We start from the raw sequence: 61981 nt of genomic DNA, 5'->3' as shown, positions 1-61981 counted from the left end.
CTTCATCCTTACTAATCTCTTGCACTTCCTGATTTACTCTCTCTACATCAGAGGTCTCGAACTGGTTCCAGAAATGGCCGAGAGGGTGCAGGCTTTCTGTGCAACCACCCACTCCAGCAGGTGATTTCACTGATTAACTGATTCCACCTGCTCAAAGTGATGTTAATCAGTGAAATCACCTGCTGGAGTGGGTGGTTGCACAGAAAGCCTGCACCCTCTCGGCCCTTTCTGGAACCGGTTTGAGACCTCTGCTCTACATCTTCCAGTCTCTTCACGCTCTCATTTTCTTCATTCATTAGTTCCTCAAAATATTCTCTCCACCTTCTCAACACATGCCAACTTTTTAACTTTCATGTAGTCTAGTTTCCAAATGAACTTTCATTTAATTTATCTTCTGAACAATGCATAATCTACACGCTTATTTATTTTGTTTCTGAACCACATGTAATCTATCATTTAATGTAGTTTCTGAATGAATGTTTCATCCATTCAAATTTCCAAATTAACTATCATTGAATCTATCTTCTGTACTTTCATCTACTACTTTCTTAACCAGTTATCATCTTGTTTCTGAATTATCTGTCATTTTGTCTATTTTCCAAATGAACTGTCATCTAGTTTCCAAATTAACTACCGTGTAATCTATCTTCTGAACCGTTCATTCTTGACTTGAACCAGTTATCTTGTTTCTGAACCATTTGTCAGGTGATCGATTTTCTGAATTAACTACCACTTCATCTAATTTCCAAATTAACTATCATGTAATCTAGCTTCTGAACAATACATCAACTATTTGCTTAACCTGTTATCTTGTTTCAGAACTATCTACCATCTATGTTCCAAATTCATTATCTAATCTAGTTTCCAATTGACTATCATGTAATCTATCTGTCTTCTGAACCAGCTAGTGTTTTCTATCATGTAATCTATCTTGTGAACCATTCAACATCTACTTTCTTAGCCAGTTATCATCTTGTTTCTGAATCATCTGTCATTTTGATCTATTTTCCGAATTAACTGTTATCTAATCGATCTTCTGAACCATCCAACATACTGTAATCTAGTTTCCAAACATCTGTCCTCTAATCTTGTTTCTGGACCATTTTTCACCTACTGTAGTCTATGTTATGAATCATATGTGAACAGTTTGTTTAATAGTTAAGAAAGTACATTTAAAAATACTGTGCAGAACATGTGAGAACCTACCATCCCTGGTTCTCAAGACCAGGCACCTAAGTGTCTCTACTCTACTCTTTTCTACTCTCCTATTTTACTCTTCCTTTTTAGATATTTAGATATACCTTTGTATACTGGCATAGTTCCACCTTAGAATTGGAATATAATATATAAGGTATACCTTACTGAATTTTCATGTGATTATTGTCATTGGATATCTTTTTACATTGTTGCTTTGATAAAATGTAAACAAAAAAATTAAATATTCCCATCAAATGTTATTATTTTATCAAAACAACAGTCCCAAACTCAGAGATTCCATTGAAATCATAACATTTTAAGGTTTGACTATTATTTTTCTCTGGTAAGTGTCTTAAACACTTAAACAGCAATTCTTTTTTTATAGTGATAGAAAGCCCACTACTATACAAGCCGCTCATCCCAGCCAGATTTTTGGACTGGTTATATTGTTTTAATTTTGGTATAATTTTTTTTTTCCATCAACACATCATCCTGGAAGATGGGCATTCATTTTTTTTCTTCCTTCCCGTCTGAAATCTCCAAGCTGCTAAGAGAACAGATGCAATTGATACATTGGATATCTAGAGCACATCTCTTTTACACCGGAATCAAAAGAAAACACGCTTTTTTTCTCACTAAAGACAAAAGCTTTACCTCTGCTAATAAGCCTATGTTCTTAATCTTGGTTGTGAGGTAGCAGACATACTCAAATAGTTTTTGACTGGTTGTCATTAAACTTGGTGGATGATAGGACATGGCCTAGGGAAGAATACATGGTCCAGGTGAGATGGTTAAAGCCAGATTTAAGATTTTTTTTGATAATTATCTGGTGTGAGATCCATTGGACTGGAGCTTAGCTCTTGATTCTGCAGAGTGAAGAGGAAGAGAATCGTTTATGATTCCAACCGGTGGGATGCCCCTAAACCAATGATGGACTGGGACAAAGCAGATAAAAGACACACGTCACCTCAACTAGCAGAACCCCGGTCTTTTGCTACATTCTGCTTTGTATGCCCCCTCCAATTAAATTGGCCATCAGTACCAGGTATGTTCTCTTTTATTTGTTTGTCATCAGGGTTTTTCAGCACTTTCTTAAAGTCCACATTTTGAAAATTTACCTTATTTTCTTCTAGTGGGCAATGCCCAATTTTCAGGTGGATTGTTTCTTTTCCAAACGATGAGCTTTCCCAGGAGGCCTCGGCTCACCAACCACATATCCAGCTTCAACCCACCAGGTGGTACTTGTCCAGGAACATGATTCCTCATTGGCTTTTTAACCGTCAAACACGGCCAGCACCGCTCATTGGGTCCTGCCACCAGGAATCAATACCCTTGTCTTCTTGTTGGTGAAAAATATGGATGCCAAACCTTTAGTTTTCTGAAAGTTCTTGCTTGAAACAAAGCTACTAAATGGATTGACATGGGTAGGAACAAGGTAGGACATCTATAAACAGCAGGATTTAATTACCATCACGACATCAGCCTTCCTATGGTCCCGTTTGACTCTTTCGATGCGCATGACGTCTAACCCGCCATGATTCCTTGATCTCCCCGTCTTGCAAGCACGCCTGAACCCTCCTGCTCGGTGATTGACACATTCTGCAAGAATAAATTAATACCTCAAGCTGTGACGGAGCCCAAAATAGCAGGAAGCTGTCGCTGACCTGCACTCTCCAGTGCCACATGTCAGCAAGCTCAACAGACTTGGCAGAACATTCTGCACAAAGACGCACCTACAGGTGGGTTTCGGTCCAAATGGTTTGGTCAGTCATCACTGTTGTGTCTGCACTCACAATCTAAAAGTTTATTCCTGTGCATGGTCTTAAACGTTTGTTAGTGTTCACAAAATCAATGGTTTAATTGACCTGACACCACTTTGGTATTTGAAGGCATTGGTGGATGTGTCTATTTTTTTGGCCAGCTGTTCTTCACGTTGGACGGGGCCCAAGACCAAAGATGTTTAACAGCACAGGACTAGTAGTCGTTGCCAAGTCACAGAGCCTCTGGTTCATGCCAAGTAGGGGGTGGGTGAGAGAACATGCCATATAGCTGGAACTGTATTTATAGATATGTGAGGAACTTGTGCTTAGGCCGGACCGAGGTGCTGACGACGTAAAACGAGAGGACTCTTCCAGAAGTCGAGTGTCAGATAAAAATACCCGGTAAAAGATGGGCCTGATCATTAGTGGCGCAGTGTGGCATGTGACATGGCAGCGTTTCAGAGGTGATTTATGATTATTACTACAGCTAACCTCCACTCCTTTCCTGTCCCCGCCCTCCATCCCAACTTGGGTTGTCAAGTCTAAGGGTGCAGGGGGTTTATTTTCAGGACGACAAGCTTCTACCATTTTTACCTTTGCAGCAAAAGAAAAAAGGACGCATGCAATCTGCAGCCATTCTGCAAGAAAATACGTAAACTTTGTTACTGCCAATATTCATTTGTTGCTGCTTAATTCAAAATAGATTTACAAGTTTAAAAAAATGAATTAGGTCACACTGTGCAAAATTGTTGATAAATGTGTTCAAGTTAAATATGGATGGAATTTCATGATAAACATACTAAAAGTTCCAGAATTTTAAGTTGCACCAGACATCCAGTTTTAGAGGCACAGCCTTCTAGTCTTTCACCATTATGGTGTGTCAAGAATTTTGTAGTGTTTAATATTTCCCTTTTTGTGATTTTGTTGTGATGTTACTTCATTTGGTGTTTTGCGCATTTTTGCAACAGTGATATTTTTTTTGGGGGGGGGGGGGGGTGTTGATAATTGCTGTTGTAAGCATTTAAAAATGAATAAATGAAATAAAATTGAAGCAATTTTCTTTTCTTTCAACATTTTGAACCAGTAAATCATCGCCTGAAACAATTTTACTTTCCGGAGTTGAATTTTGTTTTGTGAAGCATTTTGAGACATTTGACAAAATATTTGCTTTGGGGGCGGGGCCAGCAGCAGCAGCAGCACCTTTCCATTTAAAGTGGCAGGCACAGAAACTGTTTTTCCTACCCAGTGGAAAAAGCCTAGGCATGTACCTTGTAAAATATAGATAAAATAATTCAATAAATTGCTATATCCTCTCCAAGTTAATGCAATAAATAAATGCTACTATCTTGTAAGTCACCAAAATAAAAATTCACATAATGAGGACAAAGTGATTGAATATTGGTTAACATTGTTTAACCAGCTCAATAAAAAATATGTTTATTTTGCTTATATAATGTATTGTACCTGTGTGTGAAATGGTGGACATGTCTGGGCATGCGTGATGGAAATTAGTAGCAGGTGTGATTGATTTCTTTCACTCCCCATACCTTGGTCTGTTGAAGACCTGTGAATAAAAATCTTTAGGGTGTGTCACCTATGGGATATTTACACACATTAATATCTGCTTTTAAGACAATCGGTAACCTTTCTGAAAAGGTAGAATCTCGCTCATGTGATGGTGTATTTATTGGAAGGAACCAGTCAGAACAAAGCTCTGTATATTGATGTATGCTGATGATGTTCCACTTTGGGTTTGGGACAAAAAAAAAAGCTCTGTCATTGTGAAAATTATGGTATTACACAAAGCGAAACACACATAAGTTCAGCAATTTTGTCATCGTTGTTGTGATCCAAGTTGCATCTATGGAAGAAATACAGTGAACAAGATCCAAGATGAGCCAAGAAGAAAGAAACCAGCCAGATGACACCATGTCACACTTGGCCAGTCGATATTCAAAAAGTCTTGGAATCGGAAATTCAAGAAATCCGCCTTCTTGTTTTCCTCATCAAGATGAAGGGTGTGGATACTTCGACAATCTAAACCAGGGGTGTCCAAGTTTGGTCCTCGAGAGCCACATTCTTGACACTCTTAGTTGTCTCCCTGCTCCAACACACCTGAATCCAATGAAAGACTCGTTAGCAGACTTTTAATGAGCCTTTCATTGGGATTCAGGTGTGTTGGAGCAGGGAGACAACTAAGAGTGTCAAGAATGTGGCTCTCGAGGACCGAACTTGGCCACCCCTGATCTAAACGGTGGCAGGTGGTTTCCTGTACAAGGAAAGGAAGTAAGTGAGTGGGTAGGTGGGTAAGTCGGTCATTAAAGTCACTTTAAATTCTGCCCTATGAATCAATTCTTTGCAAAAGCATTGACGCAATAGAGAAAGAAGAAAAGCGCACAGCCTATTTCAGGCTGCTGCCTTTCCTAATTGGCGAAGCGAGCTGCTGCAGGGAGGAACAAAGGAAACATTTAACACGTCGTAAATTCCAGTAATGTTATGCTGAGAAGCTGCTGCTCCAATTACACATACAAGTCCCCCTCCCACCTGGCGCTTTATTAGTGTCCAATGACAAATAGAGACATACTGCATGTGATATAGTGAGTAAGATAGAGGTACCTGGATCTTCTTTTTGTGCAGCCTTCAGTCATCAAATTTTCTCTTTTCCCAAAAAATGAAAAACAACTTCCAGCTCCTGATGTGTCTTTACAGAATGTGCAAACACCCACTTAAATGGCTAAAATGTGTTATATGATGTAAAACAAAGAAAAGGAGTAAGAAGATAAAATTGACATTTTTTTGTAATTTTCTTTGATAATCACCTGAAGTCATTTTGGATTTGAATGTCAAAAATTGTGAAACATTTAGAATGATACATTTAATTGGCGAACAATAGATTCTTGGACCAGTTAGTGACCAAATATTAGAGCATATATTGTGCTAAAAAATGGTTTTATCAAAAGTATTCATAAAAATATGGTTGGGAATTCATGTTAAGCATCTACAGAATCTCACAATTGTATGTGTGTAATTTTAGAAAATATCCTGCGATGATCAAAATTCAGGCTGAAATGGCTCCTCTCACTCTTCTGTGACATATGTCACGGTAGTCCATATTAGGACTTCTGCCTTCACTGTGAACCCCACCCACCGAGTCTATTTTTCTTTTAAAAAAAAAAAAAAAAAAAAGATGCACTAGTATGGAGCCCAGGAAGTGTCATCGCAAAATGTTTTGCATTTGGAGAGAATGTGCGCTCATTTTATGATGTTGTGCGCACGTTTTATGATATTGTGCACACATTTTATGATATTGTGCGCATGTTTTATGATATTGTGGGCAAAACAAGGCCACGATCTACTTAATTGTGGCCACAATTTGTAAAACGTGCACTCAATATTGTCTTGACACATAAATGTTGGCTATTAGTCAACAAACCAGGAGACAGTGTAATACATTTCTCATTAGAAATGGATGTGGTCAGGGTGTCATGGTTTGGGCGCACAAGGACATATAGAGAACAATAGCTGCCCAGCATGGCATCATCTGGAGTTTAAGCACATTAAAAAGGATGCTGAGGGCGAAGTGTCTCCCCATCGTGAGGATGATAATTTAGGTCATATCATTTTAAACGAAAGGAAAATGTGCGCACGTTTTATTATAATTCGAGGGCTCAATGAAAGGAAAACGTGCGCACGTTTTATTATTTCGAGGGCTCAATGAAAGGAAAACGTGCGCACGAATTATCACAGCCAGCAAAATAAAATATCACTTTAAGTGACCTCTCCTGGGTTCCGTACATTAGATTGGTGGTTACAGCATTTTTTTTTCCTTTTTGGGAAACATGAAAATGTGTATAATATGTCCCCTTTAAATACTTTTGGAGCAGTGTTTCTATTCACACAGCTGTTCTCGTTTTGGAATTTGAATATCAAATTTTTTGATTTTTACGATGCATCACAATGCTCACGGTTTCACCCACATTACTGATAATATCAGTTCTAGATTTCCTCAAATGGTTTTGTCTGTTTCACGGAGAGAAAAGCCGTATTTTAATGCACATTTGCTTCCTAGGACCTGGAGAGAGGTGCTGTGGGGTTCGGTTAAAGTTTTCTTAATCTCTTAAGGCAAATGATGGAGCATATGTCTAAGATGGTGAGACTGTGATCAAGTGTGTGTGAGAGGGTGATTTTGTTGATAAGGTGTGTGTTCCACACGGACAGATGATGTGATGAGGACAATAGCTCTCTCACACTCCAGCCAATGGAAATTAGTTTACCATCAGCTGCGCTCACTCTCTCCTAGCCCCTGTGCAGTATTTCTTCCACCTAATGGCGGTTTTTACTGCGCCACCCAGGGGATGCTACTGTGATCAGACCCAGAACTCCAGGCTTTATGTGGGTTGAATGTTTTACAGTTATGGACATAATAGTTAAGCGTCTGAACAGTCTCGCTGTCCCCCAGCGCTGATTCGTACACCGACCGAAAGGGCAAAAGCTAGCTTAAACGCGAGACATTCTTGTGAAGTTATGTGACCGTGAGCTTACTTTTCAGTGTTTCCGCTGTGAGAAATGCCTGTGAGAAAGAATTAAGATTGTGTGGTTTTATAACTGATGGAATCATCACTGAAAGAACAGACCTTTAAGTGAAATGTTACACCACCGGTGTGAACATACAGTAAAAATCTGAGCTACAGTCATGGTTTCAGCACACTCAGCTTCATGCTAAATTACCCGTGTTTATGAGATTGTCTTCCTGGTTTTGGATTTTAAACTACAAAGTATTATGTTTAGACTTAAAGTAGATGTATAAAGTTGATATCCTCTTGAGCTTTCACCATAACGTCGCTCATAGGTTCACTTAAGAGCTGGTTGGAAGCTCAAATGGAGTGGTTGGCATTAGCCGTGTTAGCACAGTTGCTGACTAACTCCTGGCCAATCCATAAATGGGTAAAGAGGTGCAAGAGTGACATGATAAATGAAGCCCAAACACATCTCCATCTCATACACTGCAAAAACATGGCTTTAAAATACAAGAAAAAGTCATAATTTAAGAGAGATCTCATTTTAAATTAGCAAAATTTTCTGTCAACAGAACAAGAAAATATGACCGGTCAAGTTTTTTAAAAGCAAGTAAATATATCTAACTTTTTTTTTTTTTTTAAGAGACTCCTAAAACTGGTGTGTTTTGACTTAAAATAAGGAGAACATCTAGGAATTACTTTCTTAATATAAGAAAATGTTCTTAAATTCATTATTATGTTAGTGCTACCATCTTTAAATCAGCATATATGGTAGGTAATTTACTCTAGTACAGCTCAACTTAAAATAGGACAACAAATAAAGAACAAAATGTATGAAACAGCATACTCCAGTATCAAAACTGTCTGGTAAGAAATAAATTCCTAGCAGGCTAAAAATAAATAGAGTTTACCTTGATATAAGATATTTCATCTTAGCAAGATCTTATTTTTTGTAGTGACCACATAAGCTACAGCTAACAGGCTAATCAAAAGTTATGACAGGAATATTGCCTCAATAATCATGGAGTAACAGCTGTGAATATGTTTATTTCTGCTGGAAAGTTGGGCTATTTAACATGGGCTTCTATGAGGGAATGACTCATTTTTGGATCCAGCTACAAGTGGCCATTAAAGGAAGAGCAAGGCTTGGCACTTCCGTGTTGGCTTAATTTTTCACCACTTAAAGGTGGACCTTGGCTTTTATCAACCCGATGTCATGCCAGTTCATGATGGCATCATGAAAAGTGATTTAATCTATTAGTTTGTGGTATCGAAAATGGAACACATTTCATGAGAGTATCACAAAGAGAGAGAGAGAGAGAGAGAGAGAGAGAGAGGAAAAAAGCATAAGACTGCTTTTATAGGTTTCTTCAACGTCACTGAGGGGGGATTCAGGCTCCTGTATATTAAAAATTCTGAAATTGTCCTCTTTTACCATAAACTGAAAACAAATCTCTACAACATGATCTATATAAATAAAAATATGAAAGCCAAAATAATGGCTTGCATAAGTAATAGTACTATTTTGCATAACAACTATATCATTACTTTTATTGCAAGTTTCCTTTTGACAGCTCAGTGGATGAATCTGGTCTCATGATGGAAGCCACCAAGAACTGGAAACACACACACTTATCCGCTTGGCTTTTGATTTAATTAAGTGATATAATCAAATATCAGACCTTACAAATAACGTTAATAAGTAAATAAATATATTTTTAGTAAAAACTAGAAAAGTAATTTTTCTTCTGACAGCCAGGGAAAAAAAGAAACAGGAAAAATCTGAGATTTTGTTTTTGATTTGAGACAAAAGCCAAGTTGCAAACCTTCTATATTGCATTTAAATAAATAAAAATGATATATATATTTTTATTATAACATAGAAAGGTCCGGTCTATATTTCAAATGGGGCAGGATAAAACTGCAATTCTACTCCTACTACTACTAATAATCATAATGATAGTAATAATAATTATAAACAAACACCCAATTTGAGATTTTGAATATAGTCAAGTTTCAAACCTCACAAAGTTCATCTAAAATAACCAAACAAAACTGGTAAATAAATCTGGGCCCATATTCACAAATTCTTTGAGTCATGTCCGAGAGCTCCTAACTACTCTAAAGATTCCTAGCAAGGAATCTTACCCCTAAGAGGTATGACTCAGTCTTCTACGATGTAGATCTACAGATACTTATTGTCATTGTGACAAAGTGCAACGAAAGAGTAAAGTCCAAGCCTTTCGGTGCAAATATAAACCTGAGTAAACCACACACAGACTTTAAAGGTCTGGAGAAGAAAAGAAAAATAAACTTAAAATTTAACCGAAGAATGTAGTTGCAAAAAAAGAAATTGCATATAAAAAAAGAAAAGTATGTACAAAACTGTGGATATTTCAGTGGCAGGGTGATTCTTTAACTACGGGCACTATTGGTCTTGTAAATGTAATTTCCACCACACCATTGCCTTACAATATAAAGCGCCTTGGGGCAACTGTTTGTTGTGATTTGGCGCTATATACATGTGCTCTGATGTTACTGTTTATCTCCATAGAAACTACCCAAACAATCTTTCATACAAACTGTTTAAAGGGACATTACAGTGTTGTGGTGGAAATTACGACAATAGTGTGGGACAACTACATTTTGTTAAAAAAAAATCACAACAGTTGTATGACATTGAATACCCCAATTATGTTTTGATTATTTTACTGATATTTTATTCAGAGATATTTTAAAACATTAGAAAAACATTTCTTTACCATTCATTTTTATCATTGAAGATCAAAAGTCTGGGTGTGGGACAAGTACAAAACGGCAATATTTGCATATAATGATGCTGAAAAAAGGTGAAAAAGTCATCATAGACTACTAGAACAAATCTCTTAACACACTTTCATTGTAAAGATAACTATAAAAGTGTGAAATTTCCCCTTTTTTCTGTTTTTCATACAATATGATCAAAGGGCATAATAAGTGCCCGTAGTCTAAGAATCACCCAGCAGTGGATATTGCACATAAACAAACAAACATTGTTCTTTGTTTTATATGTTAATGACATATGTTTGGTTTCTAAGTCCCTGAGTTGTATTTTGTTTGCTGATAATACGATTGTGTTTTGTAGTGTCTTGTAGAATTCGAGGAATTCTAAGATTTTTCTTAGAATGGCGTCCCAAAAAGCTACTTTTAGCCTTCTTTGTGAATACGCGCCCTGATGTTAACTGGTTTTATGATAAACTAGAAAAGTGAGAACAAATTTTTCCGACAAAGCAGAAAAAAAACGGCTGCGACAGGGTTAAAAAAAAAAAAAGTCCTGAGCTCCTCCCTCCTTTTTTGTACTGGAACCAGGAAGACATGACTTAAGACAGGAACCAGTTTGTGTCCTAAAATAGAACATCAAGAAGACAATACAGCAGACATAACAGGTTGTAAAGGTGTTCTATTGTGTTTATTTGGAGACAGAACCTGTGGACAGGCTGGTAAGAACGACTGAGTCTGTATGTGAAAGTGAAAGTTAGTTCTGAGTGGATCTTAAGACCAGAAGAGGAAACTGAAGAATGGCTGCGAACGTGTCTCTGCCCGAGGAGGACTGCACCTGCAGTGTGTGCTGTGACATATATACGGACCCGGTTGTGTTATTATGTGGTCACAGCTTCTGTAAAGTTTGTCTCCAAGAGTGGTGGAGACAGAGTCAGCTTCAGTCGTGTCCCATCTGCAAGAAACTGTTTCCCATGTCCCAACCTACTGTCAATCTGGCACTGAGAAACCTGTCTGAGACGTTGAAGAAGGAGAGGAGCCACAGACCTGCCTTCGAGTCAAAGGAGATCTGCAGTCTGCACGATGAGAAACTGAGACTCTACTGCAAAGACGATCAGCAGCTCATCTGTCTCGTTTGTCGGGACGCCAGACAACACAAGAACCACGACTGCGTCCCTCTCAATGAAGCAGCAGAAGACCATAGGGTGAGCAGAAAACATCTGGACATGTAGACTACACCAAGCTCACACACGTGATCCTCTTGGTGTCCAATCTGTGCACGTATCTGTTTCCAGACCGACCTCAGTGTTCAGCTGATGCATCTAAACAGAAACTGATGGATGTTTCAAAAAGAAAAAGACACTTGTGATAAATGGCCGGCCACTCAAGGTAGGTGTACACAAACCAGGGGTCCATTGGAGAAGTAAAAAAAAAAAAAAAAAACTTCAAAAATTTTCCTGACTTACGGCTTGGTTTTGCTGAATACTTTATGTAAATACTGTCATTGTACCCACTAACTAGAGGGGCACCTGGATGAGCACTTAGAACATTCAACTTTGGTTCAGAAGGTCACTGGTTTGAATCTCACTCAGCCAATGACTGGAAAACTGTCTCTGGTGACCCTCCAGTGAATGGGGACCCGACTCCCCTTAGAGTTGGGGAAGGTAAGGTGGCGAAGGGAGAGGAGATGTGCACCACCCTTCATATCCAGTTCCATAGAAATGGTGGGATTCAAATATATACCAACACTATGGCCAACTGGCTGTGGGAAGACCTCACGTGCCCACCCACTAGTGTGGGAAATTGTTAGCTTGTATCACCTTTAATATCAGAGATATGGAGGTTTTTAAAAAGGGGGCCATATGGCCCTAATAAGCAAGTGTTGCAACGTTCCATACATCATTACTTTAGAACTACTCAAGCCACATACTTGCCACCATTTGATGTTTGTCTGGGAGACAATCCATGATCCATTCTCATATACAAAGAAGGGGTCATCTGGAAGTAATGACAGATAGAGCTAGGCAACATCTTGGTGGGGTGGTGTATATGGCAAAGACAAGGGGCCCCAGCACCAAGGCTTTGGGTACTCCTGTGGAGAGCCACAGAGATCCAGATGATTGTCCTCGTCATGATACATTCAATGAAAACCCAGAAGTGTTTTGCACGAGTTGCCCATTTTTGAGAGTTTACATCAAAAGCAGATAAATCAAGCAGGAAGCCTCAACTGCCAGTTTATAAGACCCCAGTCAGACTGGGGTTGGGCTCAAGATAGGGTTTTTTTTTTTAATCTGAACGACTCAAATTGTATTTGTTGTAAGCTGGATTGTTTTCTATCTGGCTCAACCCATCTCTCAGTGTATTTGTAATTTTATTACGTAATGGCAGTACATTTGTTAATTTGGCCCACAATCGCGTTATATAAGCCTCCATATCTCAGAAACTAAAGTTGATAAAAGCAGCAAATTTTGCACAGCAGTAGTTGAGTACAATGACATTATTCACATGAAGAATGAAGCAGATCCAAGATGGTTAGTTGGTTAAGTTTTTGCATCCATTTTGTCAGGTTCAGTCACATCAGACAGAGAGAGCGATAAAGATGGAATTTCAGAAGCTTTACCAGGTTCTGCGAACAGAGGAAATTGCTCGGATTGAAGCGGTGAAGAAAGAGGAGACATTTAAGACTCTCGTAATGACCATCAGGATCGTGAACTTGAATGCAGAGATCTCCTGCCTCAATGGCAAAGTCAAATCCATCAAGGAGGCGATGAAGGACAAAGACCTCTCATTCATGCTGGTAATCTCGAACTACAGATTTCATAAATGTTCAAGTATTAAAAAAAAATGTAACAAACTAGCATTTAATTGATTTCCTGCTTTTCTTTTTGAATGACAGAATGTCAAAAGAACTATGGAGCAGTAAGTAGTTTCTTATACGCTGTCAGTCAAGGATATTGTATTGAATCCACTTTTTCAGTATTGGTAGTAATAGTTTCAGGTCACTAAGTTGTAAGTTAGCAACTACATATTTTGTTATTTGATAGACTTAAGAATAAGTACAGTATCTGAATTATGTTTTGGCCATTAGAAGAGCTCAGGGGTGGAGTTCAGGTTACCAATTAACCACTAAAATGGATTCCGTAATCTAATTACAGTATGGTAAAATGAAATGTTAGATACATGAGAATGCACAATCACATGTTTTGTTTTGAACAATATCATTGATAAAATATTTTTTGAACATCTTAGTGCAATAAATTCTCCCTGGGTTTCAAGCAGATATTATCAGTGGCAATATAATAATGGTTTGCTGCTTTTCCCTCAATGGTACTGATCCTCAAGAGTGTTTAAAACAATATGATTTCAATCTGTGGTTGCTGAATATTCTTCCAGGGCAAAATGCGACCTGCCGGAGCCAAAGACCCCGTCCTCATCCCTCATCAATGAGGCCGAACACGTTGGGAACCTGCTGTATAAAGTCTGGATGAAGCTAAAGAGCACAATCCAGTACAGTAAGCAACACATTGTCATTTCCCCACCATCAAATTTTGACCTAACTGCATTTTAGAATTTTGTAACAGCTTCAGAAACTTTCCCTCTTTGTGAAATTTTGTTCCACTCAGCTCCTGTAACGTTGGACCCCAACACTGCAAGCATTTTTGCAGTTCTGTCAGAGCAGTTGACCCGTTCAACAGAGAGCGAGAAAGCCCAGCAGCTTCCTGAGAATCCAGAGAGACAATGTTCTTCCACAGTATGTGGCTCTGAAGCCTTTAGCTCTGGGAAACACAGCTGGGATGTGGAGGTGAGCGGTTATTGGACTGTTGGTGTGACTACTAAAACTGAGACCTGGGGCATCTACAAGTGTGTTTGTACTGACGTCATACGTCAGTGTATTCCTGGAAATTATGTTATACCTGTGTCTGAAGATACAATTCCCAAGGTCAGAGTTCAGCTCGATTATGACCAGGGAATACTGTCATTTTTTGACCTTGATCATAAGAGACCGCTACATACTATCAAAGTCAATTTCCCAGGACCGGTCTTTCCGTATTTTTCCACTTTCACCAAAATTCTTCCAGTTCAGCTGTCAGTGAGTGCTAAACCCCTCACATAATCATACTACATTACTGCAGTTGTCAAACAGCATGTTTTTGTCATCGTTGTTGTTGTTGTTATTTTAATTTGACATACCGTATCTGCTGTTGTCATTACTTTAAAGTGCAGTAGGAATCAAGAGCAAATATTTTTAAGGATTAATGGTAATATTCATTGAAACACAAAAATTTTTTTCAACCTGTTACGTTGCTTAAGATCTGTAGATTTGTGCTTTTTGCTATGCTCCTCCAGGCCTGCAGGTGGCTCTAGTTGCTTCGTGTTCAAAAGAAATTTTTACAAATTGTCTAAAATTCATGTTTAACACTCCCGAACACCCACAATTCTGAGTGTTCATGTAGAAGTTTTCCCGCTGTATGCAGTTTAAGAATTTTATGTCACAGAAGTGTAATTCCGGACTTGTACTTGCTCTGTAACACAGCCGATGAGTCGGCCTGTGCCCTGTCCTCTGAGTGAGAACCAACAGATCTGTTCAAGTCGCAGGAACAGAAACGGCTCATTTCTTATTGTGTATGTGTCAAAACAAACTTTAAAATGTATTTCTAAAATATCTGATCACCTTTATTATCTTGATGGGAAAATGTATAACATGGCCCCTTTAAAACTACTGAGGACTTGCTCATTTGCTACAGAATATTTTATGTTCCTGCTTATTTACCCATGTTATTTGTTAAAAATGCTGCAATTTTTTTTTCTTATTTTCATTGTCATGTAACAACAGATAAATGTATCATTTTAAATCTTGCTCAGCACTTAGAGTGATTTTCTCCTGCATGCAGGATACAGCTTTCATATGTATGCAACATTGGCATGTAATTCATTTAATCTGCAATAAATGAATTGAAAACAGTCAGGAGAAAAATGTGTTGCTCGGATCTCCACTCAGCTCTTCACCTTCGTCAAGATCATCCATCCACCTGGCAGGTGTGGCAGGTCAAGATGCTGATTAAAAGGCATGATTATTGCACAGATGTACTTTGGACTGGTTATAATAAAAAGCCAACTCTAAAATTTACAATTAACATTGACAAAAAGATTTAGAAGAGGTTCTGGGGTAGCATAGTATCAAACCCCACCCCTGCAACAATTATCCGTGTAATTGTGCAGGACATAACAGAATATTTACAGAGGACTCCTTAAAATGGTGATATAAGCACCAAATTCGGTGCAAAAATTATGTTTTGACGTTACTTTTTTGAAAAAATGAAATGGCGACTTGAATTTTCAAAAGGCGGCCAGTTAGGGGTCAGTTAAGGAGTTACACATGAGGTCAAAATTTAAAATGCTCCAGTAATATTGAAAACTATACCACATTATTTGTTTGAACATAAAGATTTGAAAAAAATTTAGTTTGGTCTATCTGTGACTAAATGTTATGGAAACTCTCTCAAGGGCTCAGCACCCAGCCCTGTGGGATCCCTGTGCTGAGTGTCAGAGTCGGGGAGAGATGTGGGCCCATTCTAACTGTCTGTGGCCTGTTTGTCAAAAAGTCCTTAATCCAAAGGCAGAGTTTGAGCTGTATACCAATGTTGGACATCTTGGAGAACAGTCTGCTGGTGAGGATGGTATTAAATGTAGAGCTGTAGTCCATAAACAGAAGCCGTGCACAGGTCTCTTGCACCTCTTGGAGATGGTGTCGTCTGTTGACCTGTTGACTCAGTATGAAAACTGGCGGGTGGTTTGGGTGGCAGTGCAGTTTTGATGTGTTGTAGAACCAGTCTTTTTGAAACACTTCATGATTTCAGGTGTCAGTGCTACAGGCCTGTAGTCAATGAAGTCAGTGCACTGTGATAGAGAGAGGTTGAAGATATTTGTGAGTACTTCATCCAGATCTGCAGCACAATCTCTGAAGACCCATCCTAGGATGCCATCTGGGCCAGCTGCCTTCCGTTAGTTGATCCTGCGGAGTGTGCAGATGACGTCTGCAGACTGAAGGACGAGGGTCTGGCTGCTGGTGTCTGGAGCCGGACTCATGGTTGTCATTCCCTTCACCTCAAAGTGGATGAAGAACCGGTGCAGCTGCTCCACCTCCAAGGCACCACCTCTGGTAATGCTGCTGGTGTTATTTCGCCTGGTGATGTGGCATATCCCCCGCCATACTCGGCGGCGTCAGCACTGTAAAAGAGGTCCTCGATCTTCTGTTTGTATGCTGCTTTAGCATCATTGATTGAGTCCCCTCTTCAGCTTTGCCCTGGTGGCCAGCCTTGTACTGCTGCATGTCACCGGATTGGAAAGCAGTCTTGCGTGTCTTTAGCAGGAGTCGGACACTCCTGGTTATCCGTGACTTGTTGTTAGGGGACACACGGATCTGTTTTGTGGTAGTAATTTTGTCTATGCAGTATTTGATGAAAAACAAATGCTGTCAGACTGCCCAAGGTGGGGTTGGGGTGATGCTTTGAACCCATGCTTGATTCTTGTTGGAATTTGGGAAGAACAGCCTTTAGGTTGTCTTTGTTGAAATCACCTGCTGTTGCATCAATTCCATCACGCTGTTGTTTGCTAATGGCAGTTAGCAAGTCCAAAGCTCTTTTGGTGTCAGCATCAGGAGGTATGCAAAACAGCAGTGAATATGATAACTGAGAATCTTACGAATAAATAAGCATCCAATTTGAAATTTTGTTTTGATTTCATCCATGAATATAGTCAAGTTCCAAACCTCTCAATGTACATCTTAAAAGAACCAAACAAACTGGTAAATAAATCTGATGTTCATTGTTTTTATGATAAACTGGGAAAGTGAGAAATGTTTTTCCTGATGGGGCAGAATAAAAACTGCTGTGATAGGGTTAAAAAAAAAACAAAAAAAAACAATCAGTCCAGAGCTCCTCCCTCCTTTTATGTACTGGAATCAGGAAGACATGACTTAAGACAGGAGCTAGTTTGTGCCTTAAAATAGAACATCAAGAAGACAATACAGCAAACATAACAGGTTGTAAAGGTGTTCTATTTAATTTATTTGGAGACAGAACCTGAGGACAGGCTGGTAAGAACGACTGAGCCTTTATGTGAATGTTAGTTCTGAGTGGATCGTAAGACCAGAAGAGGAAGAAGCTGAAGAATGGCTGCGAACGTGTGTCTGCCTGAGGAGGACTGCACCTGCAGTGTGTGCCATGACATATTCACAGACCCGGTTGTGTTATCATGCAATCACAGCTTCTGTAAAGTTTGTCTCGAGGACTGGTGGAGATGGAGTGAGCTTCAGTTATGTCCCATCTGTAACAAACTGTTCCCCATATCCCAACCTCCTGTCAGTCTGGCACTGAGAAACTTGTGCGAGACATTGAGGAAAGAGAGGAGTCAGGGACCTCCCTTGGAGTCAATGGAGACCTCCGAGCCAAAGGAGACATCTGAGCCAAAGGAGACCTCTGAGCTAAAGGAATCCTCTGAGCCAAAGGAGTCCTCTGAGCTAAAGGAATCCTCTGAGCCAAAGGAGTCCTCTGAGCCAAAGGAGACCTCTGAGCTAAAGGAATCCTCTGAGCCAAAGGAGTCCTCTGAGCCAAAGGAGACCTCTGAGTCCAAGGAGACCTTCGAGCCAAAGGAGGCCTCTGAATCAATGGAGACCTCCCAGTCAGATGAGATCTCTGAGTCAAAGGGGACCTCCAAGCCAAAGGAGACCTACGAGTCAATGGAGATCTGCAGTCTACACGATGAGAAACTGAGACTATACTGCAAAGACGATCAGCAGCTCATCTGTCTCATTTGTCAGGACACCAGACAACACAAGAACCACGACTGTGTCCCTCTCAATAAAGAAGCAGAAAACCATAAGGTGAGCAGAAAACATCTGGACATGTAGACTACACCAAGCTCACACAAATGTGATCCTCTCTGGTGTCAGTCTGTGCACGTATCTGTTTCCAGACCGACCTTAACGTCCATCTAATGCATCTAAAAGAGAAACTGATGATGTTTCAAAAAGAAAAAGACACTTGTGATAAACTGGCCGGACACATCAAGGTAGGTGTCACACAAACCAGGGGTCGGTTTGGAGACGTCAAATAAAAAAACTTTAAATTTTCCTGACTGGCATCTTGGTTTTGCTGAATACTTTATGTAAATACTGTCATTATACCCACTAACTAGAGGGGCACCTGGATGAGCACTTAGAACATTCAACTTTGGTGCAGAGGTCACTGGTTTTGAAGCTCACTCAGCCAATGACTGGAAAACTGTCTCTGACCCGCCAGTGAATGGGGACCGACTCCCCTTAGAGCTGGGGAAGATAAGATGGCGAAGGGAGAGGAGATGGGCACCACTCTTCATATCCAGTTCTATAGAAATAGTGGAGCTCAATTATATACCACTACTAAGAACATCAGCCTGTGGGAAGACCTTATGTGCCCAGCAACTATTGCAGGAAATTGTGGCTTGTTTCACCTTTGGTATTAGAGATATGGAGGATTTTAAAAAGGGGAGCCATGGCCCTATAAGCAAGTGTTTGAAATGTTCAATACATCATTACTTTTGAACCACTCAAGTGCCATACCTTTGAGGGACCTGTTCTACATGATTTGATGTTTGTCAAGGAGACAATCCATGGTCCATTCTCATATACACTGGGGGTCATCTGGAAGGAATGACAGATAGAGCTGGGCAACATGTTGGTGGGGTGGTGTATATGGCAAAGACATGGTGCCACAGCACCAAGGCTTTGGGCACCCCTGTGTGAGAGACAGTGAGATCTGGATGACTGTCCCCACCATGATACAATAAATGAATAGCCAGTGAGACAGGGTTTAAACCAAGAAGGTTTGTTGCATGAGTTTCCCATCTTTGAGAGTTTAGATTGTAGATAACCACATCAAAAGCAGATAAATCAAGCAGGAAGCCTCAACTGCCAGTTTATAAGACCCCAGTCAGACTGGGGTTGGCAGTCTGGCTCAAGACAGGTTTGTTTTCTGAATCTGAACGGCTCAAAGTGTATTTGTTGTAAGCCAGATTGTTTCTATCCGTCTCAACCCACCTCTCAGTGTATTGGTATTTTTATTACGTGATGGTAGTACATTTGTTCATTAGGCCCACAATCGCTTTTATAAACCTCCATATCTCAGAAACTTAAGTTGATAAAAGCAACAAATTTTTGCACAGCAGTAGTGAGTACAATACATTATTCACATGAAATATGAAGCAGATCCAAGATAATTAGTTAGTTGAGTTTTGCATCCTGTTTTGTCAGGTTCAGTCACATCAGACAGAGAAGGTGATAAAGAAGGAATTTCAGAAGCTTTACCAGATTCTGCGAACAGAGGAAATTGCTCGGATTGAAGCGGTGAAGAAAGAGGAGACACTTAAGACTGATGCAATGACCATCAGGATCGAGAACTTGAATGCAGAGATCTCCTCACTCAGTGACAAAATCAAATCCATCGAGGAGGCGATGAAGGACAAAGACCTCTCATTCATGCTGGTAATCTCAAACTACAGATTTCTTAAATGTTTAAGTATTTAAAAACTAGCAAACTCATACTTAATTGATTTCCTGCTTTTCTTTTTGTATGACAGAATGTCAAAACAGCTATGGAGCGGTGAGTAGGTTCTTATACGCTCTCAGTCAAGGATATTGTATTGAATTTGACATTTTTAGTGTTGGTAGTCATAGTTTCAGGTCACCAAGTTATAAGCTAGCAACCACATATTTTGTTATGTGATAGATGTAAGAATAAGTACAGTATCTGATTTATGATTTGGCCGTAAGAAGAGCTCAGGGGTAGAGTTCGGGTTACCAATTAACTGCTAAAAATGTATTCTGTAATCTAATTACAATACCATGAAATGAAATATTAGATACACAAGAATGCACAACCATGTGTTTTGTATTGAACAACATATCATTAACAAAATATTTATTGAACATCTTAATGCAATAAATTCTCCCTGGGTTTCAAGCAGATATTATCAGTGGCAATATAATAATGGTTTGCTGCTTTTCCCTCAATGGTGCTGATCCTCAAGAGTGTTTAAAAGAATATGATTTCAATCTGTGGTTGCTGAATATTCTTCCAGGGCAAAATGCGACCTGTCGGAGCCAAGACCCCCGTCCTCAGCCCTCATCAATGAGGCTGAACACGTTGGGAACCTGCTGTATAAAGTCTGGATGAAGCTAAAGAGCACAATCCAGTACAGTAAGCAACATGTCATTTCCCCATCATCAAATTTTGACCTTAATATACAACCCTGGCAAAAATATGGAATCACCGGCCTCGGAGGATGTTCTTCAGTTGTTTAATTTTGTAGGAAAAAAAGCAGATCACAGACATGACACAAAACTAAAAAAACTGTATCAGTTTTGATTTATTGCTTGGCATTTAGAGTGATTTTCTGTTGCATGTGGAATAAAAGAAAAAGTTCCAAGCAGTTTTTGTATGTGCACCAATATTGACATGTAACTCATGAGTGAGTTTTCACACAAATAAATGAATGAATAATTTGAATGCCTTATAGTTTATAAAGGGTACGCTCGAAGTGCTGCGCTGAAATATCTCCAAATCTTGTCGAGCAACAAATGTGCCATCGTTGAGATCTGTGTGTGCATACGGGCATTTTGTCTCACAAGTCAAACTGGAAAATTCCAAAGCGTCATCAACGAAAACAAACAACAAAAAAATTTCCATCTTGAACCAATTGACTCGAGGAAAAAGAAACCAAATACTGTCATCACATAAGGAGAGCTGGTATAAGTTCATTTTATAAATTAAGTAAAAATTGTTGAAGAAATTTTAGTATGTTGGGATCCATCTAAGCAAAAGAATAAAATAAAATACAACCTTTATCGTGAATCTCCCTGATGTGGCTGAACTGTGTGCTTAATTATTCATGAACTGTCTTGGCTGTTTAGAATGCGATGTTAGATTTGAAAGCAGATAAATATGAGGTCATAGTGCAGACTGTCAAATTTAATATCAGAGCAGCTCCATCAAAATCAGAATATGATAACATTTCCACTTTTCTCTCTCTTTCTTTTGCACAAATAATCCTGATTGTGTCATTGGTATTAGAGTTGGAATGCTGGCAATATTAATGAAGAGAAACAAACAGTGGGACTGAATTAAAAAAGAAATGAATGAAGAGAAGAACAAATACAAACAAGGAGAAGGGGCCATTTTTTATTTCACCCGTTCACCTCACATCCATCAACATATTGTTTCCAAATCCCATTTGTAGGTTCTGAATAAGTGCATTTTGAATTTAACCATCCAAAATGTCTGCTGTAGTCTTTAGGGATGTTTATTAGAAGAAATGGAATATAATTCTCACAACTATGTGTTCATAAGTCCTGCAATTTATAATCCAAAGAAATTCATGAATAAAAGAATACTGCATTATCATCTGTGGCCAGAAGATGGCATCTACATGCGTGAGAAGCTGTTCCTATACTGAATAAGGTACTGTGATGCACACTCCAGAGCAGAAGCTGGCAGTAATGCAACATTAAGGTGGATGTGAGCCACTGTAAAACAAGAATCAGAAGAAACAGCTCTAAATGGTTAAGATGTTTTATGTCTTAGAGAACAAGTACATTTAAGAAATCATGCTCTCAAACTGAAAGACCCCAAGCTCTAGAAAAGAAAGCGACGCTTACCTTCATACTTCTAGGGCTAACAGTTGCTCGGACTATGTGAGACATCAAGAACAACAATGGCACATCAGCTAAGCTGCGCTAAGGTAAGTCTATTACCTTTTACAAATGTTTTACAAAAGATTTCAACACATAAACATAATGTTGTCTGCATCCTCACCAGGAGATGACACTAAATCTGACACACTGCAGTCTTAAAATCATAACGTAATGTTGCACTACAACCACTTTGTTTGCCTTTCTCCATAACCACAAAATAGATAAACATCAATGCTTTATAAAGGAAAAATTGTTCTGATTTTATCTTTCTTTGCTGCTTTATTTTTACTACTTACAAACACATTATGACATCACCTCATAGTAACCAAACCAGCATATCCAACCTTTGATTTTAAAATCCCCTGATAAAACACTTCCAGTGGTTCAAATAGCAAAGAGCTTAAGAACTTGAACATACCAAATGGTATTTTATGATTCCCACAGAAATGTGCCACATGGTTAAATTGACATTCTCTCCCAATGCAAGTGGATACTTCACATCTGAATCTCCATAAGAAAGTGTTGGACTGTTGGATATTCCAGCTGTACCCACACGATCCTCCAAAGAGATATGTAAGACCTCCAAAAGACACGTGTCATTGCTTTGAGTCAGAGGTTCAGGTCCAAGTCTCGAAACATGTTGTAAGACAGCAAGTACCAGCAACTCTAAAGAGTTGGCCCTTGTTCTCCTCCTTCAAGGTTATCTGGTAACCTCAAAACTCCATAAGCTCTTCCCAGGCATCTTTCAACCCTCACATGAATGCCACTGCTGGCGTACGTAAATATCTAAAGATACACATCTGATGGCTGAGTTCAGAAAGCCTTTGAAAGCCTGGATCTTAGTCTTCATCCAGGATGGTCACAGACCTAGGCGTTCTGACTCCTCATTCAGCTTTTCAAGTGCAGCAATCAGGGCATCTGTTGATTCCACAGTGATCGCACCATCATCCATAAAGTCAAGAACGATGGCACCTAAACATCAATTTCCAACAACTCTAACCAACACCCAGCCCATGCAAGAATTAAAGCTTGGAGGACCCAGAACACATCCCTGATGAACTCCAGTATTTACTAAGAAACGTCATAGAATGCCTGCTGGATATCATGATGACCAACAAACATCTTGGGAGAATTTGTAGGTGTTTTTTGTAGACTGACTAAAAATGTTCTCACAAATTGATCAAAATGTCCAAAATTACTCAATGTTGCTCAAAATGTTCTAGGATCCCTACCAAGATCAACACCAACATATCTTGACTGATCATTCCGCCAAGATTTGTGAAGCTTTCATGAAAGTGTTTCCAGTCTTGTGTGATGAGTGAACACATCTCCTTCTTCATCAGCCATCCTACAATCAAAATCAAACATGAATCGGCTTTTGCTGATATTACAGACAACACGTCTGTGAACAGGAGCCAAGATGGTAAGCAGAGATGTCAAATCAAGAGGAAAGATGACAAGAGAGACAAACAGCAACTCCATCTGGAAAACCATCTGTGCAGTTTGGTTTCTCTAGAAACATTAGCGAGCTAGGATGTGGGTAGATGGCATCATCATGGAGTAAAAAGGCGAAGCGTACATCGTAACTAACACTACATGTAAGCACGCCACAATTATTGAGTAAATCAGAGTAGCAAAGGGCAGCGTTTCTGCAGAAACACGTGTACTTGTGGATGTTTTTCCATCTGCTCCTTGTTTTCAGGTCCCTTCTGGTCACTTTCTGCTCATTTTTATTGTGGTCTGGATATCTTCAAGTAACAGGACTCCAAGCATATAATGTTGTCATTTCTCTCTCGCGCTTTCCTTCTCCGAGGGTTTATTGTTTTGTTTGGCATTTATATTCAATTTGGAGACAGGCAATCACTGAAGAATTTGAGCAGCACGTGTCCTCAGCAATCATAATCATGAAATCCCTGCTGGTCGCACAGACATGTCTGATTACGACTCAGTCTGGTCTGTGTAAAGTTCTAGTCCTGGAGCAACTGTGTCAGTCAGGACCTCACAGGAGGGAGGGAGGAAGGAAAGGAAGGATGGAAGGAAGGGTGGGTGAAGAGAGAGAAGGAAAGGTAGGAGAGAGGGAAGAAGGATGATGAGACATAAAGACGAAGAGGAGGGAAGGAAGGTTGAAGGGAAAGGAGGAAGGGAGGGAGGGTGGGAAGTGAGGAAAAGAAGGGTAGGAAATAAGTGAGGAAGTGTAAGAAAAAGGAAGCATGTGATTAAGGGAGGATAAGTAACAGGAAGGGGCAAAGAAATGAAGAAAATACATTTAAAGAAGGAAGGGGAGAAAGGAATGAGGAAAAGATAATGAAGGAATAAAAGAAGGGAAGGAAAGAAGGAACAAAGCAAGCAAGGAATGAGGAGGGCAGGGAATGAGGGAAGGGAGGGGGAAGTGAGTGATAAAGTAAGAGAGGAATGAAAGGTAGTAAGGGAGGGAGTAAAGGAGGGATGGAAGAAATAAATTCTAACTATAAATAAAATAAATCGAATTGAATAAATTGAAAGGTAGGATGGGAAGGAAGCAATGGATGGATGAAAAGAATGGAGGGAGGAGAGGTAGAGATAAAGGTCGGATAGGAAGAGAGAAAGAAAGAAAAGAAGGCAAGAGCAAGAATTAACAAATGTATAAAGGAAGGAAAGATGAAAGGAAGAAAACAAGGGAGTGAGGAAGAGAAGAAGTAGGGAGAGAGAATTGTAGGGAGACTGAAGGGAGAAAGGAAGAATGAAATGATTAAGGAAGGAAGGAGAGAGGGAGGAAGGAAGATAAAAATGAACAAGCTGGTTGAACAAGAGGGGCAGCGAGAAGAAATAAAAGATTGAACGATGGATGGATGGAGACAAAATAATAAAAGATAGAATTGAGAAAGGACAACTGGAAAAAATGTAGGATGAATGTAGATGGACGATAAGTGGAAGAAAGAAAATTAAGGGAAATTTAGGCAAAAATAGCAAAAATATTGCATGACAGATGAAAAGAAACAGGAGCTTGATGGTGAAGGACAAAACAGAAAAGGAAAGGGTGAATTTGTTTCTCAGTGAAGAAGGTTAAAATGACGTAACATTTTGTTCCAGTTCCTTTTCCGTCTGTCACACCCTGACACTTTTTGCTCTGAAATAGTCGTGTCGCCGCGACAAAATGCTGTCTGCTGTTCTCTCGCACTCCGAGCCCTCTGAGAAATGATCGATACCCGCTGAGCATCAGGTTACTGCTAATGTCTTTTTAACCCGCCGCTATCTGCCCCCGCTGTGACCCAACTACTAATCATCATTAAATGCCTAGAATTCCCAAAGCTCTCTGTCACAGCGCCCCCTTGAGGTCACTTAGAGGAAACGGTGGCCTTACTGAAGAATTCCTGGAGTTAGTCAGCATCACAACCTTAATACTTTAATGACAGGAAGCCTTTAATCTTATCCGCCTCCGTTCTGCTCCTGTTTCACACCTGCAGCTAAATTGCTGAGTCATTAAAGCTAGCTAACACGTTAATAATAAATGTGTGCATCTGAGTCAGCAGATACAAAGTTTAAGTGTAGTATTTGATGGCTGATATGTTTTTGCAATGGAATATGATACAATGAGAAGTAAGACACAAAATAGCTGTTTTTAAATAAACATTTATTTAACACTGCTGCTGTTTACATTGTCTCTGTTCGAGTGTGACTGACTGGCAGGTCACATCCGACACTGACATGTTACAGACCCACATCCACTGTTTTAAGGCACCTGTCTGGATGTCCGTTGACACAAGGGGAATATGAATATCACACCTACCTAACCCTAACCCTAAGCCCACTTGTCATGTGACTATATATGTTTTTTTTTTTAAATAGCCTCATGGGTTTAGACATGAGCCAGTCTGTCTCTCAAAGCATTTAATCAGCCTGGACGACTGATATTTATCAACTCAGCCACATGGGGTGTGCAGCCAGTACATTCTGAGTGCCGGTCCCAAGCCCGGATAAATGAGGAGGGTTGCGTCAGGAAGGGCATCCGGCGTAAAACAAGCCAACCCAACTATGCAGACTCAGAATCGAATTCCCATACCGGATCGGTCGCGACCCCGGTTAATAACGTCCGCCACCGGTGCTATTGCCCAACAGGGTGCCGGTGGAAATTGGGCTACTGCTGGGCGAAGACGACGAAGAAGAGGAGGAAAACGTTGCCACGAACAGCGGGAGAAGAAGAAAACTAGAAGGGTGGAAATGAGAGTGGGAACTTTGAATGTTGGTAGTATGACTGGTAAAGGGAGAGAGCTGGCTGATATGATGGAGAGGAGAAAGGTAGACATATTGTGTGTGCAAGAGACCAAGTGGAAGGGAAGTAAGAGCAGGAGCATCGGCGGTGGGTACAAGTTGTTGTACCATGGTGAGGACAGGAAGAGAAATGGTGTTGGGGTCATTTTAAAGGAAGAGTATGTTAAAAGTGTGTTGGAGGTTAAGCGAGTGTCTGACAGGGTGATGAGTGTGAAGTTGGAAATTGAAGGGGTGATGATGAATATCATCAGTGCATATGCCCCACAGGTAGGTTGTGAGATGAAGGGGAAAGAAGATTTCTGGAGTGTGTTAGATGAGGTGGTGGAGAGTGTGCCCAGCATGAAAGAGTGGTGATAGGAGCAGACTTCAATGGGCATGTTGGTGAAGGGAACAGAGGTGATGAGGAAGTAATGGGTAGATATGGTATCAAGGATAGGAATGGGGAAGGACAGATGGTAGTTGATTTTGCAAAAAGGATGGAAATGGCTGTGGTGAATACCTACTTTAAGAAAAGGGAGGAGCACAGGGTAACATATAAGAGTGGAGGAAGGTGCACACAGGTGGACTGCATTCTTTATAAGAGATGCAAGCTAAAAGAAATCACAGACTGTAAGGTGGCAGCAGGAGAGAGTGTCGTTAGACAGCATAGGATGGTTGTTTGTAGGATGACTTTAGAGGTAAAGAAGAAGAAGAGAGTGAGAGCTCAACAAAGGATCAGATGGTGGAAGCTGAAGGAGGAAGACTGTTGTGTGAAATTTAGCGAGCAGGTGAGAGAAGCACTAGTTGGAGGGGAAGCAATTTTGGACAACTGGAAAAGTACTGCAGATGTGGTGAGGGAGACAGCTAGGGCAGTACTGGGTATGACATCTGGACAGTGGAAGGAAGACAAGGAGACTTGGTGGTGGAATGAAGAGGTCCAAGAAAGCATAAGGAGAAAGAGGTTGGCGAAAACGTTTTGGGATAGTCGGAGAGATGAAGAAAGTAGACAGGAGTACAAGGAGATGCGGCGTAAGGTGAGAAGAGAAGTGGTAAAAGCAAAGGAAAAGGCATATTGCGAGCTGTACAAGAAGTTGAATAGTAAGGAAGGAGAAAAGGACTTGTACCGATTGGCCAGGCAAAGGGACAGAGCTGGAAAGGATGTGCAGCAGGTTAGGGTGGTAAAAGATGCACATGGTAATGTGCTGACAAGTGAGGAGTGTGTGCTGAGAAGGTGGAGGGAATATTTTGAAGAGTTGATGAATAAAGAAAATGAGCGAGAGAAAAGGCTGGATGATGTGGTGAGAGTAAATCAGGAAGTAAAAGAGATTAGCAAGGAAGAAGTGAGGGCTGCTATGAAGAGGATGAAGAGTGGAAAGGCAGTTGGTCCAGATGACATTCCAATGGAGGCATGGAAATGTCTAGGAGAGATGGCAGTAGAGTTTCTAACCAGATTGTTTAATAAAATCTTGGAAAGTGAGAGGATGCCTGAGGAGTGGAGACGAAGTGTGCTGGTTCCTATTTTAAAGAACAAGGGTGATGTGCAGAGCTGCAGTAACTACAGAGGCATAAAGCTGATCAGCCACAGCATGAAGTTATGGGAAAGAGTAGTAGAAGCTAGGCTTAGAAAACAGGTGAAGATCTGTGAGCACTACAGATGCAATGTTTGCTCTGAGAATACTGTTGGAAAAGTACAGAGAAGGACAGAAAGAGTTACAGTGTGTGTTTGTGGACTTAGAAAAAGCTTATGATAGGGTGCCAAGAGAAGAGTTGTGGTATTGTATGAGGAAGTCTGGAGTGGCAGAGAAGTATGTTAGGGTAGTGCAGGACATGTACAAGAATAGTGTGACAACGGTGAGATGCGCAGTCGGAATGACAGACTCATTCAAGGTGGAGGTGGGATTACACCAAGGATCAGCTCTGAGTCCTTTCTTGTTTGCAGTGGTGATGGACAGGTTGACAGATGAGATCAGACAGGAGTCCCCATGGACTATGATGTTTGCAGATGACATTGTGATCTGTAGTGAGAGTAGAGAGCAAGTTGAGTCTAGTCTGGAGAAGTGGAGATATGCTTTGGAGAGAAGGGGAATGAAAGTCAGTAGAAGCAAGACTGAGTACATGTGTGTGAATGAGAGGGAGCCCAGTGGAATAGTGCAGTTACAAGGAGTAGAAGTGGTGAAAGTAGATGAGTTTAAATATTTGGGGTCAACTGTTCAAAGTAATGGAGAGTGTGGTAGAGAGGTGAAGAAGAGAGTGCAGGCAGGGTGGAGTGGGTGGAGAAAGGTGGCAGGAGTGATTTGTGACCGAAGAATATCAGCAAGAGTGAAGGGGAAAGTTTATAAAACAGTAGTGAGACCAGCTATGTTGTATGGTTTAGAGACAGTGGCACTAACAAAAAGACAGGAGGCAGAGCTGGAGGTGGCAGAGCTGAAGATGTTGAGATTCTCTTTGGGAGTGACAAGAATGGACAAGATTAGGAATGAATGAACATATCAGAGGGACAGCTCAGGTGGGACGGTTTGGAGACAAAGTCAGAGAGGCGAGATTGAGATGGTTTGGACATGTGCAGAGGAGGGACCCAGGGTATATAGGGAGAATGATGCTGAGGATGGAGCCACCAGGCAGGAGGAGAAGAGGGAGACCAAAGAGGAGGTTCATGGATGTGCTGAGAGAGGACATGCAGGTGGTTGGTGTGACAGAGGAAGATACAGAGGACAGGGTGAGATGGAAAAGATGATCTGCTGTGGCGACCCCTAACGGGAACAGCCGAAAGACAAAGAAGAGAAGAAGAAGAAGGACGGACTGATATTTATCCTTTTTAAAAAAAAACAAAAAAACTGTAATTCAATATTGTCGCTCATTGACTTGCACTTTGAAGTCATGAAAATAACTTAAAAAATATTATGCTGTACTCTCTATGACTGTAATTCCAACATGTTTCATCGACTTCACCCCTCCTTCTTCTTGCCACATCCCTTATCATTCTTTAATCTCTCCATCCCGATCAATCTCTCCCTCCTCGTTGTCCTCCTCCTCCTCACTAATGCACTTTTTCATGTGATCTCCTATTTCTTTCTCTGTTCCCCCTCATGTTGCCCGCTCCTCCTCACCGTGATGCCTCATGGCCCTTTTGTAGACCCTCTACATTTTTGGGAGTAATGTGATCGTCCGTGTTGCTCCCCAGGGTGGTCTGCTCCTCTCATTCAAGAAACAAGCCTGAGTTGAATGGTACTGATGAGAAGAGGAGAGAGACGACAGAGAGGAAGATTGAGGACCATGATGTGTTCACTGTTCATTCGTCTTATAGCAACAGGTAGAGTATGCACACCTAATATCAGCTGATATTGCTGTTATTGTAATTTTTCAGGGAAAAAGTGATTTAAATTTTATTTATATCAGACATTCAATGTATATATACTTGAAAAGTAGAGTTTTTTTTTTTTTTTTACATTTAAAAGTAAAATCCATTTTATAGGTGGTTTGGTTGATTTTCCCTCCTGCAAGTGATACTTCTAATCTTAAGTCTCCCTTAGTAACCACTCTTTTGGCACAAAGTCATTCACTGGTACCCAATGGTTCTCTGAAGAGACCTCGTGCCAAAGACGTCCGGTCATCACCTTAGGTCACTGGTTAGCATTCAAGTCTCACAACCATCCAGAACGATAGGAATCACCAGGACCATGAAGACCTGGACCTTCATACTCCTGCAAAGATAGAAGAAGAGCCTTTTGTTGTCATTGTATATACATACATCCATAGCACAATGAAATTTGTTCTCTGCATTTAACCCATCCTACCTTACAGTTAGACCCAATCCAACCACTAGGAGCAGTGATCTGCCGGAGACCAACTTCCAGATGTAGAGACACTGCCTTGGCAGGGGTAGAGAAAGGAACAGACCCTAAACAGTGTGTTTTTGATTGTGGGAGGAGGAAACCGGAGTGCCCAGATGAAACTCCATGGAGACACAGGGAGAACATGCAAACTCCACACAGAAAGGCCGGAAAGATATCCCACAACCTTCTTGCTGTGAGGCACCAGTGCTAGCATCAGTGGGTTAGCACTTAATGCCAAATGTGGTTAACCCAACATTTCTGGAGACCGCATGAAATCTTGACTAACTGGCCAGTGTTGGTTTCTCAGAATGCAAAAGATGGAGAACCACAGCCACTCAAAAAATGGCTTCTTGGATGAACTCAATTCAATTATGTGCAGGATTCCATGTAATAAATATAGGTAGCACCAACTCAAATAAAACACATCCATGCAAGATAATGTAATTTAATTGAGTTGGGACTACCTATATTTATTAGATAGAATCCAATCCAATGACTCAGTTTTTTGAGTGTATCACACAAACAAATGACTCATTGCCCCTCATATTTTCATTTTGTGATTTTTCTGTATGTTGGTTTTTCCTTTCTTCTCTTTCTCTCTTTCATAGCCCACTTTCACCTTTTTTCATGCCTCTTACGGTCATCCATCTTTAATGTCATCCCTGAATCATCCCTGCCTTGGGGAAGGTGCGGGGGGGCACTCACACCGGCATACCAGTGCGGTGCCCCAGACGGCCCTGCAGCCCCATGGGATCTTGGGTAACTCAGTCCCCTCTATCTGCCAACTGCTGTGTCACAAAGCGGCTCGCGTTACACGCGCACACACACTTGCACAAATAGACTTGTTCACATAATTAAAAGCACACATACACATGCGGGCACGGGCATATGAAGCCAAGTCTCTTTCACTGCTGGATCCAACCTGAAGCTCATAAGGAGGATTAAGAGAAGGGTTGGGGGGGGCGGGTGAAACTGCGATAACGTCCGTACATACCAGCTTTAAGGCCTCACCTGCATGCTTCGCGCAACAAATTAGCCATTTTGTCAATTTTTTTTCCTTCATCATCATGTATCGTTTCATCCTTGTCACGTCTTCCAGTGTAAAACTCGCACAACCAAAATGTGCAGGAGTCGGGTGTGTTTGTTATACTGACTGCAGGGGATGAGGTTCACCATCGTTTTGGTTGCGAGCCGCCAACCTCAGACTCACATGAACACACAGCGGTTTGTTCGAGCACACGGAGGGAATGCTGCGGTCACACCTGGGAATGCTCTTTCAGCTGACCAGAAGAGCAATTTCTCCCTCTCTCGCCACAGTTTCGTCTCTCAAGAGATGGAAAGTGACAAATTATATTTACTTTAAATGTGTTTGCTTTTACTTTTACAGCTTTCGAGTAAAGTACACAGAGTGAGATCTGTCGTTTGGGCGACCTCCGCACAGGAAGTGGGCTTTTCACCCACAGCTGTTGGTTCTTATGTTGGTTTGTTAGTTAAACTAATGAAGCAATTATCACAAAACTTGGTAAAATTGGTGGGTATAGTTTAAAATGGAAGCCATCACATTTTGGTTTATATCTGGGTAAATTTATTTTTCCATAATTTTGGTCAAACATTTCCAATTTAATGCTCATAGTAATTCACCAGTTTCTCTGTATTCATTTCAAGAAAAGCATTTTATGGTGATGACTGAGCAGGTACCTCAGTGGGGTAGGAGTTGGACTGCCAGTACTGACCTGGATTCAATTACCAGTCGGCTGCCTGTCTGTATCCTTGGACTAGACCCTTTATCTGAATTCACTTATAGTCCACCAACCTATAAATGGGTACGAACCTTGGCCAAGGATGCCACTTGTGTTGGATGGGAATCCCGTCCAGGCAGACTCGTAGCGTCTGGTCTTCTTCACATTGCAGAATCCATGGATATGCTTCAGGTTCACTACAGGACTTGGAAGGGGCGATTGAGAAGTTTTGAGCTTGACCCAGAAAAAGTAGGGCGTGGTTCCAACATTTCTCAATATTGCACCCAGTGAGTCAAAACTTGACACATTCTTCAGAGACATTGGTTTCTCAGAGACCAGTTAATACTGTATGAATTAAATAAAAAAAACAACTTCAATGCTTGTAGTTATTGTTGAATCGAGATAAGTGTTCTGCAATTGGGTTACGATTTCTGGATTTCTGGAGCTCTTACAGACTGGGGGCAAATCTACCCACTCCACTAGACCATGTTGAAAATGTCTGTTCATAAATTCCAGTGTGACCATGACATTACTCGGTAACTTGGTGAATCTTCATGGAAATGTAGATTATCTTTTTCTATCCTTCCTACCTCTGAAACTATCGCTTCGTTGGTAAAACAATTCCTTCATTAAGGGCATTCAGTGCTACGCCTCTCTCTGTGACTAGATTACTGCTACCAACACTGCAGTGATTATATGGTAAAGCATCACAGTGTGAATTTTTATTCAGATTTGATTGGAATTAAAGTAGTTTTAAGACAGAGTTAATGGGTTTAGCCTGGCTCTAATCCTGGTTTAATGAAGGGTCTACTGGGCTTCTGACCTCTTTCATCATTTTGGACTTCAGCCCGTAATCCAAGTGGTGAATTAGTCAGACACTTTATGTTAAGTGTAGGGTGTGTATACAGTGCCCTCCAAAAGTATTGAAGCACTTGGTATTTTGCACATTTTAATTTGTTTATGCCATTTCGAATACAAAAAATAAAAAATTGTAAAATTATTCTCATTAAACTCAAACTGAAAGCAAATCTTTACAACATGATATAAATTCATTAAAAATATAAAAGTCAAGATGATGGGTTGCATAAGTAATGGAACGCTTTGGTATAATAAATAATCAGTTTTACAGCCAGTTTTCTTCAAACAAGTCAGAGGATGGATACATGAACATTTCAAACACTGTTACTGAACTGAATATGTCTTTGACTTTGTTTACATCAATTATGAAGCAATACAAACAATATGGCACTCTATAGCGTTTAATTACTTATGTAACACATAATCTTGGCTTTTATATTTTTAATTAATTTATATCAAGTTGTAGAAATTTGCTTTCAGTTTGAGTTTAAGGAAGATAATTTTAGAAATTTTTGTTTTTTGTATTTTTTGTATTTTTCGCATCTTTTGTATTTAAAATGGCATAAACAAATTAAAATGTGTGAAATACTAAGTGTTACGATACTTTTGGACGGCACTGTATATCCATTGTGTGTGCATTATCTCGACATATAGAATGGGCAAAGTATGAATAAGTACTTTCTACTTGCTAAAAGTGATGAAATCTCTGAGGTTAAAAAAAAAACATATTTTGGATGCTTTAAGGCTAAATTTTCCAGTGAATTTTCATTCCTTCTACTGGGTCCTCTGGCATTCCTCACCAACATAAGATATGTTATCCTTCCAATATGATCTGAGTCTAGCCTGTAGCTTTACCACAACTGAACGTACCCAACAAACCTCCACATGGAGGCAACACATTCCCAATCTCCTCAGTCAACTGGAAAGCAGAAGCGGTTCTACTCTGGACTTCATCCAGATGCCCCTACTGCCAGGATGTTCCATGGTGCTATAAGTACAACTATTTGTAGCCAGAAATCCACGAAGAAGAATTTTTGGTGGTCTTTTGCACCATTTGACAGGGTCAAGCCAGGGAGCATGGCTGGTGCCACGTGTTGCCGCATCCACTACACTATGGAATCAAGTTTGGTCCTGCAACCACCCAAGCAGACAAGTTGGGGTTCTCGGTACTGAGGCATCAGCTTGTTGGATCATATAAAGAGAAACAGACCACATGGCCAAAATGTCATAGCTGATGATCCCTCACAGTGCAAGTGGTACTCCATATCTGAGTTTTCCTGCCTCCTAGTTGTACATGGCACCTCCTGGGTACATCCATGAGAGAGAGAGACCGAGAAAGAAAATGCAATGCCTGGACGAAAAATGATGTCTACAAGAATTCTGGGCCAGCCTGTTTTTTTGTAAGTTTGATCCGTCTTAACTTTCCGTAATGGTTGTGGTTGTCAACTGTTCTTCACTGCATGTGCACCTTCTTCACTCTTTCTGCATCCCTATGTAACAGGAGCTGGCCCTCCCCCTGTCAAAAATAAAAATCATTTGTCTGCTGCACGAGTGTCCATTAAAAATGCATGGTGGAGGGAGATGAGGGGCCGCTGGGCAAGAAAGGTGATACTTGACTCTCCGGAAGGGCATTGGAGAACAAAGGTGGACAAATGGCATCTCGAGAATGAACAGGATGAAGATGGAGGGCAGGGGTAAAGAGAATGGGAGGGCGGGTGTTCTGTCCTCAGCTTACTTTTGTTTTGCAGAGAAATGGTATATTGGGGTTTAATAGGCATAGGTCTGAAGGTGTATTTTGGGGCTAGAACCTCTCCTGTAATAGTCCAGACACAGGGACAGCAATGAAAAATCATTAGTTATTGTGAAAAGCCAGTGCTAGAACACCAAATGAAGCAGAGGTTTCAAAAACCGCCATATTTGCTATAGTCTAAACCGCCAAGTGCAAGTCCATTTGGGGTACATTGTATTCATTTTTGCTATTTATGCGGCACACAAAATAGAGTATAGGGTGCAAAAGGGCTGGTTTCAATTTACACATTATTCAGGGGTGTGGTGTGGGCATCCAAGAATTCAACTAAATGTCTGTGTTCACTTTTAAGCTGCAGAACACCAAGTTCAGGTTTGTTATTACTGAGAGGATGCACTGATGAAATGATGGAGGTTTGACTGTTTTAACAGCTGGAATAACACCTGGTTCCTTCAGTGCTATATTTATGAAGGTTGTTCACTGCCGAGTGTTGCGTTAATGGAAGGATTATGAAGGACAAGTCCAAGCTGAGGTATGTCAGTTGCAGCACTTTTAATGGTAAGGTAAAAACTGTTTGCTCTTGTGTTGTTATGCACTCTACACACAAAATGAGCTTTAGAAAATGATTTTCTGTTTCAGACATATAGTGGCCTGGGAGGGACCTATCTGAAAACAAACTGCAAAGGGCAACTCAAGTGATTTTTGATTAGCCTTTTTTTCCCCCAACAGGAACAATGAAGATGTGGGTAAATTTAATCTTGTTAATCTTACTGCTCCAAAGCTGTCAGTCTCCTCCAATCTGTTCACCTTTTCCTCAAATGCATTTTAACTTTTGCTTTCATAAGTTTTATCCGGTAATATTTCAGTCTAAGATTCAGTGAAGGCCTCTATATATACAGTAGTGTTCAGAATAATAGTAGTGCTATGTGACTAAAAAGATTAATCCCGGTTTTGAGTATATTTCTTATTGTTAAATGGGAAACAAGGTACCAGTAGATTCAGTAGATTCTCACAAATCCAACAAGACCAAGCATTCATGATATGCACACTCTTAAGGCTATGAAATTGGGCTATTAGTAAAAAAAAGGTAAAAAAGGGGGTGTTCACAATAATAGTAGCATCTGCTGTTTACGCTACAAACTCACAACTGTTATGTTCAAACTGCTTTTTTAGCAATCCTGTGAATCACTAAACTAGTATTTAGTTGTATAACCACAGTTTTTCATGATTTCTTCACGTCTGCGAGGCATTCATTTTGTTGGTTTGGAACCAAGATTTTGCTCGTTTACTCGTGTGCTTGGGATTATTGTCTTGTTGAAACACCCATTTCAAGGGCATGTCCTCTTCAGCATAAGGCAGCATGACCTCTTCAAGTATTTTGACATATCCAAACTGATCCATGATACCTGGTATGTGACATATAGGCCCAACACCATAGTAGGAGAAACATGCCCATATCATGATGCTTGCACCACCATGCTTCACTGTCTACACTGTGAACTGTGGCTTGAATTCAGAGTTTGGGGGTCGTCTCACAAACTGTCTGCAGCCCTTGGACCCAAAAAGAACAATTTTACTCTCATCAGTCCACAAAATATTCCTCCATTTCTCTTTAGGCCAGTTGATGTGTTCTTTGGCAAATTGTAACCTCTTCTGCACATGTCTTTTATTTAACAGAGGGACTTTGCGGGGGATTCTTGCAAATAAATTAGCTTCACACAGGCATCTTCTAACTGTCACATCACTTACAGGTAACTCCAGACTGTCTTTGATCATCCTGGAGCTGATCAATGGGTGAGCCTTTGCCATTCTGGTTATTCTTCTATCCATTTGATGGTTGTTTTCCATTTTCTTCCATGCATCTTTGGTTTGTTGTGTCCATTTTAAGCATTGGAGATCATTGTAGATGAACAGCCTATCATTTTTTTTGCACTTCCGTATAAGTTTTTTCCCTCTCCAATCAACTTTTTAATCAAACTACGCTGTTCTTCTGAACAATGTCTTGAACATCCCATTTTCCTCAGGCTTTCAAAGAGAAAAGCATGTTCAACAGGTGCTGGCTTCATCCTTAAATCTTAAATAGGGGACACCTGATTCACATCTGTTTGTTCCAAAAAATTGACAAACTCACTGACTGAATCCCAAACTACTATTATTGTGAACACCCCCTTTCTACTTTTTTTTTTAATAATAGCCCAATTTCATAGCCTTAAGAGTGTGCATATCATGAATGCTTGGTCTTGTTGGATTAGTGAAATTCATATATATATTCATATATATATATATATATATATATATGAATTTCACTAGAAGAAGATCTGTTTTCTTTCCTTGCTTCCATCCATCTGCTTCCTATAACAGTAGAGAAGCCCAATCCCCTGTTAAAAACAGTCATTTATTCATGTACAACCAAAATATTCCCTTTTTTTAAAGCAAAGTCACCTCACTAAGAAATCTGCGCAAGCGTTTTTTGACTGGGAGGTCGAATCTGGACCCAATTAAAATGGGGACCCCCTAAATTTCCTTCACACCCAGCCTGAGGAAGACCTCAGATTAGAGGAATATTTTCCTTATTACTGACTTCACTTTTGCGAAATTCCATGGGATAATAATTGAGCCCATGTGTGGTCAGACTTCCGAGATATTCCTGGTTTAGTGGAGTGCAGAAAAAAATATATCCACAATGATTCTGACATATATGTATATTTTCCACATTGCTTGGATTGTTGGTTGGAATGAATAAAACAAAGGGGTTTTTCCATTTGGGAATTGCCTGGAGCGTCATTGACATCAAATAAAGAAGCTCACCTGTGAACGATTTTGGTTCAAAGACACGCGTGTACTTGTTCGCCTATGTGCGAGGCAGGTTGACATACGTATCCTCCTGACTACCAAGAAGGTAAGTGGCTTGATTTAATGAAGGAGGGGTTTGTGTCATTTAACGTTAAATGAAATCCAGCGCAAACTTCCCGCTACTGAGTCAGAGCCCGTTGTCCAAATACAGCCACACATGAAGGATTATCCAGCATGGCCTGTCGTAAGCTCCGTGACTCAACAGTGAACAGCTTGTGTTCCACTCCTCAATGTGTCCCATCCTCATCAGGGTTTTGTGGGTCTTCTGCTCGACCCCGGAATGAATGGCCACTTGTTAAATAAACCCAGAACTCGTCTTGGGTATCACAGATCTCTGCACAATGTTAATCTAATATAGCAACTATGTTGCCAGCTGGGACTGGCACAGGTTGCTTACATTGCAGGTGTCCTTTGATGTTCAACGTAGTTCAAATTCCTGGAAGAGTGATGATATTTAAACTTTTATATAATTTTTATAAGTCTCCTTTGTTGGTACTATTAATTCAAATTTAAGACCATCTTAAAGATATTCCATATTTAATATGTACAAACAAATCGCTGAATGGTGTTTTATTAATGTTACATCAAGACCAATTGTACATTGCTACAATAAAATGCTAAAATAAATGAACAATTCATAGTTTGTTCTGTATAATGCTATTGATCCATCTATCTATTTATCTACCTAGCAGCCATCTTTTTAGCTAGCTAGCTAGCTAGCTATATATTCTAAATTGGTTGAATTTATGTTAACATTTTGTTTCAGTAGTTGATTCACAACAGCTCACAACAATAAATTAAAAATTTGTTTTAGAAAAGGTATTAATTTTATTGAAACGTGAAACAGGAAATGGTTGTTTCAAAACACGAGATGACAGTTGTTTCAGGAAGTATTCCAGTGTTTGAAACTGATTCATTTCTGGTTTTAAAATGTCTGAAGCTGAAGGAGCAGTTGCTTCATAAAAAGCTAACTTTTAAAAAGGTTTAAAATACTAAATGTAACAGCGAGTTTGAAACATGCTTGTTTCAAGAAATTATTGTTTCAAAACACCAAGATGATACAGTTGTTTCAGAAAACATTCCAGTGATTCAAAATGCTCGAATAAACCATTGCTTCAACAAATGAGTCACTGTTTTAAAACTTTTGAAGCTAAATGAGCCACAGCATCACAAAATTGTTTACTTTTAAAAATGTGTGAACCAGTAAATGATATAAAGAGTTCAGAAAATTACTACTTTTTTTTAAATGAATGAAACCTGAAATAAAATACATGCTTCATAAATGATTGCTTCAAATTGCACCAAACACAAAATGAAAGATTGGTTTCAAAAATGACCTGGTGTTTTGAAATGATATAAACACTAAAGAAAGCAAATCTTTCAGTCAACAATTCATTCATTCACTTATTTAACTCTAAAACACTTAAGGAAGGAAATTCTTGTTTCAGATGTGCTGCAAAAATATAGTTTTGCCGCTTGCTCCAAGTGGGTTGAGGAGAACTCTTGAGAAGTCAGACTTCAAATAACATCTTTATAATTATAATTGACTTGAATCCTCTTAAAACAACATGTGTATTATTCAGACACACATACACACGTGCGCGCGAACACAGGTAATTGTGCCCACCTGGGAAAACATCGAGTCTACCGCACCTTCGTTCTACTAACACTCATTTTAGAGCGTGGAAATACATATGTGCACGCGTGAGTGCAAGTGTATGCAAGAATGACCTCTCGTAACTTTCGCATGCTCTTTGATCCAGAATTTCATTTGCCTATCAACACCCCCTAAGCCTTAAATCATCCAATCACAATACTCCCATTTATAAGCTTAGCAGTTCAAGCCAGCCTGCTCACGCAACCTTTTTCAGGAATACGTCCGCCCTTCTCGAAGTACAACACCCACTAGTGGTGCAGTAAATCTGAAGCTATCGCCTTCACTAAAGACATTAAAGACATTATTAGGACTGCCTTCTTTCATCTGCGAAATGTGGCGAGGATTCGTCCCATCCTGTCTATGGCTGATGCTGAGACTTTGATACATGCGTTTATTTCTTCCAGATTGAATTATTGTAATGCTTTATTTTCTAGCCTGCCGCAGTCTAGTATTCGAGGACTTCAGTTGGTACAGAATGCTGCTGCCAGACTTTTGACACAAAGTAGAAGGTTTGACCACATTACTCCCATTCTGGCATCCCTTCATTGGCTACCGGTTTCTGCAAGATCGGACTTTAAAGTTTTGTTGTTGGTTTAAAATTGTTCATGGACTGGCACCTTCCTACCTGGCGGACTTGGTTAAGCCCTACGTACCTGCGAGGCCCTTGCTTTCACAGGGCGCAGGGCTCTTTTGTGTTCCGAGGATGAACAAAATGTCTGTGGGGTATAGAGCCTTCTCCTACCATGGTCCGACTCTTTGGAACGATCTACCTGCTGTTATTCCGCAGTCTGACACGGTGGAGACTTTTAAATCAAGACTGAAGACCCACTTTTTTAGACTGTCTTATCACTAATTTAATCTGTTTGTGTTTGGTTTATAATTTCTTTTTATTCTACTGTGTTTTACCTTTTTATTGTGCTTTTCTTGCTTTTAATTTTGATTTTAGATTAATTTGTGTTGTTGTGAATTGTGTGAAGCGCCTTGGGGCGACTTTGTCGTGAGTTGGCGCTATGTAAATTAATAAATTGAATAAATTGAAATTGAATTCACTAAAACTAAAAATGTCATTAATCCAGGTTTCAGTGAACCAACTTATCTTTCAATTTGTTCTAAAGCAATGCGATTGCATTAAATTGTTTGAAAAATCCACTGCAAGAAGAATTTTTTGCAAAAAATTAATTAAAAATGTTTGTCAACAAAATGATCAAGGAACACAAGCTGGACTGTGATTGAAAAATTGATCAGAATCGCTTTGTTTGCTGGTATTTTCAATTTTCACCCCCGCTGGGTGAAAAACCCAAACTGTTTATGTGGATCATCTGTCAGGGGCTAGATCTCCTGATACCTAATGTTGTCCTGGTGCACATCATGGCCCTGCTAAAGCTCTTATGGACATAAAGCTCGAATATTTGCAACTCTTTGACCAATATCTCAGCAACCGTTTAGTAGATTTTCCTCACGTGTAGTTTGAGATCATTGCTAACTTGTTTTGATTATTGCACTGAAGATCAAGAAGGAGAAATGTAAAATGCCGAGAGCTCAAACACATGCTCCAGAGTTCACTTTTAAATGTCATGGCTTGTGAAATTGGTTGTTTCTCACTTGCACACTTTATAATGTCTCCAGAGGAGGGCAGCACTGAAAAGCACTGGAACATCTATTGACACTTTATTTGATCCTATCACGCATAAAGCAATCTTACAATGTCCCTACAGTCTTAAGATTCACACAATGAAGATTAAGTTCCTCCCTTATAGTCCTTGTTCCTGTCTTCTGAATCTAGCATTACTGGAGGTCCACTGGTGCCACCTTCTGGTTTAACTAGGAGTAACAGAAATTCTTAAAAATCTAAATTTCAACACCACATTTTTGTGGCTTTGTGTCCTCGAGGTAAAAAAGAAGTCAGCAGGCTACTTCATTCTGGGTTACCCTGCAGGCTGAGATAAGGCAAGTCCCATCGCCCTGGGGTGACACCTGGTGAGACCCTATCTAGTAAGTCTGACTTCTTTTTTTCACATTTTCTGTCTCTATAACTCTGGTAATACTCGTCTTTGTGGAGTTCTCATCCCATTAAATTATTGTAGTCAGTGTAAAGCCAACAGAGAAATTCTGTGATTTAGGACTGTACAAATAATAATACTTAACTCAATGCAAAGCATTTCTTTCTAATATAGACACTGAGAATCCTTTAAGGCATAAATAAGATAAATTTGGAACTGAATTAATAATACAGTGCACTGTTACCCCGATAAAAAAACACTTTTAATGGAGCTAATAATGGAAAAATCATGCATTTGGTGGTATAAGCGCTACATTTGGCATGGTGATTCTTACAGTATTACTCAGCATATCTGGTTGATTGTCCACTTCAACTTTCAGGATGGTGGCCATTTTCCAAGATGGCCACCAAAATGGGCTATCAGTTTTTGTTTGTTCAATTAAAATTATATTGATGTAAAAATCCAATTTATTGTATTATGTATTAATAGTTTCCATCCAGCACATGTTTTGAAAGTGTTCATCTCTTGAATCTACTGAGTGGATTCCGATTAAATTGTGCTTTAGTGTTGAATATATGTGTTGTTGTTTTTAATATCTGCAAGTCATCGTGGTCAAATGACAATTTACACCACTAAAAGTGTCATGTTGTTGGAACATGAAAAATTAAATCCCACATGACTGAAAACGTACAATTTCGCTGCAATATCACACAAATGACATAAGTAACGACATTTTTGTGTGGGGGGGAGGGGGGGCGGCTATCTTGGAAAATGGCCGCCATCTTGACTTTTCAATTGGCGATTGACCAGATTGGATAAGTACTACTTTGGGAATCATCATGCCAAATGTGGTTCTTGTACCAGCATTTTTACGAGATTGTCTGCGCTTGTCTCTAAAATCCCATTTGTCCAGTAGATGGCAGTATCAGACTGCTCAAGGATGATTGGACATTTTGGGTATAGATCTTCATACCTTTGTGCTTTTGCAGATTTTAATTTGTCCATCCCATTTAGGCTTCTCTATCTTAAAATTTCTAAAATTATCCCTTTTAAACTCAAGAAGGCTATGAACTTATAAAAGCCTACTGTCTTTTTGTGATTATACTGTAATCAAAACCTTGCATAAAGCACATACAGAAGTCCTCTGTGGGATAAGAAAACAAACAAACTAATGATTCTTTCATGCCACATCACCTGATTCACGTATTTATCAGAATCTCCCAGTAAAGGTCCAAACCCTTTTGAGCAGCCCTGTGTATGTTATGTAGCATTCTGATACTGCCATCTGCTGGACAAAATCTGTTGCAACAGCAACTGATCTATTGGAATTTTAGACACTTAAGCCAAATTCTGAGGCTGTTATTCATGGAGGTGGGCCTGTATTGTATACTGAAACGTTCAAAAGACCAAGGTCATGTCTTGTGACACATGGCTCAAATACAACACACTACTGTTTACTGACATAATTAATGACAATCAACACACACACGACCAGCTGAGAGATCTCGCTCTCTCACACTCTCGGTGGCACTGGTTCTGTTGATCAGGAACAGGAAGACAGAGAACAGGAAGGAGAGGAACAGTAGTAGCCAGTACGTCAGTGGCGATCAGTATGTCTGGTATTTATATTTGTGTATTTATATTGATATTTGCAAACTGTTTTTTTTTTTTTTACTTCACTTCTGATACTCTGTGTGCTTCTTACCCTGTGTGCTGCTATCCGATGCTGATCTAATTATCTACTGGACAAACCCCCACCCCGAGACATTACCCACTGGTTTTCTGAAAAGCAGATTTGACGTTCAAATATGGTGGGTCCAAAAATTACTAAAAAATTAAATTATGGTAAAATTTCACTCAGCGTAAATACTGGAGCACCACCTTCTTAATGAGCTGTTTGCACACAGAGCTTGGACCAACTTTAAAAAAATGACACCTAAATTTATTTTAGCTTCTCTCAAAGTATATTTATAATGTTAGGTTTTAATTATATTATAAATATGCAATCTCACTTTAATTTTATAAACCTGCTTATTCCAATTAAGGGTCACAGCAGGCTGGAGGAGGCATATCCCAGTGGTCAGTGGGTAAGAGATGGACTAGACCCTGGACAGACCATGAGTTCATCGCAGGACTATTATAAAAAATACTTTCCAAAAAATAAATTAATTAATTAAGGTGTAAGAAATTTGAGTAATTTTTGAAATTGATTTAAAGTTTCCCTTTTTTCGGTGCAGCAAACCATATTAAGTATGATTTTAAAAAAGTTTTAACTAGTTAATTATTATGTTTGGCCTTCACTAGTTAACTAGTGGAGACAATTGTAGGTCACTAGTTAATATGTAAGGAGAAGGCTTGATATGTTGACATGTCTAAACTTTTGCATTCAACTAGTAAGACTTTCAGTGAGGCTAGTTTGACCAGATGACCATTAGTGCATCAAGAAGCATATTAGTTTACCGAGCAACCAAACTCACTTGATAATCCAAGATGGCTGCTTATAAATGTGACTTTGCCCACATATATTTTGTTTTTGCATTCGTTGGCCCTGAATGTGCATTTACCCACTGGAATCAATATCCTAAGCCATTTAGAAAATGAAATATTCAGAACCTCAAATTTTAAGATGCCATTTTTACAAATACAAGATGGCCACTCATAAATGTGACTTTGCCCACATATATTTTGTTTTTGTTTTGTAATTAGCACCATTGGATTCCTTGGCCCTGAATGTGTATTTATCCACTGAAATCAAGATCCTAAGTCATTTAGAAGGCAAGATTACAAAAATAAAAATAATGATGAAGCCGCCATTTTTACAAAACCAAGATGGCCGCCATGGTATCTTCTAGGAAATGATTGTTTATTGCATGCACTTTTGTAAAAAAAAAAAAAAAATGTAGAGTTTTGCTAACCACCACAAAAATTCCAATTAAAATTAGCACCTGAACATAGTAAACATGACTAATATGGATTAAATGGTCAAGCGACTTTCCAAAGAGCAGAATTCATCTCAGTAAGAAGATCACAGCTTTAGTTTGGCCATACATACAGAATTTCCACAATACAGGGTGATGGATGGACAGATGTTTAAAGAGCATCACCTCTGGCAGGCATCCTAGAGGGTGAGTTGAAGAAATAATGAGGGTTGGGCAGATGGCTGGAACAAAATGTGATTTCTTTACTCCCCTCTTGTCCATGGAACTTTTTCACATCACGGTTTGGGCAGCAGGCCAACAAAACAATTAGCAAGTATGGGAATCCCACTACTACTCTCATCCAGAACCCTCCCTCCCTTTCCTCTTTCTCTCTTCCATTCTCTCTTCCTCTCTTCGCAGCTGGACCCTGGACACATAGGCCAAGTTTATTTTCTCCCCGGTGGTCCCTTTGGGGTGGCAGCGAGGCCCCCGCTCCACCGTCGTTGATGTATTAGGTGAGGGTCCTTGAGGAGATGTTGGTGTGATTTTTGTCGACGCTCAATCTTACGTTTCCTGTTAGACTTGGTACTGTCCCATTGGCATGAACATAAACGAGAGCGTGATTAAAGTCGTCCACGTCCCTCCTACAAGTCAAGGCAAAGGTCTCGTGATTAATAAAGCAAAAGAAAAACTTGATTAGGCACTTTTATCCAGGAAACACGTCTGCACTACGGAAACTGAGTGCAATTGCCTCCACGGAGAAAAAGTACTCAAGTCCTTGGTTTAGTTTTTGTTGCTTTATGAGGTCAAACTGGATTTTAAAATAGTCGGAAGAGGTTATTTTTTCGCCCATGTTTGTCTGTTTGTGAACAGCCTGGAGCCCACAATTTTTCAAATATCATTATGATATTTTTACTGAAGACTCATATCCCGATACTCAAGAACTGATTAAATTTTCAAGGTCATAGGTCAAAGATCAAAGCCAGAAAAAAATCTTGGAAAACTGGAAAATTTCCTATCTTTAACATTCATCTCTGTCAAAAAAGATCAAATTACTTTTCTCATTGAGAGCGGATGGTATACTTTACTTGATCTGGATCTGATCCAGATTACAGATTTTGAGGCCATTTAAATTTAACTTTGAAAATCACATTTAATGTATATTTTACATTATATGTTAATCAAATGTGCCCCAATCAGTCTCATATTTCAAAGTGAGGTGTAGACTGACACTCACTATCACCTGACAAAGTTTGATCCAGATCTGATCCAGATTGTGTATTTTATGGACATTTGAATTTAATAATGAAAAGCCCATTTGGTGTACATTTTGCATTATATCTCAATCAAAAGTGCCTTAATCACTCTAATTTTTCAGTTCTGGATTTACCTACACCACCAAAATTGGATGGAGGTTCCAGTTTTATACCTATTTGTCAACTTCCAGTTATCAGACGGAAACCACGTGCCAAAGCAGAGATAACCAATGTTCTGTGAAAATGATAAGAAAAAGAATTCAGAAACTGGAAAAAGTTGAAAGAAAAAAAAAAAAAAACCCTGACAACATCACAAAAAAAACTTCAAGTGCATGAACTAAATACATACTCCTGATATTTGATCACGTCTAATGTAGCTTATGAAAAACCACTTCTCACTCACCTTCAACCACTTACTCCAAATAAGGGTTGAGGCTGGAGCCTATCCCAGCAGTCATAGTGCGTGAGGCGGGGTACACGTATAGACAAACAAACACATTCACACCCGCACGCACACATTACGGACAATTTAAAATTTCCAGTCCACCTAACCTGCATGTCTTTGAATGTGGGAGGAAGCCGGAGCACCCAGAGAGAACCCATGCAAACACGGTGAGAACACGCAAACTCCACACAGAAAGGCAACAGGTGGGAATCGAACCCATGACCTTCTAGCTGTGAGGCAACAGTGCTAACCACTAATCCACTGTATTGCCAACAACCAAAAATTTTGTGGAATTGGAATGGAAACTAGTGTTGGCAGAGGCTTGTGCTCTATGAGTGAGGTGCTCTAGTTATGCTCTGTTTTGCTTCAAATACGCACCAAGTGTATTTCTGATGGATGGCGCATGTGCTATACTTCTAACTGGCCAATCACATGATGTTTTTTTCCTCATCATGCTGCCTGTGTTTCCCTCCTGCTAACAGGTGCTGGACAGGCCTGTAGCCAAAAGGACGAGCGGTCAGAATTGGTTTTTGTTTAACTAACCTGAACTTAAAAAAGTAAAATTAAAAAGCACACAGAGTTATGCTTTTTTACAATATGGCCTATAAATGTGACTGAAGAGTCACTAGCTAGACTTTTATTAAAACCAGTAAAAGTGAGGGACAACCACTGTGTGGACGAGTCACATAGACACAGAGAGAGAGAGAGACTTTATCCTCTGCTGCAACAAAACGAGTGCAAACGGTTGAGTTTTCAGGGATGAAGTGATTCTGAGTTTAAAATGACACGCCTTTGCTTTTATGCTAATAAATCACAATGGGTGTGTATGTGTTTTGGGGAGAGATAGGTTCCAAAAGGCCGTGTGTTTGAGAGCATAAATAACTGTCGGCGTGATGTAAACAAAGCGGTCATAACCCAAGAGAAATACAACAACTCTTCTGGGGTGGGATTAAAGCTCACTGGAACGTTTTTGACAACTGAAAAATCATCTGACGTCTCAAACGGTTGCCCCGGTGACCATTATCATTATGTATAGCCGCAAAACCAGAAAACAGCTATTTAAAGCTGCACTGTGCAGGATTTTGGGATGTTTATTAGCAGAAACGGAATGTAGCATTCATACCCAGCTGTTCATTAATGTATAATTACGTGCAACAATGAATCCATGTGTTCATAATCTTAGAATGAGCCCTTCATATCTATATGGGAGTGGGCCTCGTCAAGGTGGCGGCCATGTTGGTAAAGTAGTCCAAATGCTACATAGTTACTTCACCTTTTGCATTTGACAGCTCAGGTGAAAAAGTGAAGGGAAAAAAAAGAGGGGGATGAGTGTTTACTCCATTATGAACAGTCTACTGGTTGCTAGCGCAGGCTAAAATGTTTGCTAACCCTAATTTTTTTGTAAAATCGAAGCTCATACATATTGCTTATTACAAGAGAAGGCGATGGAAGCACGAATCCTCGTTGATAAAGGAGCGAAAATATGAAGGGAAGTAAAATCACGATGGGTGAGTGCAATCTCAGCACTAGATGGCACTAATTCATACACACTGTAGCTTTAAAGTTCTATTAAAGTCAGTTACAACCAAATTATAAACACCTGTCAACACCTTTCTACTCATTAGTCATTTAAACTGGCCAAGAGATAAACTAAACTGAACTTGTTTAAACTTAATCTTTCAGGTTGGATTTCTTTAAAGGCAAATGTTTGTTTATGTAAAGACGGCAGCGTCCGCCGTTATCTACGAGAGGCTTATCTGACGCTTTCAGATTGTGCCATTCTGACAGAGTGGAGACAAAAAGGTCAGCAGGTCAAAGCGTTGGGCCCACACAGCCCGAAAAAAAAAAGAAGAACAACAATGCATTTAAGATGTAAAAGTAAATATATTTTCTATATACAAGCTCTCTGCACATCAAATTCTCATGTGCACAAACATCGTCTGCTGCAGCTCCAAAACGGGCCTGCATGAGTAAATAAATGCATCTGAAGAGCATCTTTTAAAAAAAAAAGGAAGGGGGGGGGGGTTAAAAGCAGGCAAGCAGTCCATCTTTGAACCAGCAAAGACCATCAGCAACAGAATGCATTTAAATAAAATTCAGTCTATATTTTTTTTAAAAATGGGAATGAAGGAGAAGGGAAGCACCTCCCACCTCCTCTGCTGGATTCCCGCTTCAACATCTGCAAAGATGAGACGTGCATCTGTGTCCTTCTGAAAACAGCTTTTTAAAAAATCAAAAAACAACTTGGTAATTCATTGTTCTTATGTATAAAAACAAAAAGTGGCGAAGGCGTCCGTGTGGTTGCATCAGGAAGCTGTCGTCCCACATAACCTCGTCGTGCTCAACATCTCCTTCAGATCGTTTTCCGGCTTACCTGCGACCATGAAAGGCCACGTCTGTGGAGCGAAATACAACCAATAATAAATACAAACATACTAATACAGTATATGAATATTAACCATGTAAAAGTTTTGCACCACTCAGTTTGACTGTTACATGTTTGAATTTGTAATTACAGAGCAATTAGAAAAAAAATAGTTAATCTTTAAAACTACATTTTTTTAGGTGACATCATACACACAAAGCCTTTTAGGTTGTTTCCCACAATTTGAAATCATTTGTTTCAGTTGATTCCACAATTTCTATATTAAAATAAATTAATGCATAAATAAAAACATCCAAACAAATGGCTTCATTCGGTAACATAGAAATTGAATTAAGTTTATCCAACTAAGGAGGGTGATGTTACGTTGGATAAAATAATTTAATTTGTATGTTACCAAATGAAGCAATTTGTTTGCTTGGTCCTACAATTAAAAAAAATAAAAGAAAACAACAACAACAAAAGTACAGAAATGAGTTCAATTGGTAACACCCAAAATAAAGTTTTTTTTCAAACAAAATGAACTAGTTCACATCAAGAATGTGTTTAGTTAACTTGGATAAATCTAATTACTTTGTATGTTACCAATTAAGACTTTTTTTTGTTCTTTTTTGAAGAGCATTTTTTTTCAACATGTTTCTGTATAATTGTATCATTATGCCTTTATGTTGCCATGTACCAGCAGCCACTTACCAAAAAAAAAAAAAAAAAAAATTGTTTTACTTTGTAACTCTACAGTTTACTAAGAATTAATTTATACAATGACATGGATCAATAACTTTAAAAAAAAATCGCATTTTTTTTTTTGATTGGGGTTGCAAAATGGATTTTACGAATACGTCAACTGATTATTATGTTGGACAGTTTGCGTGTTTTAGACTGATATCAAATTGCACAATTTTTCATTCAGTGGTTAAAATTATTTAACTTTCTGCATATATATAATTATTTAACTGTTATAAGGTTTTCTCAAGTTTTTGGGCTCATCGTAACTGATCTTCACAGTGCGCAATTTTTTTCGAATCAACATTTTGGCCACAATTTACGCAGCAGATTCACAGTTTGTCTGCACGATCAATTCAGTGAAAAATGATTAATGTGATATGAAGCGGCTGTGATAAATGATAAATGTCTCACCAGGTTGACGGGGTGAATATATCCGTTTTCGTACTTGTCGCTGGCCAGGATCTGCCGGAGATGCGCAATGTAGCTGGACGCCAGGCGCAGAGTGTCCAGTTTGGACAGTTTGGTGTCCGGAGGCACCCAGGGCAACGAGGTCTTCAACCGGGAGAAGGCTTTGGACAGCACGCGCATCCTGGCTCTCTCCCGCGCGTTGGCCGCGTTCCTCTGCACCTGCTTGCCCTCGTGCGCTGCGGACACACCTTTAGGCGCCGCTTTGCGCGCCGCGCTCCTCCTCTTCTTGGCCGGCGCGCCCCTGCGCTCCCCGTCGGCCGCGGAGGCGCCCTCGCAGTTGGAGCTCTCCTCGGTGCTCTCGTTGGAGTCTTTGGCGGCGGAGCCGAACTTCAGGATGCCGTCCAGGAGCTCGTCGTCGACATCGCTGAGGGACCCGGTGGACATGGTGCACCCTGGGAGCGGGTTCGGAGCGTGCGCAAAGACGCGCTTTGGTAATTTGTTCATGAACGTGCAAGTGTGCGTGGTCAGACTTTTTTATGTGCGCGAACGCAGGGGGGCGTTACCTCCTGCTGGGAGGAGACAGCGCTGCATGGGGGTCGAGGGGGTCCCAAATACAAATACGCACTACTACTTCTTTTTTGTACCCCAATTAAAAAAGCTCTTTTGTGATATAATTAAATTGATGATTTTTAAAAATGATTTGTTGAACTTATCATTGCTGTCAGAAGAGTCATAATTTAATGACACATGATTCAAAAACACAAATTTGCAGATAATATGCAACGTCTTGATGCACAAATCTGAGGAAAGGTACAGAAACATTCCTGCTGCTTTGAAGGTCCCATTGAGCACAGTGGCCTCCATCATCCATAAATAGAAGATGTTCTCATACACCAGGACTCCTCCTACAGCTGATCCCCGTCTCAACTGAGTGATCTGTGGAGAAGGGCCTTAGTCAGAGAGGTCACCAAGAACCTGATGGTCACTCTGTCAGAGCTCCAGCATTCCTCTGTGGAGAGAGGAGAACTTTCCAGAAGGAAAACCATCTCTGCAGCAAACCCACCAATCAGGCCTGTATGGTAGAGTGGCCAGATGAAAGTCACTCCTTAGTGAAAGGCACATGGAAGCCCACCTGGAGTTTGACAAAAGGCACCTGAAGGACTCTCAGACCATAAAAAACAAAATTTTCTAGTCTGATGAGACAAAGATTGAACTCTTTGGCGTGACTGTCAAACGCCATGTTTGGAGGAAACCAGGCAGCATCCCTACAGTGAAGCATGGTGGTGGCAGCATCATGCTGTGGGGATGTTTTTCAGCAGCAGGAACTGGGAGACTCGTTAGGATTGAGGGAAAGATGAATGCTGCAATGTACAGAGACATCCTGGATGAAAACCTGCTCCAGAGCGCTCTTGACCTCACACTGGGGTGACGGTTCATCTTTCAGCAGGACAAGTGGCTTTAGGACAACTCTGTGAATGTCCTCAAGTGGCCCAGTCAGAGCCCAGACCTGAATCCGATTGAACGTCTTTGGAGAGATCTGAAAATGTCTGTGCACCGATGCTCCCCATCCAACCTGATGGAGCTGGAGAGGTGCTGCAAAGAGGAATGGACAAAACTGTCCAAAGATAGCTGCACCAAGCTTCAAGAAGAGTTGAGGCTGTAATTGCTGCCAAAGGTGAATCAACAAAGTCTTGAGCAAAGGGTGTGAATAAATGTACAAAAAAAAATAAAAAATAAAAAAAATAAACTTTTTCATGTTGTTATGGGGTGTTGTGAGTACAATTTTGAGGGAAAAAATTAATTTGATCCTCCATTTCACAAAAATGAGGGTTCTGACTTGTTAACAGTGTATAAGGGAGCACCCACTGCTTTTTTCTTCAGTCCTTCAGCCATGCTGCAAAATGTGAAAGATGCATGTCCCTTTTAGGCTACTGTATCAAAATGACTTTGCAACATGCCAGCCTCCATGAGGGAAGCCCGCATCCATAAATTCTACACACGGTAGCTTTTAGTTCATTAATTATTTTTGCAGAAAAACTGATAAAAATGCAACATAATGTAACATCTTGTTGTGATAAGGGGGAATTAAAAGCAAAACCTTGGATCTATCCCTGATCTCAAAACTTGACCAATAAAATTTTTTTGAAAAATTGCTTTATGACATCACAAAGCTACAGCCACAGGCCCTCTACTGTCTATGTGTTGGTTTGTGGAAATAAGCATAGATTTTGGTATCATCCATTGCTGGAGGTTTAAGTGCCCTTTTAGTGAGTATTTTATTTTTACCCTGGCAAAGCGGTGACAGCAGGGTATTGTTTTCACTGGTGTGTGTGAGTTTGAGAGCATTTGTAAAAGATAACTCAGGAACTGTTGGATGGATTTCCATCAGCCTTGGTGGGAATATTCCTTGTATAGATATCGATGGGTGATTACATTTTAAAGTGGCTTGGTCAAAGGCCAAGGAAAACATGGTCCAAAACACCGTTTTTATATATCTCAACAACCAAGAAGATTAGACGGATGATGCAAAGCATATATACCTGTAGATTGGCAAAATATTTATGATTGATTGGTATGAATGACTTCATAAAAACACACTGATAATCATGCATATTATCATTTTAACTATACTAGATGAAGTATTTGGCTGTTTTTAACCAATTATGACTAAAAGCACAAGTCAGTATGCACAGACGCTGCTTATGAAAGCCGATCAAACAATTAAAAAAACCCCACAAATCTCTGAAACAACAGAACAAAATCACAATGGTTCAAATCTTAACAAAGGCCATTTTATAACTTTCAGCAGATTTTACCACTTAACAGGATAAAATGTGAGGATAAAGGGGGGTGTCACATCTCAAATGGCGAACTGGCGCCTTGGTCCCCTCTGATGTAATGGATACCCGGCACCCACAATCCCCTGTTTGGCCTTCCACATCATTCCACACCGATGCTCTGTCCCCTTAGCCCCAAGTCTTAATAACAAGCTCTCTAGCGCAGCTGGACGCGGAAATCGCAGGGCCGTACCGATGGACACGTCATGACTGAAAACCCCAACCGGATGAATTTTTGCAACTTATTCGTTTTGGTTTGATTGATCAATTCTGCTTGAAACGCTAGATTCTTGGTGTGTTTGCAAGCTATGTTTTTGCACAGCTGAGGCGTGTGCCAGAATAAGAGGTGTGTCTCCAGAGAGCTGACCTTTAACCCTGTTAGTTCGGGTGTCACAGGACGGATAAACAGGCACCAACACTGCATTTAAGAATAACAAAGTAAAAAAAAATCGTCTTGAAAAGAAGGGAGGAAGCAACGCTGAACTCAGTTTGGAAGAGGAAAAGAGATAGTACCTTTCAGATAGAAAGAGAAGAGAGGCGGGGGACGGAGAGGGAGGAACGCAAAGAAGGAAGGGGCTTAATCTCCTGGGTGGGCTCGAAATCAAAGCACTCAGTGGAAAAGAAATAATAGAGTTTGTTAGATTGATGATCACCTCGAAGATTCATGGATCCACCGGACAGAGAGAGTGAGGAAGACGGACTAAAATAGCTCACAGAGACGAGTCGCACTGTTCTATGCGTCTGTAAAACACAGACTCCGAATTCAATCATAACTGTCTTTTTATACTTGAAAAAGCGTCAGTTTTTCAATCCTCAGTTGTAGATGCATAATACAGGAAAAGCTCAGTGTCAAAGTGTCCTTGAGCAAGACACTGCGTACCCCAAAGGGGCATTGCCGTCACACATCCACCTTACATGAATGCAGGAAAAGCATAGAAAGGAACAAGAAGTGTCACAAGACAAAAATATTAATAATGAAAAGTGGATCACAAGGATGAGAAAGTTGTCACGTTTGCCTGACCGTATGCTTGTGTGGTGTGGCCTTGTCCATGACGATAAGGCTCGATTTATAAATGCTTCAAATCTAATGTTAGAAGTACTTTTCCAGTTGTTAGGGTTCTTAACGCTGAGGCACCTGTTCGCTGGATCAAACTCGTCCCTTACAATGTCAGGAGTCTGAGTCTCCCTCAGTAAGCGCTTGTTTGACACATTCCAATGGTGCCTAAAGATCCTCCAAGGAAATAAGGTCCCAAAGGCATCCAGTTGTCATCTTTGTTCACTAGTTAGCATTCAGGTTTCACAATTATACTAAGACAGGAAGCACCTGGACCCTACAACTTGGACCTTCAGTCTCCTGATTTGTGCAGGAACCTAATGGCTGTGTCTAGTTGGTCAATGAAACCCTGGATATTGTCTCAACCCAGGAGAACCAGAAAGCAGTAAGCCTTTCCTTGCCAGCAAAGTTGCCAGACTCCACACCCCTACCCAACAGCCAGTCCAAGCAAACACTAAAAAACATAGGACCAAGAACGCATCCTTGATGAACGCTAGAATTACCAAGGAAGAATTCACAGCACGCTGTGAGTGCTGTGTATAGACCAGCTATGATTTCCAGAAGACCTGCTGAATATGGTTCTTTCCAACCACACTTGATGGGTTTTCTCATCTTAGAGTGTAGTATGTCAAACATACTACACACATGGACATTTCCCTCAAACACTGTTCGACAGTTCTTGTGCGATTTTGCTTGGATGATGTATGTCGCGATGTAAGAGCTGGATTTTCCTCCACCTGATGCCGATCACCATTAAGGAGAGAATTGCGGTAGGCTAATGTGGAGACAATTCTGAATTCCAAATCTAACTGGTAAACTGTGAGCATTCATGAAAGTTTTTCAGTGAGCCGTTGCCCTCTCAGAGCCACGGTCACATACTCGGTGACATGATGTAACAGGTGGAGAGGGGAAGTGAGAACAACTGAAACGGAGGGAAAAAAAGAGCAGACCATTGCAGTTAAGGAGGGGCATTCTGCTAATTAGCCGGTTTGGGGTCAGAGGTTAGGCTGTTTGTGTGATGTCACGATGAAGGGAAGGGTTCCAGATGTTGTGTGCAGGGCCACCGAGTGGGGACACCTGATCCTGATGGTCATTACCACTTCACTCTCTCACACACACCTTTGTGAAATGTTTTAAATCATGCGTTTGGAAGCAGGAAGCAAACCTGTGTGAAAAACTATAGAATGATAAAGATTCAGGCACTGTTCACACTCATTATTGAAATGACCCAAATCATCTTGTCTTTTTGTTAAGTTGCCGAAATGTTACATGGGGGGGGGGGGGGGGGGGGGGAACCTGGGTGGGATGAATGAAGCCTGAACACACCCCCATCTCAGAGTTACCCAACAAGCTAAAGCTAACAGACTCTTCTGGTTTGGGTGTTTTAATAAAGCATACAGTTTGTGGACTGGGCGGGTGATCTTCACAATGAGTGGGTTGGGTGTGGGTATTAATTATGACTAGCTTATTGCCTCAGTGACCGTTGAGTGTTTAGGGTTAGTTTGGAGTGGAGCTAGCATCAGCTGAGCTTTAATATCTGCTAACACATGGCTAATGGCGCTAACATAACAAATTAAATAACTCGAAAATTACACTTGATGGAAATACTGGAGCACAGACTTCTTAGATGAGCCTTTTGAACAATGAGCCACACAACAAGCCAAATTATTACAGATATTTGAAATAAAATGCTCAAAAAGTACAGGCACAGTCAGTCCAAAGCAACCATACCCCATTAAACGTCCTAAACGTCTAAACTAAAGAGGGACACCCTCCCCCAAAAAGAAAAGTTGTCATTGAGGAGGAAACTAGAGAGACCTATTTATTTATTTCTTGCAAGGCTGTAAACGTGTTTATTTCAGCTCTAAATTTAGACATTTTAACATGGGCTTCTATGGCAATGTGTGTATGAAAGTGTGACTGACAAGTAGCATAACATTTTAAGATGAAAATCTAAATATGAAGTGTTAAAAGAAACAAGTTTGAGAAACAGAAATCTTGAATTAGTTGTAAGGTGACAAAAAAAAAAAAAAAATCATCAATCTACTTCGAAGCACTCCAGTTCCTTGTCCCTTATCGCATATTCAAATGGATTTCTGCTTCATCTCAAGCACCTCTTAAAAAAGAAGAAAAGTCAAAGTATAAGAAAGGCTGCACAAAGTGCAGAACAAAGGGGAGTAAGAAAGCTACAAAAAAGGATGCGGCAGTCACACTGGGCTGTAAGAGAGAAAAATGAAGATGTTTATGGGAGTGAATTTTCATATTATATTTAAAAACATAGCAGTCCTTTGATTTTCAGTGACAGGAACATCCGGAGGGAGGCCAAGGAGGGATTCTCCAGAGTAAGACTGATATTCTGTCATGGTAAATGGCGATGGACCTGGAAGTCTTGTCCTTAGAGTGTGAGGGAGTTGGAGCATATTTTTTGGGGCTTTAAGATGCACACATGCATAATGTGTATGACAGATGTTCAACAAGGAAATCGTGATAGTGTTTAGAATGTTTTGTGGACTGTTAAAAGGTCAGGTCTTAATGCTGCACGTTACCAGGTATACCACAAACGTAGCCTCTATCCAGCACAGCCAGGGGAATATGTGGACATCTCCTTGGACTTTTCCATTTGTTCAACTGAGGTACCTGCATGGGGATCATATAATCTCGAGAAATGTACCACATGATTAAAATGTCGTAGCTGAACGTCCCTCATGCACCTGGTACTTGTCATCTGGGTGTCAAAATCCAACCTCTTTTCCACGTCGTGACACCTGGGTAGCAGATGAAGTCGGGGATTGCCTGTCGGGTGAAATGCAGTGGAGACCTTTTGTGCCCCGTGGCTGCTACGGTAACCATGAATGGCCAGCAGGAACCCTGAACACAAGACGGCTAATGGGGCTCTGGTGAATCAAGAAGTCCTCAATGGCAGATCAGGCGGAGGAGGTGATGGCTTCTAACTCAACGGCTCTGAAGGCGGATGAAGACTGCAATGTCTGGGATTTTCCAGCCCTTGGACCAGGCTGATGATCTGTCAAGGACCGTATGTTTGTCAGCATGCAACAGCATTCCTACATTAAGCAATCCCAGCAGGACCCTGGATGTTTGTGCCCAACATCTCTTCCGGGAATTGATCAAGAGATGATCTTCCTCGCCAGTGAAGGAATTCCACGATGTTTCGTCATTTCAGTTTCCCTAATTAACAGGTTAACACAGTCATTCCAACAGTATGCAAGGATCATCTGAAGAGACCTAGTACCAAAGACACTGGCTTCTCAAGTACTGCAGTCAGTCCACCAGGCATAGCGACGTTGTGTCAATATTGTTTTTTGGTCGTACTGTGTCATGGGAGCTTCTGAACTGCCCTTAGTCTGACCCGTCACCTAGGACCTGTTTGCCTTGGGAGACCCTACAAGGGGCACAAAGCCCCCGACAACATAGCTCCTAGGATCATCCGGGTACGCAAACTCCCCCACCACAATAAAGTGGCAGCTAGAGGGGGATCGGGAGGCCTGGGTGGCTTTGCTTGAGCTGCTGCCTCTGCAACCCGACTCTGGATAAAGCGGAAGAAAATGGATGGATGGATGGATGGATGGATGGATGGATGGATGGATGGATGGATGGATGGATGGATGGATGGATGGATGGATGGATGGATGGATGGATGGATGGATGGATGGATGGATGGATGGATGGTCGTACTATGTTGTGATATTAATCAACATAAAGTCAACATTTCTCTGATGTCATATCCCGATGTTGTACCGACATCGGGATATGACATTGGTACAACATTGGAATGTGGAAGGTTCCTGACCTTATTTTCACCTTTAAAAAAAATTTCTGTCAGAAACCCATCAGCATGCACTAATTTCACAACATCACAACATCATCTGCAAATGATGGTTTAAAATGGCAGACTTGCAACTAGAGAATCCTCACTTGGATTCCCAGTCAGACAAGAAAATCATTAAGGTTCCTTGGCAAAGGTCCTTAATCCTCAAGTTATTCCTGGTGTGTAGTTGAGCAACTTCCATGGCAGCATGCTGACATCTGCGTGTGTGTGTTGGGGAGGGTGGGGGCGTCTGTCTGCATAAGGTGGAAAAACACTCTAGAAATGCAGTTCATTTAAGATGAATTAAACTTCAGTAAACTTTTCCTCACCAAAAAAGTTGCTGAAGTCTACAACACTTCAAAACAGTCCATGTAAGCACTGAACAGAGTAGAAACCGGAACACATCCCTGATGAACGCCAGGAATCAATGGGAGAAAGTCAGACTCTGCTCCCACTTAAAGGCCTTTCCAGGTTTTCCCGAGGTTGGTGTCATCCCCAAGGCATCAAATTGTGACATGTGTAGGTATTCCATGTGGGTGAGAATTGTGACAATTTCATCATAATGACTGTCAGTTTTATGGTGGATGTGGACCACAACATCTTCTGCGTTTGTCCACTTTTGCATACTATATGGAACCTGTGTATTAATCTTTGAGATTTTTCCATTCTTTTCTGCAGGGAAAATGATATATATATATATACATATATAAAATGCACATTCCTGTTTGCATTTGAAATGTACAACCCCTGGAAAAAATTATGGAATCACCGGCCCTCGGAGGGATGTTCCATTCAGTTGTTTAATTTTGTAGAAAAAAAGCAGATCACAGACATGACACAAAACTAAAGTCATTTTAAATGGCAACTTTCTGGCTTTAAGAAACACTATAAGAAATCAAGAAAAAAGATTGTGGCAGTCAGTAACGGTACTTTTTTAGACCAAGCAGAGGAAAAAAATAATGATATGGAATCACTCAATTCTGAGGAAAAAATTATGGAATCACCCTGTAAATTTTTCATCCTAAAACTAACACCTGCATCATATCAGATCTGCTCGTTAGTCTGCATCTAAAAAGGAGTGAACACACCTTGGAGAGCTGTTGCACCAAGTGGACTGACATGAATCATGGCTCCAACACGAGAGATGTCAATTGAAACAAAGGAGAGGATTATCAAACTCTTAAAAGAGAGTAAATCATCACGCAATGTTGCAAAAGATGTCGGTTGTTCACAGTCAGCTGTGTCTAAACTCTGGACCAAATACAAACAACATGGGAAGGTTGTTAAAGGCAAACATACTGGTAGACCAAGGAAGACATCAAAGCGTCAAGACAGAAAACTTAAAGCAATATGTCTCAAAAATCGAAAAATGTACAACAAAACAAATGAGGAACGAATGGGAGGAAACTGGAGTCAACGTCTGTGACCGAACTGTAAGAAACCGCCTAAAGGAAATGGGATTTACATACAGAAAAGCTAAATGACAGGCATCATTAACACCTAAACAGAAAAAACAAGGTTACAATGGGCTAAGGACAAGCAATCGTGGACTGTGGATGACTGGATGAAGTCATATCAGTGATGAATCTCGAATCTGCATTGGGCAGGTGATGATGCTGGAACTTTTGTTTGGTGCCTTTCCAATGAGATTTATAAGATGACTGCCTGAAGAGAACATGTAAATTTCCACAGTCATTGATGACTATGGGGCTGCATGTCAGGTAAAGGCACTGGGGAGATGGCTGTCATTACATCATCCATAAATGCACAAGTTTACGTGATATTTTGGACAATTGAAAGGATGTTTGGGGATGATGAAATAATTTTTCAAGATGATAATGCATCTTGCCATAGAGCAACAACTGTGAAAACATTCCTTGCAAAAGACCACATAGGGTCAATGTCAATGAGCAGATCTGATTTGCTGCAGGTGTTAGTTTGGGGGATGAAAATTTACAGGGTGATTCATAATTTTTCCTCAGAATTGAGTGATTCCATATTTTTTTCCCTCTGCTTGGTCTAAAAAGTAACGTTACTGACTGCCACAATCTTTTTTTCCTGCTTTCTTATAGTGTTTCTTAAGCCAGAAAGTTGCCATTTGAAATGACTTTAGTTTTGTGTCATGTCTGTGATCGCTTTTTTTTCTACAAAATTAAACAACGACTGAACATCCTCTGAGGCCGGTGATCCATAATTTTTGCCCGGGGTTGTACAACATGCACTTTGGCATGGGACACACATACACACACCGTTACTTAAGTTGTACAGCCTTGGCTGAATGCTCAAAGTGGGCCTGTCGGAAAGTCAGAGAGACATGATGCAGCTTGCCGCCTGAGTGTGTCTGTTTGTGCGTGCACGTGCTCTGTAGTGCGCCCCTTTGCTGCATGATCCTAACGGTGACCATGCGACCTGGTGCGCTGATGCATGGATCACTGCAGGGGTGTGTTTTTTGCAGCGGCGTGTGACACGCTCGCTCGGCTCAGAGGCGGAGGTCTGTGTCTGTCACCGTGATGGAGGTTCCAGATCATAATGAGGTCAGAGGGAACTGTATATCGTTTAGTCTCTGATCATCAAATGCCCACACTCCAACAACCTCCGCCTTGCTTCTGCATTTATGCACAAAATTCAGTTAAAGTCCAAGAAGGGTCAAAAATAAAAGGATGGGTAGCTTAATTTCTAAAAGAAAGCCTGGCAGCCACTGACATTCAACCTGTACTTTAATCTGTCTACACAAAATGTCGTTATCCTCTTCACACTATGGAAGCCAGAGATAAGCATCCGAACATCAGGTTAATACATTTGGGTTGTATTCAAATTCCTTAACCTTGGTCTTTTGCTAACATAAATTCTTTGTAGTGAATTTTCAAGGTCAATCTCACTACAAACAAGTTGGTTAAAAAAAAAAAAAAATCTGAAGGACCTTGAGAAGTAGGCCAGACAGACCTTAGCCCCCAGTGAGTGACCTTTGGCACCATCTGACCTTTGCTTGGGCACTTCAGAACAGACTACATATTTGCGCCAAGTTGTTGGACCATCAAAGTGAAACGTAAAATTAATTTATTTGACGTTTGACCCAATGACCTTTTACCGAAGCTAACCCTTTAAGGGTAATTCCAGTCTTGACTTTCATCCACATAACAAGTTTGGTGGACATCAGGCCAAGGACCTGGGAGGAACAAACAGACCAACATTTCTCAAAGTATATTATGATGTCATAAAGTCACAATCAATTCAAAGATGGCCAGTTAACTACGAATGAGAATAATTTGAATAAGATTTCAAATTGTTGATACAGTACCTCTCACAGCTGTAACAGCTGATGTTTGTGGTTTTGTCTTCTCAACACTGAACAACTGATCAGATTATCTGAACATGTACTTTAATCGTGCAGATTTCAACTCAGAAGAGATAAAGAGGCTACATTGTAGATTCAAAACAAATATCGGTGTCATTTGTGGCGATCTGAGTAAATGAATAAAATACCACGTCAGCGTTATCGGCGCACACACCTAATTATTAGTGTGTGGACTGTGGCTGGTATTATTCACACCTTATTAGTCAGGCTGTTGTTAACATGAAGGTGTGAGGATGGAAGCGGGATGATAACACGCCGCGCTCTTATTTGTTGCATCAAGTTCTGCGCTTTGATCTCTTTATCCTCGTTTCTCAGGGGAGAACATCAGGTTGTGACGGCGTGTATGTGTGTGTGATAACCCCTTTAACATCAAGCACAGACATTTCTGATCCAATCCAGTAAGCAGACTGAAGTGTATTTATCGGCGTTGTTCCAGTTTGGTGTTCTTTAGAGTGAAAATCCTTCTTCTGTGCTGCTCCACCATGTAGACTCACAACAGGTGACGCAACAGACAAAAGCTGCATTATGCCCAACTTCTCCAACTGCATCCACTGAGACCTATAAACTCTGTGGTGTCTTGGTGGCTTCCCTCATTAGTCTCCTTCTTCTATGGTCAACTCAATTTTCAATTCAATTTACTTTTATAGCGCAAACCACAATACAAGGCAGTTTACAAGGGTAACGTCGAACCTAACCAACACCCTGAACAAGCATGTCGGCACAGTGGTAAAGGAAAAACCCCCCTCGTGCACTTTAAGGAAGAAACCTAAAGCAGACCAGACTCCGGGGGGTGGCCCACTGCTTTGGCCATACTAACAATAACAATGACCAAACAAGAGCAATCTGAGATTTCTGACATCCACCAATCCAGATCTGGATCACCTCCAAAATTCAGTGGAGTCTTCCATGCCCTAAATTTGGTGAGAATCTGTGAAGTAGTTTTGATGTAATCCTTCAAAGCCTATATAAAGTGAAATCTTGATCCAGAATCCAGATCCGGATCCAGATCACCTCCAAAATTTCATGGAGTCTTCCATGGCTTAATATCTATCCGTGGTGAAAATTTTGTCAAAATCCATGCAGTAGTTTTGACGTAATCCTGCTAAAGACAGACAAAATAAATAAATAAACACAGATGATTTTGTTACATTGTGGATGTAATAAACAAAGTAGAATAAGGAATTTTCAAACATGCATAACAAGAACAGCAATAAAGTCTGGATACAGACCTTCAGCAGTTGTCATCTAAAAATCTTCCCCAGATGGTGAAGCGCTTGCTCCATTATTAGTAACAAAATTAAGATGGAGAGGGGAAAAATAGTTTGATATAACAAAAATATTTAATTCATATGAAAGAGAGAACAGATGGGTTTTAATCTGGATTTAAAGGACTCCTAAGAATCAGAGTGTTTTTATCTCAGCAGGCAGATTGTTCCACAGAACAAGTTCACGGTAAGAGAAATCTCTCTGGCCTGCTGACTTATTTTTCACCTTTGGAATACACAGTAATCCTGCCTAAATCTTCACTGACATATCAAGATTGGTAGAAATGAGCTAAAAGACCTGGGAGGAGTTGCCCATCAACTAGACAAGGAGACCCGACCTTGACCCCAGTGACTGACCTTTAACAAATTCATGCTTGATGGGTAATTTCAAATACTAGGGGAGCTACGACCACTACCTTTCCACCCCCCCCCCACCCCCCCCAGTACTAAACCAATCCAACTTTTTTAGGTTCCTTAGATGACCTCAAAACACAATCAGGATGTTCCCAAAAATTAAAACTGGCCTCAAGCCAATTATCCAAGATGGCGTCCAAGATGGCTGCCAATTTTTTATTTTTTTTTTTCACTTAAGGGTGATTCTTTAACTACGGGCACTATTGGTCTTGTAAATGTAA

At 40.3% G+C, this 61981-nt stretch overlaps 2 protein-coding genes across 4 annotated transcripts; one reads left to right on the top strand and one right to left on the bottom strand.

The window, feature by feature from the left end:
* The first annotated feature begins 11399 nt into the window (after positions 1-11399).
* On the top strand, positions 11400-21008 carry LOC117503319 (zinc-binding protein A33-like). 3 transcript variants are annotated; one of them, XM_034162539.1, is made up of 9 exons: positions 11400-11436; positions 11527-11620; positions 12798-13028; positions 13128-13150; positions 13625-13743; positions 13855-14033; positions 19521-19751; positions 19847-19869; positions 20348-20982. In XM_034162539.1, exons 3-9 carry the CDS (start codon positions 12831-12833, stop codon positions 20568-20570), a joined length of 996 nt encoding a protein of 331 aa, XP_034018430.1. In that variant the 5' UTR covers positions 11400-11436; positions 11527-11620; positions 12798-12830; the 3' UTR covers positions 20571-20982. The 3 variants fall into 3 exon arrangements, with proteins under 3 accessions (XP_034018430.1, XP_034018428.1, XP_034018429.1); XM_034162537.1 differs by lacking the exons at positions 11400-11436; positions 11527-11620; positions 12798-13028; ... (1 more) ...; positions 13625-13743; positions 13855-14033 and adding exons at positions 17003-18113; positions 18206-18301 and having other exon boundaries at positions 20348-21008; XM_034162538.1 differs by lacking the exons at positions 11400-11436; positions 11527-11620; positions 12798-13028; ... (1 more) ...; positions 13625-13743; positions 13855-14033 and adding an exon at positions 17003-18113 and having other exon boundaries at positions 20348-21008.
* Positions 21009-47512: 26504 nt separating this feature from the next.
* On the bottom strand, positions 47513-49486 carry tcf21 (transcription factor 21). Its single transcript, XM_034162145.1, has 2 exons — positions 49013-49486; positions 47513-47888 (listed from the first exon to the last, which is right to left on the bottom strand). The coding sequence occupies exons 1-2, from the start codon at positions 49451-49453 to the stop codon at positions 47799-47801; spliced, it is 531 nt and encodes a 176-aa protein (XP_034018036.1). The 5' UTR covers positions 49454-49486; the 3' UTR covers positions 47513-47798.
* Between the last annotated feature and the right edge of the window lie 12495 nt (positions 49487-61981).

Source organism: Thalassophryne amazonica, chromosome 21 (genome assembly GCF_902500255.1).
Source record: "Thalassophryne amazonica chromosome 21, fThaAma1.1, whole genome shotgun sequence".
Lineage (NCBI taxonomy): Eukaryota > Metazoa > Chordata > Actinopteri > Batrachoidiformes > Batrachoididae > Thalassophryne > Thalassophryne amazonica.
This window is presented reverse-complemented; position numbering and strand designations above follow the sequence as displayed.

Excerpts from the sequence above, each read along its gene's own strand:
- LOC117503319 (XM_034162537.1), top strand. The coding sequence starts at position 17,403 with ATGGCTGCGAACGTGTGTCTGCCTGAGGAGGACTGCACCTGCAGTGTG. Across the intron at positions 19,752-19,846 it reads AAGACCTCTCATTCATGCTG|AATGTCAAAACAGCTATGGA; the intron begins GTAATCTCAAAC and ends TTTGTATGACAG. Across the intron at positions 19,870-20,347 it reads GTCAAAACAGCTATGGAGCG|GGCAAAATGCGACCTGTCGG; the intron begins GTGAGTAGGTTC and ends ATATTCTTCCAG.
- tcf21 (XM_034162145.1), bottom strand. The coding sequence starts at position 49,453 with ATGTCCACCGGGTCCCTCAGCGATGTCGACGACGAGCTCCTGGACGGC. Across the intron at positions 47,889-49,012 it reads ATATTCACCCCGTCAACCTG|ACGTGGCCTTTCATGGTCGC; the intron begins GTGAGACATTTA and ends TTCGCTCCACAG.